Genomic DNA, 72,089 nt, shown 5'->3' with positions numbered 1-72,089 from the left:
TCCAAAGCCGTTAACCCTGTGTTGCTGGGCCTGCCTTGGCTCCGACTACATGCCCCAGTCCTGGACTGGAATTCTGGAGAGGTTCTCCAGTGGGGCCCTGAGTGTTAAAGCCGATGCCTGGTGCAGATTCGTTTGACTCAGCCTTCGCTGCCTCGGTCATTGGCCTCGACTCAGCCTTCGCTGCCTTCGGACGTCTTCAGCAAGAGGGAGGCGGAGACATTGCCTCCACACGAGGTGTATGACTGCCCTATCGAGTTGACTCCTGGTGCATCCCTTCCCTGTGGTAGGGTATATACTCTCTCCTTGCCAGAGACTCTGTCCATGTCCGCCTATGTGAAAGAGAACTTGGAGAGGGGCTTCATACGGAAGTCTTCCTCTCCGGCAGGAGCCAGGTTCTTCTTCGTCAAAAAGAAGGATGGTTCTCTTCATCCTTGTATTGACTACCGAGGTCTCAACCATATCACTGTGAAAAATAAATATCAGTTGCCGCTGATCTCAGAACTATTTGATCGTATACGTGGTGCCAAGATTTTTTCCAAACTAGACCTGCGTGGGGCTTACAACCTAGTCCGGATTCGCCAGGGTGATGAATGGAAGACTGCATTTAACACCCGTGATGGACACTATGAATATCTAGTAATGCCCTTCGGCCTGTGTAATGCTCCCACGGTCTTCCAGGAGTTTGTTAATGACATTTTCCGTGACCTCCTCCATGTTTGTGTAGTAGTCTACCTTGATGATGTCTTGATTTTTTTCTCCAGATCCTGTGACTCATCAGAGATATGTCCGTCAAGTTTTGCTTTCGTTAAGGGAGAATCGTCTGTACGCTAAGTTGGAAAAGTGCGTGTTTGAAAAAGATGCTCATCCCTTCCTGGGCTATATCGTCTCGAATCAAGGTCTCTAGATGGATCCTGAAAAGGTAAAGTCTGTTCTGGAATGGCCACGCCCTCACGGCTTGAGGGCCATACAGCGCTTTCTTGGATTCGCAAATTTTTACAGACAGTTTATTCCAAACTTCTCCTCACTGACTCCTCCTATCTCTAACCTCACTAAGAAGGGCATGAGCGCCAAGGTGTGGACTCCTGAGCCCGCATTCACTAGCCTGAAGAGTGACTTCACGTCAGCCTCTATCCTCCATCATCCAGATGTCTCTCTACAGTTCTCATTGGAGGTGGACGCATCTTCTGTCGGTGCTGGTGCACTCCTGTTCCAGTGAGGCTCCAAGGGCAAGTCAATGGTATGTGGATATTTTTCTAAGCCCTTCTCTTCCACAGAACGCAACTACTCGATTGGGGATCGGAAGTTACTGGCCATCAAATTGGCTCTCGAGGAGTGGAGACATCTACTAGAGGGCGCAGCTCATCCCATCCTGATTTTTACGGACCATAAGAACCTTACCAATCTTCAGACGGCCCAACGGCAGAGCCCTCGTCAGGCTAGGTGGTCACTGTTTTTTACGAGGTTCCAGTTTGAGCTCCATTATCGCCCGGCCGACAAGAATGTGAGGGCCGATGCATTGTCCAGGTCTTTCGAGACAGAAGACACCATGGAGATTCCACAGAACATCATTGATCCGTCTTGCATTGTCTCTGTCAATCCCCTGCAAGTTGGAGACATTCCTCCAGGGAGGACCTTTGTGTGCCTGGCTGACCGTGGAAGACTCCTCTAGCCTGGCAGGTCACGCGGGGACACGTAAGACTCGGGATCTAATTAATCGTCTTTTCTGGTGGCCCACGCTGCCCAAGGACATTATGGACTTTGTTTCTTCATGTTCAGTATGAGCAGCCAACAAGGTCGCTCACTCCAGACCTGCTGGTCTGCTCCAGCCATTGCCTGTGCCCAATACCCCCTGACAGCATATAGCTATGGACTTTATTACGGACCTGCCTCTCTCTGCCGGATTGTCTGGGTGGTGGTGGACTGACTTTCTAAAATGGCCCACTTCGTTCCTCTCACCGGTCTTCCTTCTGCTCCTCTGCTGGCCAAGCTGTTCATCCAACACATCTTCCGCCTGCACGGCTTGCCGCAGCATATTGTGTCTGATCGGGGGGTTCAATTCACCTCGAGGTTCTGGAGAGCCCTCTGCAGACTCCTGGGTATAAAGTAGGACTTCTCCACGGCCTACCATCCTCAGTCCAATGGTCAGGTCGAGAGGATCAATCAGATCTTGGAGAACTACCTACGCCACTTCATCTCCAAACAGCTTGATGACTGGGTGCAGCTGCTTCCGTGAGTTCTCTTACAACAAACATACCAGCGAGTCCACACAGAAGGCACCGTTCCTTATTGTCTATGGCCAGCACCCACGAATTCCTCTCCCGGTTCCTGTTACGTCTGAGGTGCCAGCTGCTGACACGGCCTTTGGGGACTTTCTGCAGATCTGGCAGCAGACTCGATCCTCCATCCTGCTGGCGGTTGACCGCATGAAGCGGAAGGCGGACACAAGGAGAAGAGAACCCCCTCAGTTTCTTCCTGGCACAAAGGTCTGGCTGTCCTCCAGGAATATTCGACTGAGGGTGCCATCGTACAAATTTGCTCCCAGGTTCCTCGGTCCCTTCGAGATCCTGCAGCAGATCAACCCTGTTGCCAACAAGCTTCGGTTGCCTCCTACCCTCAAGATCCCCAACTCCTTCCATGTTTCTCTCCTGAAGCCAGTGGTTCTGAACCGCTTTACCAAGACTCCAAGCCCTGCGGTTGCCTCCAGCGGCCCTTCAGACACCTTTGAGGTTAAGGAGATCTTGGACGTTAAAAAAGTAAGAGGAAGAACCTTTTATTTAGTAGATTGGAAGGGGTTTGGTCCAGAGGAGAGGTCCTGGGAGACCTACCCTCATTAAGAGGTTTCTCGCTCGTTCTGGTCCCAAGAGGAGGGGGTGTAAGAGGAGGGATACTGTAACGTCTGTGGTTGCTGACCACAAACTCCTTCCATCCAGTCGACGCCCTTCTCTCAAGAGATGTTTGCACATACGGCCTTCCTGCTCCACAGTGACCACCAGGGTGTGGTCATGAGCTCAGTCCAGACTTGAGAAGCCAGAGCGCAAGCATGTTTGTGATTGAGCTAATTGGTCCAGAGTACCCTGGGCTATAAGAAGGTTCCAGCCCATCCTCCCACGCCTGAGCTTTGTTGTGTATTCCTAGTCTGTCTTACATATGACCCCCTAGTGTTTCCTGCTCCCAGTGTTCCTGTTCTTGTTTTCCTATACTTGTGTCCTGATCTGGTGCCGTGTTGAGCTGTAGTTGTGCTGTGCTGTATACCACGCCTGTCCTGCTTCTCCACGCCTGAAGTCCACCTGCTGCCAAGTTCCTGCCAAGCCTGCCTTGCTACTGTCCGAGCTGCCACAGGTAACCTATATGAACCATAGACTTTTACCTGCATCCTGTTGGCCAGCTGCCTTACCGCCAAGATGGTACGGCTCAGTGGGTCCACAAACCCTACTTGACAGGAGCACTATACTGTGTGGGGGCCACTAAGTAACATTATACTGTATGGGGGTACTACAGGTGGCATAATACTGTGGGCACAATTAGAGGACAAAATACTGTGTCCTTGAAGGGGTTGTAATATCTTATATTATTAAATATTATTATTATACTGTATGGGGGCACTAAAGGGGCATTCTAAGTTTTTTTATGGGGCATTTTTTTTAAACGATGGGGTGGGGCGCAGAAAGATCATTTGGCATAGGGCGCCATCTATCCTAGGGCCGGCCCTGGATGTCACATCCCTCCTCCGCCTATCTTGACTCCGGAGCAGCTGCTAATTTCATCCAGCAGGATCTTGTGGATTGTCTACATCTACCCACAGTTCTTCTGGAGAGACCCCTGGCTGTTGCCTCTGTGAATGGTCTGCCATTGCCCGATCCAATTGTGTTCATCACGGAGTTGTTGACACTACGGCTCTTCACTCGGAGCAGATCACCATCCTTGTACTACCTAAGGCTATCAATCCCATCCTGCTGGGCAGAGGCGTAGCTAGGTTCTCCAGCACCTGGGGCAAAGTTTCAGTTTGGCGCCCCCCCCCCCCCCCCACCAACCTCTTTCCCGACATCTCCTTCCCCCTCGCCGTGTTTGTTTTCTCTAACAATCAACGTGTCATTTATTTTTATGAAACGCGAGCATAAAAACATTTGTACATTTTACAAGCAATATGGTTCTATACACAACACCAGAACCAAGCTCAGTACATATATACAACACCAGCACAAATACAGCTCAATTTAGTGCAACCCCTGCTGTATAGGTGTGTACGGCGTAAAACTACAGCTCCCAGCATGGCCCAAACAATGATAAGGATATGCTGGGAGATGCCGTTTCACAAAAAATAAATCCTATCATAATCATACCACCTATCATTTCGTTGCAGATCATACAGTGACTACAGTGCTGATTAGAGGCAGAATAAACATTTACATTAAGTGACTCACCGGTCACGTCTCAGATTCTAGTTCTTTTTCTCCATCCGGTCCAGACGTCTATGGTGGCTTCTCCGGGTCACAGCCCATTTCTGCAGTTTGCTGCTCACATGTCTTCAGCTTCTCACTTTTCCAACATTTCTGCACCTATAAATAAATATAAAGTTATCATTATACCACACACTATGCCCCAAAATATAATAGCGCCATACACTGTACCTCTAATTATAATAGCACCATACACCTTGTCACACACACACACACACACACACACACACACACACACACACTGTTATGGCAGGAAGAAGGGGAAGGGGATAAGTGAGCCCTAATCTACCCACCGCCCTGTCCCTGCCTACTTGCAACGACCCGCCCTAGGCGACGGGGTACAACTTGGCGGCGGTCCCTACGCTGACTAAGTGCAAGGGAATACAAACAGGGAACAAGCAAGGGAAGGGGCAGTAGCCCACGGAACACCGTGAGGAAACCAGAGTGGTCAACGAGCAGTCAGAATCAGGATGTCACAAAGTATACGAACGCCGAGCAAGGAGCAGGAAGCAAGCCGGGGTAAGAGCGAAGCAGGATAAGCGGCAGCTGTAGCAAGGCTGAAGCAAGGCAGTAGCAGGCTGGAGCAAGGCTGAAGCAGAGCCAGGAAACCCGGAAGAATCACAAGCAATGAGGAAGAGAAAACGGCAGGTATAAATGGACAGGGGGCGGAGCTAACTCCGACTGACCAGGCCGCGATAGGCTCTCCCACTCCTGAGCCTGCCACCCTGATTGGTGGGAGCCGGAGTCAGTCTAAGAGGTCCGGCCTCAGGTGTCGATTGATTAATCCTGGGAGTATCCACAGACGTAGTGCCTGGCAGATCTTTTACAGTACCCCCCCCCCCTTTTATGAGGGGCCACCGGACCCTTACTAAGAGGACCTGGTTTAGTGGGGAAGAGAAGGTGGAACCTCCTGACCAATACCCTAGCGTGAACATCTCGAGCAGGTACCCAAGTCCTCTCCTCCGGCCCGTATCCTCTCCAATGGACCAGGTACTGGAGGGAGCCCTGGATCATCCTACTGTCCACAATCTTGGCCACCTCGAATTCCACCCCCTCAGGGGTGAGAATGGGAACAGGAGGTTTCCTCGAGGGGGACCAGGACGGGGAGCAGCGTTTAAGGAGGGAGGCATGAAAGACGTCGTGTATGCAAAAGGATGGGGGCAGCTCCAGACGGAAGGATACAGGGTTGAGGACTTCAATGACCTTATAAGGCCCAATAAATCGGGGAGCAAACTTCCTGGACGGGACCTTAAGGCGCAAGTTCCTAGACGACAACTACACCAAATCCCCGACGACAAACCGGGGGTTAGCAGAACGTCTTCTATCAGCCTGAATTTTTTGTACGCTCTGGGACGCCTCTAGGTTCTTCTGAACCTGGGCCCAGACTGTGCACAGTTCCCGATGAACGACCTCTACCTCGGGATTATTGGAACTACCAGGAGAAACGGAGGAGAACCGTGGATTAAACCCGAAATTACAGAAAAACGGAGAGACCCCTGACGAGTTACTGACCCGGTTATTCAGGGAAAATTCGGCGAGGGGAATGAATGAGACCCAATCAAATTGACAGTCAGAGATGAAACAACTTAAATATTGTTCCAGGCCACCAATAGTTTCTGGTAATGAGGTGTTTGGTACCCGATGCCAGGATGACCAGATAGTGCGGAGTCATGGTTTTCCCTAAGTACCCTTAGCCAGTATTGCAGGGGGACAAACAACTTGTCCACAGGGAGGTTCCCGGGAGCTGAACCTTGATCAGCCGCAATATCAGAGACTAAATCAGAATCAGTGGCAGAAACGATTATACCAGGGGGTAAAATACAAGCAGGATCCTTCTCCGAAGGAGGATTGGCCATGAAACTACGTGACAGGGCATCAGCCTTAATATTTTTGGACCCAGCCCTATAGTTAATCAAAAAGTTAAATCTGGTAAAAAATAGCGCCCATCGAGCTTGTCTCGGATTAAGCCTCCGGGCAGATTCTAGGAAATCCAGATCCTTGTGGTCAGTAAGGACCGTTACCTGGTGTCTGGCCCCCTCCAGGAAGTGACGCCACTCTTCAAAAGCCCATTTAATGGCTAAAAGTTTGCGGTTGCCAATATCATAGTTACTCTCCGTGGGCGAAAACTTCCTGGAGAAGTAAGCACAGGGGCGGAGATGGGTGAGGGACCTGGTACCCTGGGACAAGACAGCCCCCACTCCCACCTCGGACGCGTCAACCTCCACGATAAATGGCTCCCCTTGGTTGGGCTGAACCAGCACTGGGGCAGGGATAAAGCACTTCTTAAGGGTCTCAAAAGCCTGGACGGCCTCAGGAGGCCAGTGGAGGACATCAGCACCCTTGCGAGTGAGGTCCTTAAGAGGCTTAGCGACGACCGAGAAGTTGTCAATAAATCTCCTGTAATAGTTAGCGAACCCCAAAAAACACTGTAGCGCCTCCAGGGAGGCAGGTTGGACCCATTCCGCCACAGCCTGAACCTTGGCAGGGTCCATGCGGAATTCATGAGGAGTGAGGATTTGACCCAAAAATGGTATCTCCTGTACCCCAAACACACATTTTTCGGTTTTCGCAAACAGATTATTTTCCCGGAGGACCTGGAGCACCTTCCTGACATGCTCCACGTGGGAGGACCAATCCTTGGAAAACACCAGTATGTCATCAAGGTACACTACAAGAAAAATTCCCAGGTAATCTCTCAGAATTTCATTAATAAAATTCTGGAAGACAGCAGGGGCATTACACAACCCAAAGGGCATGACCAGGTATTCGAAATGACCTTCGGGCGTGTTGAACGCAGTCTTACACTCATCCCCCTCTTTGATGCGGATAAGGTTATACGCCCCCCGTAGATCAAACTTAGAGAACCATTGGGCCCCCTGAACCTGATTAAAAAGATCCGGAACCAAAGGAAGGGGATACTGGTTCCTTACAGTGACCTTATTCAAGTTACGATAGTCAATGCACGGCCTAAGACCACCATCCTTCTTCCCCACGAAGAAGAAGCCAGCACCTACAGGAGTAGTAGAGGGGCGAATGAAACCCTTGGCCAGGCATTCTTGGATATATTCCCTCATGGCTTCACGTTCAGGACATGAAAGATTAAATATCCTACCCTTAGGAAGCTTAGCACCTGGTACCAAATCGATAGCGCAATCGTAATCTCTATGAGGGGGCAACACCTCGGAGGCCTTCTTAGAGAAAACATCAGCGAAGTCCTGCACAAACTCAGGTAGCGTGTTTACCTCCTCACGGGGAGAAATAGAGTTAACCGAAAGACATGACGTCAGGCATTCACTACCCCATTTGGTGAGATCCCCAGTATTCCAATCAAACGTGGGATTATGCAACTGTAACCAGGGAAGACCTAATACCAGATCGGATGACAATCCCTGCATCAACAGTACAGAGCACTGCTCCAAATGCATGGAGCCAACAAGGAGTTCAAAAACAGGAGTATGCTGAGTAAAATAACCATTAGCAAGAGGAGTGGAGTCGATACCCACTACCGGGACAGGATTAGGCAAATCAATAAAAGGCATTTTTAGAGACATAGCAAATTCCACAGACATGATATTAGCAGATGAGCCTGAATCCACGAAGGCACTGCCGGTGGCAGACCGACCACCAAACGAGACCTGAAAGGGAAGCAAAATTTTATTGCGTTTCATATTAACGGGAAATACCTGTGCGCCCAAGTGACCTCCCCGATGATCACTTAGGCGCGGAAGTTTTCCGGCTGCTTATTCTTGCGCCTGGGACAGGTGTTCAGTTGGTGCTTGTCATCTCCACAATAGAAGCAGAGACCATTCTTCCTGCGGAACTCTCTACGTTGTCGGGGGGACACGGAGGCCCCGAGTTGCATAGGTACCTCCGAGTCTTCCGTGGAAGAGCGAGGAGACGGGACCTCGGGGGGGATCGCAGGGAAGTCAGAGGGGACAACACTGAAACGTTCAAGCTGTCGTTCCCTGAGACGTCGGTCAAGTCGTACTGCTAAGGCCATAACCTGGTCTAGGGAGTCAGAAGAGGGGTAGCTAACAAGCAGATCCTTCAGGGCGTTAGATAAGCCTAACCTAAACTGGCACCTTAGGGCAGGGTCATTCCACCGAGAAGCTACGCACCACTTTCTAAAGTCCGAACAGTATTCCTCAACAGGTCTCCTACCCTGACGTAAGGTCACCAGCTGGCTCTCGGCCAAGGCAGTCCTGTCAGTCTCGTCGTAAATGAGTCCGAGGGCAGAGAAAAAACGATCAACGGAGGAAAGTTCAGGGGCGTCAGGAGCCAAGGAGAAGGCCCACTCTTGGGGACCTTCCTGGAGTCGAGATATAATGATTCCCACCCGCTGGTTCTCGGAACCTGAGGAGTGAGGTTTTAGACGGAAGTAAAGTCTGCAACTCTCCCGAAAGGAGAGAAAAGTCTTACGGTCCCCTGAGAACCGGTCAGGTAACTTGAGGTCAGGTTCTAGAGGTGAGGCGAGGGGTACTACCATGGCAGCGTCAGGCTGGTTGACCCTCTGAGCCAGGGCCTGGACCTGTAGGGAGAGGCCCTGAATCTGCTGGGTCAGGGTCTCAAGGGGGTCCATGATAGAGTAGGAGAAAGGGTAGACTAGGTATGGGCTTGTGATTATCTTATGGCAGGAAGAAGGGGAAGGGGATAAGTGAGCCCTAATCTACCCACCGCCCTGTCCCTGCCTACTTGCAACGACCCGCCCTAGGCGACGGGGTACAACTTGGCGGCGGTCCCTACGCTGACTAAGTGCAAGGGAATACAAACAGGGAACAAGCAAGGGAAGGGGCAGTAGCCCACGGAACACAGTGAGGAAACCAGAGTGGTCAACGAGCAGTCAGAATCAGGATGTCACGAAGTATACGAACGCCGAGCAAGGAGCAGGAAGCAAGCCGGGGTAAGAGCGAAGCAGGATAAGCGGCAGCTGTAGCAAGGCTGAAGCAAGGCATTAGCAGGCTGGAGCAAGGCTGAAGCAGAGCCAGGAAACCCGGAAGAATCACAAGCAATGAGGAAGAGAAAACGGCAGGTATAAATGGACAGGGGGCGGAGCTAACTCCGACTGACCAGGCCGCGATAGGCTCTCCCACTCCTGAGCCTGCCACCCTGATTGGTGGGAGCCGGAGTCAGTCTAAGAGGTCCGGCCTCAGGTGTCGATTGATTAATCCTGGGAGTATCCACAGACGTAGTGCCTGGCAGATCCTTTACACACACACACACACACACACACACACACACACACACACACACACACACTGTGCCCCCTGTAGATAGTGCCTGCCATAGAGCCCCCTGTAGATAGTGCCTGCCATAGAGCCCCTGTAGATAGTGCCCCCATATAGACCACCCCTGTATATAGTGACCCACAAATAACTCCCCCTATAGTGCTCTACAGATAGCCCACCCCTGTATATAGCCCCCTGTAGATATAGCCCACCCCTGCATATAGAGCTCTACAGATAGCCCAACCATGTATGTAGCCCCCCTGTAGATATAGCCCACCCCTGTATATAGTGCTCCACATATAGTCCACCACTGTATATAGTGTTTCACAGATAGCCCACCCCTGTATATAGCCCCCCCTGTACATATAGTCCACCCCTGTATATAGTGCTCCACTAGATAGTCCACCCCTGTATATAGTGCTCCACAGATAGCCCACCCTTGTATATAGTATATACAGGGGTGGGCTATATGTGGAGCACTATATACAGGGGTGGACTATATGTACAAGGGGGCTATATACAGGGGTGGGCTTTCTGTGGACCACTATAGGGGGAGCTATTTGTGGGATACTATATACAGGGGTGGGCTATATCTACAGGGGGACTATATACAGGGGTGGGCTATATCTACAGGGGGACTATATCTACAGTGGGACTATATCTACAGGGGTGGGCTATCTACAGGGGTGGGCTATCTACAGGGGGACTATATCTACAGGGGGGCCATTTTTACAGGGCTGGGCTATATCTACAGGGGTGGGCTATATCTACAGGGGTGGGCTATATCTACAGGGGGGGCAATATCTACAGGGGTGGGCTATATCTACAGGGGTGGACTTTATCTACAGGGGTGGGCTATATCTACAGGGGTGGGCTATATCTACAGGGGTTGGCTATATCTACAGGGCTGGGCTATATACAGGGGTGGGCTATATACAGGGGTGCGCTATATCTACAGGGGTGGGCTATATCTACAGGGGGGCTATATCTACAGGGGTGGGCTATATCTACAGGGGTGGGCTATATCTACAGGGGTGGGCTATATACAGGGGTGGGCTATATCTACAGGGGGCTATATCTACAGGGGGGCTATATCTACAGGGGTGGGCTATATCTACAGGGGTGGGCTATATACAGGGGTGGGCTATATCTACAGGTGTGGGCTATATCTACAGGGGTGGGCTATATCTAAAGGGGGCTATATACTATATAGCCCCCCTGTAGCTATAGCCCACCCCTGTATATGGTGCTCCATAGATAGCCCACCCAAGTATATAGCCCCCCTGTAGATATAGTCCCCCTGTATATAGCCCACTCACTGTATATATAGTCCACCTGTATATAGCCCACCCCCTGTAGATATGGTCCCCCTGTAGATAGCCCACCCCAGTATATAGCCCCCCTGTAGATATAGTCCCCCTGTATATAGCCCACCCCCTGTAGACATAGTCCACCTGTATATAGCCCACCCCCTGTAGATATGGTCCCCCTGTAGATAGCCCACCCCAGTATATAGCCCCCCTGTAGATATAGTCCACCTGTATATAGCCCCCCTGTAGATATAGTCCCCCTGTATATAGCCCACCCCCTGTAGATATAGCCCCCTGTAGATATAGTCCCCCCGCAGATAAGACACACACGTCTATTACAGTTAAAAAAAAAAATATTCAAACTCACCTTATTCCCGCTCCCACGCCGTCCGGCAGCCATGGAGACCTGCGCTCTTCTGCGCAGGTCTCCAGGGGGTTGAACACAGCGACTTTCCCTGTCAGTCAGTCAGCGTCTTTCATCGACGGAAGCTTCACTGGTACAAAAGGTACCAGTTGCTTCATTCGTGGTAAGGCGCTGAATGTGCCCAGTCATTCATTGCTTCTAATTGTACCTGTGTCCTTGCGACACAGGTACAATTATAGTGCAGGAGGAGGTGGCGCTGGCGCCCCCCTCTGAGCTGCACCCGGGGCACGTGCCCCGCCTGCCCCCCCCCCCTGGCTACGCCCCTGCTGCTGGGTCTGCCATGGCTTCGCCTGCACGCCGCGGTTCTTAACTGGAGTTCCGGAGAGGTTCTTCAATGGGGTTCCAGATGCCATAGCCATTGCCTGTCACAAGTCCGTCCTGTTATGACCCCTCTGCCTCAGTCACTCTCCGGTCTACCATCTCAGTATACCAGTTTTGCGGATGTCTTCTGCAAGCGAGAGGCTGAGACGTTGCCTCCACATCAGAATTATGACTGTGCCATTGAACTGGTTCCAAATGCTTCTCTTCCCCGTGGACGGGTATATCCTCTCTCCTTGCCAGAGACTTTATCTATATCAGCCTATATCAAGGAGAATTTGGAGAGGGGTTTTATACTAAAATCTTCCGGGCCGGCTTCTTCTTCGTTAAGAAGAGAGATGGATCTCTTCGACCTTGCATTGACTACCGTGGTCTCAACTAGATCACGGTCAAGAACAAATACCCGTTATCACTTATATCCGAGCTGTTTGATCGCATACGAGGAGTCAAAAAATGTTCTAAGCTAGGCCTGCAGGGGGCTTATAACCTAATCCGGATTCGCCGGGGTGACGAACGGAAGACGGCATTTAACACCCGTGATGGGCACTACGAAGATGGATCCTGAGAAACTAAAATCTGTCCTGGAATGGCCACGTCCTCAAGGCCTAAGGGCCATACAATGGTTCCTGGGATTTGCCAATTTCTGCCGGTAATTTATTCAGAACTTCTCATCTCTGACGGCCCCCATCTCTACCCTTACCAAGAAGGGTGTGAACGCCAAGGTATGTCCTGCATTGTCACTGCTAATCCTCTGCAGGTTAGAGACATCCCTCCGGGGAGGACTTTTGTTCGGTTGGCGGATAGGAGAATAATTCTCCGCCGGGAACACAATTCTAAACTGGTTGGGCACGCTGGTGTCCATAAAACCCGAGACCTGATTTCTCGTCACTTCTGGTGGCCCACACGACCTAAAGATGTTCTGGACTTCTTGCACGGTGTGTGCTTCTAACAAAGTTACTCACTCCAAGCCTGTCGGCCTGCTTCAACCTTTGCCTGTACCCAGTGGCCCCTGGCAGCACATTGTGATGGACTTCGTCACAGACCTTCCCCCCTCAGCAGGATGCAACTCTGTCTGGGTGGTGGTGGACCGATTCTCTAAGATGACACATTTTATCCCGCTGACCGGCCTACCTTCTACTCACCGACTGGCGAGTCTCTTCATTCAACACATCTTTCGCTTGCATGGCTTGCCTCTTCACATTGTGTCCGACCGGGGGGTTCAGTTTACCTCAAAGTTCTGGAGAGCCATTTCTGACTCCATTTCACATTGTGTGCAATCAACATCCCAGAGTCCCTCTTCCAGTGTCGACTACATCTCAGGTACCCGCTGCTGACTCTGCATATGGGGACTTTCTGAAAATCTAGCAACAGACCCGGTCCTCTATTTTGCTGGCAGTCGATCGCATTAAGCGAAAGGCAGATACAAAGAGAAAAGAGCCACCTCAGTATCTTCCGGGTACCAAAGTCTGGCTATTCTCTGGAAACATTCGTTTGAAGGTGCCTTCATATAAGTTTGCTCCCAGGTTCCTTGGTCCTTTCGAAATTCTGCAACAAATAAACCCTGTCTCCTATAAGCTGCGGCTGCCTCCTACCCTCAGAATCCCAACTCCTTTCATGTGTCCCTCCTGAAACCAGTGGTCCTGAACCGCTACAGCAAGACTTCTAGTTCCACAGTTGCCCCCAGCGGTTCTTCTGATGTGTTCGAGGTGAGGGAGATCCTGGACTGCAAAAGGGTAGGAGGAAGAACTTTCTATATTGTGGACTGGAGAGGGTTTGGTCCTGAGGAGAGGTCCTGGGAGTTGGAAGAGAACCTCAGTGCTCCTGCTTTTATTAAAACATTCCTCTCTCGCTCTGGCCCCAAGAAGAGGGGGCGTAAGAGGGGGGATACTGTAGCGTCCATGGCCACGGGCCGTCGGGTTTACTCACCTTCCGATGCCCGCAGCCATGGATCCGTGAGCGCTGGTTCCCATCTCCTTCCTAGGAGACGCCAGCGCTCACTTCCGCTCCAGTCTGCTGTGTCTCGTAGGGTTCGCGCGCACATTCGTGCCCGCTCTTAAAGGGCCAGCGTGCGCACCTGTAAAACAATCATAATCATCAACCACATGATTTACTGGTCTATAAGAAGGCCCCAGCCCTTCTGATCCTTTCCTGAGTATTGTTAGTTATCCCAAGTCTGTCTTGCAAATGGTCTCTTAGTGTTTCCCGTTCCAGTCGTTACCCATGCTCTGTTACCTGTTCCTGTTTCCCGTGCTGTTCTTCTTCCTGTGCCTACTAGTGTCAGAGTCTACTGCACCTGCTGTCGTTGCCACATCCAGAGTCTTCTGCCACGTCCACTGTCTTCTGCCACGTCCACTGTCTTCTGCCCCATCCAGTGTCTTCTGCCACATCGGATGCTGCCCATCATGTCTGGCGCTACCTGCAGCACCGACCTCCATCCATGCTGAAGCCACAGCCACTGTCTGGACTAGTTCAGGTACCCAAGTGTTACTAACTACTATAGACTTTCGTATAGACTGTGACCTGGTCAGCTGCCTCTCCGCTATGTGGATACCCTGTGACCGTGGCAATGATGCTGTGGTAAACCTATAGATTTAGACTCCTTTCTCCTGGGAGAAGAGAATTCCTACTCAACCAGTCTGTTCGTTGGTTGAGGACGCCTCTGATATGTACGGCTGAGAGATGTCACATTCTTCTCTGCCCATGTCATGATGATCCTGCATTCTTTCAACATAAGCTGACTCCTTGTCCCCCCTTGTTTCTTTATGTAAAACACTGGGAGAGTTGTCAGACTAAAAAAGAACAGCTTTCCCTTAGAGGAGATGTTGGAATTGTCGAAGGGCTAATTTCACCGACCTGAGTTCTCTCAGGTTGGATGAGAGTACTCTGTCCATGGGAGACCAATTGTTCTGTATCCAAAGGGCATCGAAATGAGCTCCCCAGCCGAGCGTTGAAGCATCTGTGGTTACCACTGAATGGACAAGGGGGACCAGAGATCTGCCTGAAGAGCAAATCTTCTTCTTGAGCCACCACCTCAAGTCTATTTTGGTTTGTGGAAGGATCTTTAGGGTATTGTCGAGAGATTGGTGATGTCTGTTCCATTGGGACAGAATATTGGACTGGAGACTTCTGAAGTGTATCCTGGCCCAGGGGACTGCTTCTATGGATGATGTCAGGCGGCCCAAGACTAATTTCTGATCTCAGAGAGACCTCCTGATGATGTAGAAGGAAGTTGACCTTGTCTTATATTTAGGATTCTTTCTCTGGATAGAGTGATTGTAAAGGACCTTCTGTTTAGCAGTAACCCTAGGTAAGGTAACCTTTGAGAAGGAAGAAGCTGAGTTTTCTTTTTGTTGATCAGGTACACGTGCTGATTTAGACATGAGAGAGTGGTGGCCAAATGGACAGAAAGAAGATGTGCGGTTGGAGCTCTTAGTAGCCAATCATCTAGGTATTGGACCAGGTAGATGCCTTGCAATCTGAGACCTACTGCTAGGACTATGATGATCTTGGTGAAGACCCTGGGAGCAGTTGAAATGCTGAATGGAAGACATTTCAACTGTAGGTGAATTATGTCCTTGCCTCTTTTTACAGCTAGTCTCAGAAATTTCCTGTGAGTTGAATAAATAGGAATGTGTAGGTATGCGTCTTTGAGGTCGATTGATGCCAAAAAGTCCTCTTGCTGTAAAATATTGATGACTGACTTTATGGAGTCCATCTTGAATTTTTTCTTTAGAAGCCTTCCTGGAAGGCTTAAGATAATTTTTTTTCATGGTTTAAAACCAATTTGTTTCGCTTCTGAGCCCAAGGAGGGATCCTCTGGAGGAGTGCAGCAGGAACATAATTCAGACTCTACATCATCAGGTAACAGCTGTAGTTAGGGCCGGGCTGGGACTTAAATTCAGCCCTGGCATTTGATGGAACATAGGCCTACTTGCGATGTGGTGAATGTGAAATATGTTTGTCAGCTTGTAGGTTATGAGAAGGTTTGGATTGACTTGACTGGGACTGAGCTGCTCTGAGATGTAATACCAGGTACAGCTGCTACTATACTATAACTACAGATCTGTGCCTGATAAACAATGAAGGCACCTTCAAACAGCTGATCGGCAGGGGTGCCAAGAGTCAGACCACCACCGATCTGATATTGATGGCCTATCCTAAGAACAGGCCATCAATTTAAAAGTCCTGGATAACCCCTTAAAAAAACAGAATAATTTGTTGAAACATAAATGATAAATTAATGCATGTAAACCACACCAAGAAGAACAATTACAAGCTTTTTTTCAGTTGTGGCTCTTTCATCAAATTTGAGCAAGTGTTTGCTCAATTCTTCCATTGCCGGTGTCTGAAGCCCATTATCTTATCTCGGGGAAATTCCTAGGAGTTCTCCAGTCATGCAAAATAGACCTAAAACAAAGGTGGTGATTCCAAGTGCATCACTATTTAATTTAATGAATGATGTAGCTGTATTTATTCGGGAGTCATATCAACGCATGAATACATGGATAAATTTCAGTCAGGACCCTCACCATCTTAGTGTATCAATAATGTAGTCAATTCAGAAGGCGATGTGCAGAAAACTGCATCACTGACTTCTAGCACATCAAGGAGTTGTAGCGTCCATGGCCGCGGGCCGTCGGGTTTACGTCGGGTTTACGCCCGCAGCCATGGACCCGTGAGCGCTAGCCCCCATCTAATTCCTAGAAGACGCCAGCGCTCACTTCCGCTCCGGTCTGCTGTGTCCCGTAGGGTGTGTGCGCACGCTCGTGCCCGGCCTTAAAGGGCCAGCGCGCGCACAAAGGAAATCATCATCATCATCAACTGCCACAATTTCCTGGTCTATAAGAAGGCTCCAGACCCTGTGATCCTTGCCTGAGCGTTGTTAGTTTTCCCAGTCTGTCTTGCAAATGGTCCCTTAGTGTTTCCCGTTCCAGTTGTTACCCGTGCCTTGTTCCTGTTCCTGTTTCCTGTGTTGTGCCTTTAGTATTGAGTCTGCCACGTCCAGAGGAATCCGCCACGTCCTGTGTCATCTGCCACGTCTGGAGGAATCCACCATGTCCTGTGTCATCTGCCACGTCTGGAGGAATCCGCCACATCCTGTGTCATCTGCCACGTCCAGAGGAATCCGCCATGTCCTGTGTCATCTGCCACGTCCGGAGGAATCCGTAACATCTGGCGCAACCTGCGGCACCTGTGTCATCCGCCACGTTTGGCGTTACCTGCTGCACCCATCTCCATCAGTGCCAGAGCTGCGGCCACTGTCCGGACTATCCAGGTACCCTTGTGCGGGACATTGTCTTGCTGGGGTTTCCTGTTGTTTGGCCAGCTGCCTCCCCGCTACGGCGGTACGGCCTAGTGGGTCGACTAACCCGTTCCGTGACAGGAGTGCTGTAAGCCCCAAAGCATAAGTCCCCCCTCACAAAAAAAAAAAAATCTATATACATATACAGTTATTAAATCATACCATTATACCAGATGAAATATTACCTACATACTGTTACTGAATAATACTGCCACAACATAGCCATATAGTGACTGACTAATAACCCCATACGGTTACTGAACACAACTCACTATAATAAGACGAATATTACCAATAATAATATATTATAAGGTCCAAATAATACCGCCACACCATAACCACATAGTGGCTGAATAATACCGCCACACCATAACCACATAGTGAATGAATACCACCACTATACTGTTACTGGATAATACTGCCACATCATAACCACATTGTTCCCTGCTGTTCCCACGGCCTCTGCTCCGGTTCCGGCGCCCTCCCTCATCAGCTGCTCGTCCCGAGCTCCACTTACCAGGTCCGGACGCTCTGCTGGTCCTGGACGGCGTCAGGTGAGTGCAGCCATTACCTCCTTCCGCGGTCGGCATCCTCCATGTGCGGCTGCAGTCACTAGAGGGCACGCGCGCTGACTCGTCCTGCCTTAAAGGGCCAGCGCGCACCTTAATTCCCAGAACTTCCTATTTATGTTTCCTTCTCCCTTCCATCCCTGCTTTTTCAACCAAGTTCCCCGTGAGTTCCCTGTGCTCTAGTTCCCTGTTTCCGTTCCTTCTGCCTTCTGTCTGGATTTCCCGTTACTGACCTCTGCTTGAACTTGACTATCCTTGTCTGCCGCCTGCCTTGACCTATTGCTGCCATACCCGTTACGACGTCTGCCGCCTGCCTTGACCTATTGCTGCCATACCCGTTACGACGTCTGCTGCCTGTCCTGACTTCTGCCTATATATCCGACCGCCTCTACCCGCTGTGCCAAACGTTGCCTGGGTTCCAAGCACCATCTCCCAGATGACACAGAGGATCCACGAACAAACCGATGAGAACAGTTATAGGTTGAACAAGCCATGGATCCCCTTGACACAGCCCTGCCTGACACGGCTGATATGGCTCAGGAGCTCTCTAGAGAACGAGTCCGCCAAGATCAGCTGTTTCAGATACTGCAGAATGTGTCCACTCGTTTGAACGAACTAGCACCTCCGGCGCCTCCGATACCACCACCACCGCAACAAGCTCCAGTCTACAGTCCCGAACTTCACCTACCTATGCCTGCCCGCTATGAGGGAGACCCCAAGACCTGCAGCGGATTTTTTAACCAATGCGCCATCCACTTTGAAGTCATGGCACATCATTTTTCCTCAGACCGGGCTAAGGTAGCCTATATCCTGTCCCTGCTGTCTAGTGAAGCGCTGGCTTGGGCCTCTCCCTTGTGGGAGAGAAACGACCCGATCATGTACAACATTCAGAACTTTCTCTCCACGTTTAAAAGGGTGTTTGAATAACCGGGCCGAGCCTCTTCTGCAGCTTCCTCTCTACTCAAGCTTCGACAAGGAGCTTCCATTGTAGGCCACTATGCCATTCAATTCCGCACCTTGTGCATGTGCGCCAAGTGTTACAACGTCTGCGAGAGAGCTCTCTGTTTGCCAAGCTAGAAAAATGCCTCTTCGAGAGAACCAGCCTGCCTTTCTTGGGGTATGTCATTTCCGACCAGGGTCTTCAAATGGATCCAGCCAAGCTGTCCTCAATTCTCAACTGGCCTCGTCCGCAAGGACTCAAAGCGGTCCAACGCCTGCTAGGATTCGCAAATTATTACCGCCAGTTTATTCCTCATTTCTCGTCTATGACGGCTCCTATTTCTGCTCTGACCAAAAAAGGGGTTAATGCTAAAGACTGGACCGTGGAGGCCGAAGCCGCATTCCAAGATCTTAAAGTTGCCTTCTCTTCTGCCTCAGTCCTACATAGACCGGATTCCACCAAACTATGCGTTCTGGAGGTCGATGCTTCTTCTGTGGGAGTTGGAGCTATTCGGGTTTACTCACCTGCCGACGCCCACAGCTATGGATCCGTGAGCGCTGGTCCCCATCTCCTTCCTAGGAGATGCCAGCGCTCACTTCCGCTCCATTCTGCTGTGTTCCGTAGGGTGCACGCGCACGCTCGTGCCCGACCTTAAAGGGCCAGCGCACGCAAATAGGAAGTCGTCATCATCATCAACTGCCACGATTTCCTTCTAATCCTTGCCTGAGCGTTGTTTGTCTTTCCCAGTCTGTCTTGCAAATGGTCCCTTAGTGTTTCCCCGTTCCAGTTGTTACCTGTGCCCTGTTACCCGTTCCTGTGTTCCGTATTGTTCTTGTTCCTGTGCCTACCAGGGTTGGAGTCGTGTCTACTGCACCTGCTGTCGTTTGCCACGTCCAGTGTCTTCTGCCACGTCCAGTGTCTTCTGCCACGTCCAGTGTCTTCTGCCACATCCAGTGTCTTCTGCCACATCCAGTGTCTTCTGCTACATCGGATACTGCCCACCACGTCTGGCGCCATCTGCCGCACCGGCCTCCATCCGTGCTGAAGCCACAGCCACCATCTGAACTAGTTCAGTTACCCAAGCATTGCTATCTGCTATTGACTTTCGTATAGACTGTGACCTGGTCAGCTGCCTCCCCGCTACGGCGGAGAGGCCTAGTGGGTCCACATACCCTGTGTCCGTGACAGTACGCTCAGGCCATGGAACCTGCTGGCCAGCCCAAGACCGCAGTCCAGAAAATACAGACAGAGATGCATGACCTACTCACACATCAGGATCAACTCCTTGAGGCTGTGAATTCTATCCTGGTCCGCATAGATCTACTCACTGTTCCACCCCTGGTTCTTCCCCCCGAGGCTGCTGCTGTGCCACTGCCCGTTGCTCCTCCTGTTTGTTCCGGATCCACAGTTCCTCTGCCTCTTCCTCCTCGCTACGAAGGTGATCCCAGAGCATGTAGAGGATTTCTTAATCAATGCACGGTTCATTTTAGGCTGCGGCCTAATCTCTTCCCCTCCGAGGAGGCCAAAGTGGCGTTTATTATCTCCCTCCTCGCTGGCAAGGCCCTCGCATGGGCGAACCCAATCTTGGAGCAACAAGGACCTGTATCCTCAGACCTAGCCTTGTTCCTGCAGTCCTTTTGTGCCATGTTCGAGGAGCCGGGTCGAACATCCTCTGCCGCAGTCACTCTGTTAACCCTCAAGCAAGAGGGCTCCACAGTAGGGGAGTATGCTCTCTCCTTCCGTACCCAAGCAGCCGAGCTGGCATGGAACAATGAGGCACTGGTGGCAACCTTATGGCAGGGACTGTCCTCTTACATCAAGGACGAACTGGCAGCCCGCGACCTTCCTTCTACCTTGGATGCCCTCATCCTGTTAGCCACTCGGGTTGACATGAGAATCCGGGAGCGCACTCAAGAGGTTCGACAGGAGAGCCGGGTCCACAGACCAGCACCCTCGGTCCAGAGACCACTATTGTCTTCCCCTAGTGCGCTCCCTGAAGAACCCATGCGGGTGGACAGAGTCCGGTTATCTGAACAGGAGAAGCAGCGCAGACGCTCCTCTGAACTATGTATGTATTGTGGCCTTAAGGGTCATTTTGTGCGACAATGCCCACAGAAACAGGGAAACTCCAGTACCTAGGGTTGGTTGGAGAGGCAACTCTAGGTGGAACATCTCCAAACGTTAAAACCTCTTCCAGATTATCGATTCCTGTGGCCATCGTCTCTGGAGAAAAGTCACATCCTTCCTCCGCCTATCTTGACTCTGGAGCGGCTGCTAATTTTATCCAGCAGGATCTAGTGGATAGTTTACGCCTACCCACAGTCCGTCTGGAGAGACCCCTGGCAATTGCCTCTGTGAATGGTCTACCATTGCCCGATCCGATAATGCTCATCACGGAGCCATTGACACTACAGGTTGGAGCTATTCACTCTGAACAGATCACTTTCCTGGTATTACCTAAGGCTATCAATCCTATCTTGCTGGGTCTGCCATGGCTCCGCCTACACGCCCCGGTTCTTAACTGGAGTTCCGGAGAGATTCTTCAATGGGGTTCCAGATGCCATAGCCATTGCCTGCCACAAGTCCGTCCTGTTATGCCCCCTCTGCCTCAATCCCTCTCCACTTTACCATCTCAATATGCCAGTTTTGCGGATGTCTTCTGCAAACGAGAGGCTGAGACGTTGCCTAATGCTTCTCTTCCCCGTGGACGAGTATATCCTCTCTCCTTGCCAGAGACTTTATCTATGTCAGCCTATATCAAGGAGAACTTGGAGAGGGGTTTTATTCGAAAATATTCCTCCCCGGCTGGGGCAGGCTTCTTCTTCGTTAAAAAGAGACATGGATCTCTTGGACCCTGCATTGACTACCATGGTTTCAACCAGATCACGGTCAAGAACAAATACCCGTTGCCACTTATATCCGAGCTGTTTGATCGCATACGAGGAGCTAGATCTGCGGGGGGCTTATAATCTAATCCGGAATTGCTGGGGTGACGAATGGAAGACGGCACTTAACACCAGCGATGGGCACTACGAATACTTAGTGTTGCCCTTTGGACAGTGTAACGCTCCCGCAGTATTTCAGGAATTCGTCAATGATATTTTACGAGATCTCCTATATGTCTGTGTTGTTGTTTATCTCGATGATATTTAGATTTTCTCCGCAGATCCAATGACCCATCGGAAGCATGTCCGTCATGTTCTTCTGCGACTAAGAGAGAATCGCTTATATGCCAAGTTGGAGAAGTGCGTCTTTGAAAAGAAGTCTTTGCCCTTCCTGGGCTACGTCATCTCGGATCAAGGACTTAAGATGGACCCTGAGAAACTAAAGTCTATCCTGGAATGGCCACGTCCTCAAGGCCTAAGGGCCATACAACGGTTCCTGGGATTCGCCAATTTCTACCGGCAGTTTATTCCGAACTTTTCATCTCTGACAGCTCCCATCTTTACCCTTACCAAGAAGGGTGTGGACGCCAAGGTGTGGACTCCAGAGGCAGAGTCCGCATTCATTAGCCTCAAGAAAGCCTTCACTTCAGCTTCGATCCTCCATCAACCTGACGTATCTCGGCAGTTCTCACTGGAAGTTGGCGCTTCCTCTGTTGGTGCAGGTGCACTTCTGTCCCAGAGGAGCTCCAAAGGAAAGGCAGTAGTATGTGGCTACTACTCAAGACTGTTTTCTTCTGGTGAACGCAATTACTCTATTGGAGATCGGGAGCTACTGGCCATCAAATTGGCTCTGGAGGAGTGGAGACATCTTCTAGAAGGCGCAGCTCACCCCATCTTGATCTACACCGACCATAAGAACCTTACCTACCTTCAGTCCGCTCAAAGACTGAATCCTCGTCAAGCCAGGTGGTCGCTGTTCTTCCCCCATTTCCAGTTTCTGCTCCACTACTGTCCTGCTGACAAGAATGTGAGGGCCGATGCCCTGTCAAGATCGTTTGAGACGGAGGACACGGTGGAGTCCCTTCAGACTATCATAGACCCGTCGTGCGTTGTCACCGCTAATCCGCTGCAGATTAGAGACATCCCTCCGGGGAGAACTTTTGTTCGGTTGGCAGACAGGAGAAGAATTCTCCGCTGGGGACACAGTTCTAAACTGGCTGTGCACACTGGTGTCCGTAAAACCCAAGACCTGATTGTTCGTCACTTCTGGTGGCCCACGCTACCTAAAGATGTTCTGGACTTTGTCTCTTCTTGCATGGTGTGTGCTTCTAACAAAGTTACTCAATCCAAGCCTGCCGGCCTGCTTCAGCCTCTACCTGTACCCAATGCCCCTTGGCAGCACATTGCAATGGACTTCATCACAGACCTTCCTCTCTCAGCAGGATGCAACACCATCTGGGTGGTGGTGGACCGGTTCTCTAAGTTGGCACATTTTATCCCGCTGACCGGCCTACCTTCTGCTCCCCGACTGGCGAGTCTCTTCATTCAACACATCTTTCGCTTGCATGGCTTACCTCTTCACATTGTGTCCGACCGGGGGGGGGGTTCAGTTTACTTCAAAGTTCTGGAGAGCCCTCTGTAAACTCCTGGATGTGAGTTTGGACTTTTCCTCAGCCTATCACCCCCAGTCCAATGGGCAAGTTGAAAGGATCAACCAGATCATGGAGAATTATCTCCGCCACTTCATCTCTTCGCAGCACGATAACTGGGTACAGCTTCTTCCATGGGCCGAGTTTTCATACAACAACCACACAAGTGAGTCCACCACTTCCACTCCGTTTCACATTGTATACAGTCAACATCCCTCTTCCTGTGTCGACTTCATCTCAGGTACCTGCTGCTGACTCTGCATATGGGGACTTCCTGCAAATCTGGCAACAGACCCGGTCCTCTATTTTACCGGCGGTAAATCGCATGAAGCGAAAGGCAGATACTAGGAGAAGAGTATCTTCCGGGGACTAAAGTCTGGCTGTCCTCTCGGAACATTCGCTTGAGGGTGCCTTCATACAAGTTTGCTCCCAGGATCCTTGGTCCTTTCAAGATCCTGCAACAAATCAACCCTGTCTCCTATAAGCTGCGGCTGCCTCCTACCCTCAGAATCCCCAACTCCTTTCATGTGTCCCTCCTGAAACCAGTGGTCCTGAACCGCTACAGCAAGACTTCTAGTTCCACAGTTGCTCCCAGCTGTCCTTCTGATGTATTCGAGGTAAAAGAGATCCTGGACTTCAAAAGGGTAGGGGGAAGGACTTTCTATTTGGTGGACTGGAGAGGGTTTGGTCCCGAGGAGAGGTCCTGGGAGCCAGAAGAGAACCTTAGTGTAATGATGGGGGTGGGGAAACAGACAAGTGAGCCCTAATCTACCCGCCACTCAGTCCCTGCCTACTTGCAACGACCCGCCCTAGGCGACGGGGTACAACTGGGCGACGGTCCCTACGCTCAATAAGTGCACGACAGACAAACAGACAAGGGTACACAAAAGCTAAGGGAAATGGGGCAGTTGCCCACGGCAACACCGTGAGAAACAAGAGTAGTGAACGAGCCGAGTCAAACCAGGAGTGTACGAGGTACCAAACGCAGAGCAGGAGAGTAGTGAACAAGCCGAGTCAAACCAGGAGTGTACGAGGTACCAAACGCAGAGCAGGAGAGTAGTCAGTAAGCCAGGGTCAGTATCAAGCAGGGACAAATAGTTCAAGAAGCTGCAGCAGGGCCAGGAAACCAAACGAGAAGAATCACAAGCAAGGAGGAACAGGAAAGGCAGGTATAAATAGACAGAGGGCGGGAGCTAGCTCCGTCTGGCCAGGCTGTGATAGGCTCTCCCACTCCTAAGCCTGCCATCCTGAGTGGTGGAAGATGGAGTCAGTCTCACAGACATAGAAGCAGGTGCAGACTGATTACCTATGGGCGTTTACACAGAAGCTGTGCCTGACAGATCCTTTACAGTACCCCCCCTTTTATGAGGGGCCACCGGACCCTTTCTAGGTGGACCTGGTTTATTGGGGAAACGAAGGTGGAACCTCCTGACCAATACCCCAGCGTGAACATCCCGGGCGGGTACCCAAGTCCTCTCCTCAGGCCCGTATCCTCTCCAATGGACCAGGTACTGGAGTGAGCCTTGGACCATCTTGCTGTCCACAATCTTGGCCACCTCGAATTCTACCCCCTCAGGGGTGAGAACGGGGACAGGAGGTTTCCTCGAGGGAGCCAAGGATGGGGAGCAGCGTTTAAGGAGGGAGGCATGAAACACGTCGTGTACTCTAAAAGATGGGGGCAACTCCAGTCGGAAGGAGACAGGATTGAGCACTTCAATGACCTTGTACGGCCCTATAAACCGGTGAGCAAACTTATTGGACTTATGGGACTTTAAGTCGCAAGTTCTTAGACGATAGCCACACCAGATCCCCGACCATAAACAAGGGGTTAGCAGAACGTCTTCTATCTGCCTGAGTTTTTTGTATGCTCTGGGACGCCTCTAGGTTCTTCTGAACCTGGGCCCAGACTGTGCACAGTTCCCGATGAACGACCTCTAACTCGGGATTGTTGGAACTACCAGGTGAAACGGAGGAGAACCGTGGATTAAACCCAAAATTACAGAAAAAGGGGGAGACCACTGACGAGTTACTGACCCGGTTATTAAGGGAAAATTCGGCGAGGGGAATGAAGGAGACCCAATCATATTGACAGTAAGAGAAAAAACACCTTAAATATTGTTCTAGAGACTGATTAGTCCTCTCAGTTTGGCCATTAGTTTCAGGATGGAAGGCAGAGGAGAAGGACAGATCAATCTCCAACTTTTTACAGAAGGCTCTCCAAAACAATGAAACAAATTGCACCCCTCTGTCAGAAACAATATTGACAGGGACCCCATGGAGACGCAGGATGTGTTTGACAAACAAGGTAGCTAACGTCTTAGCATTGGGTAGTTTCTTGAGGGGTACAAAGTGGCACATCTTACTGAAGCGGTCTACTACAACCCACACCACCAAACTTGCCTTGAGATGGAGGCAAATCGGTGATAAAATCCATGGAGATATGGGTCCAAGGTCTCTGGGGAATGGGCAAAGAACGTAGTAAGCCCGCTGGTCGGGACCTGGGAGTCTTGGACCTAGCACAAACTTCACAAGCGGCGACGTAGGCCTTAACGTCTTTAGGCAACCCAGGCCACCAATAGTTTCTGGCAATGAGGTGCTTGGTACCCAGGATGCCTGGATGACCAGATAGTGCGGAGTCATGATTTTCCCTAAATACCCTTAGCCGGAATTGGAGGGGAACAAACAGCTTGTTCTCAGGAAGGTTCCCGGGAGCTGAACCTTGATCAGCCGCAATTTCAGAGACTAAATCAGAATCAATAGATTATATCAATGATTATACCTGGAGGCAAAATACAAGCAGGATCATGGCCATGAAGCTACGCGACAGTGCATCAGCCTTAATATTTTTAGACCCAGCCCTATAGGTAACCAAAAAGTTGAATCTGGTAAAAAATAACGCCCATCGAGCTTGTCTCGGGTTTAGCCTCCGGGCAGATTCTAGGAAAACCAGATTCTTGTGGTCGGTAAGGACCGTTACCTGGTGCCTAGCCCCCTCCAGGAAGTGGCGCCACTCTTCAAATGCCCATTTAATGGCTAAGAGTTTGCGGTTGCCAATATCATAGTTACTCTCAGTGGGCGAAAACTTCCTGGAGAAGTAGGCACAGGGACGGAGATGGGTGAGGGACCTGGTACCCTGGGACAAGACAGCCCCCACTCCCACCTCGGACGCGTCAACCTCCACGATAAATGGCTCAATTTGGTTGGGCTGAACCAGCACCGGGGCTGAGATAAAGCACTTTTTAAGGATCTTAAAAGCCTGGACAGCCTCAGGAGGCCCGTGGAGGAGATCAGCACCTTTGCGAGTGAGATCCGTAAGAGGCTTAGTGATGACCGAGAAGTTAGCGATAAATCTCCTGTAATAATTAGCAAACCCCAGGAAGCACTGTAACGCCTTCAGGGAGGCAGGTTGGACCCATTCCGCCACAGCCTGGACCTTGGCGGGGTCCATGCGGAATTCATGAGGAGTGAGGATTTGACCCAAAAATGGTATCTCCTGTACCCCAAACACACATTTTTCGGTCTTCGCAAACAGTTTGTTTTCCCGAAGGACCTGGAGCACCTTCCTGACATGCTCAATGTGGGAGGACCAGTCCTTGGAGAACACAAGTATGTCATCAAGGTACACTACAAGAAATACCCCCAGGTAATCTCTTAAAATCTCATTTATGAAATTCTGGAAGACCGCGGGAGCATTACACAACCCAAAGGGCATGACGAGGTATTCGAAATGACCTTCGGGCGTGTTAAACGCAGTCTTCCACTCATCCCCCTCTTTGATGCGGATAAGGTTATTCGCCCCCCGTAGATCAAACTTAGAGAACCATTGGGCCCCCTGAACCTGATTAAAGAGATCAGGAATCAAAGGAAGGGGATACTGGTTCCTTACAGTGACCTTATTCAAGTTACGGTAGTCAATGCATGGCCTAAGACCACCATCCTTCTTCCCTACAAAGAAGAAGCCAGCACCTACCGGAGAAGTAGAGGGGCGAATGTAACCCTTGGCCAGGCATTCCTGGATATACTCTCTCATGGCTTCACGCTCGGGACAAGAGAGATTACATATCCTACCCTTAGGGAGCTTAGCTCCTGGTACCAAATCGATAGCGCAATCGTATTCTCGATGAGGAGGTAACACTTCGGAGGCCTCCTTAGAGAAAACATCAGCGAAGTCCTGAACAAACTCAGGTAGCGTGTTCACCTCCTCAGGGGGAGAAATAGAATTAACAGAAAAACATGATGTCAAGCATTCATTACCCCATTTGGTAAGATCCCCAGTCAAATGTGGGATTATGCAACTGCAACCAGGGAAGGCCTAAAACCAATTCGGACGATAATCCCTGCATCACCAGTACAGAACACTGCTCCAAATGCATGGAGCCAACAAGGAGTTCAAAAACAGGGGTATGCTGTGTAAAATAACCATTAGCAAGAGGAGTGGAGTCGATACCCACTACCGGGACAGGTTTAGGCAAATCAATCAAAGGCATAGCTAGAGACATAGCAAATTCCACAGACATGATATTAGCAGAAGACCCTGAATCCACGAAGGCACTGCCGGTAGCATACCTACCACCAAAAGAGACCTGAAAGGGAAGCAATATTTTATTACGTTTTATATTTACGGGAAATACCTGTGCGCCCAAGTGACCTCCCCGATGATCACTTAGGTGCGGAAGTTTTCCGGCTGCTTATTCCTACGCCTAGGACAGTTGTTCACTTGATGCTTGTCATCCCCACAATAGAAGCAGAGACCATTCTTCCTGCGGAACTCTCTACGTTGTCGGGGGGACACGGAGGCCCCGAGTTGCATAGGTACCTCCGAGTCTTCCGTGGAAGAGCGAAGCAACGGGACCTCGGGAGGCATCATGGGGGAGTCAAAGGGGAAAACACAAAAATGTTCAAGTTGTCGTTCCCTGAGACGTCGGTCAAGTCGTACCGCTAAAGCCATAACCTGGTCAAGGGAGTCAGAAGAGGGATAGCTAACTAGCAGGTCTTTCAGGGCGTTCGACAGACCCAACCTAAACTGGCACCTTAAGGCAGGGTCATTCCACCGAGAAGCTACGCACCACTTCCTAAAGTCAGAACAATACTCCTCAACAGGTCTCTTACCCTGACGTAAGGTCACCAGCTGACTCTCAGCAAAGGCAGTCCTGTCAGTCTCGTCATAAATGAGTCCGAGAGCAGAAAAGAAACGATCAACGGAGGAAAGTTCAGGGGCGTCAGGAGCCAAGGAGAAGGCCCACTCTTGGGGCCCTTCCTGGAGTCGGGACATAATAATACCCACCCGCTGGCTCTCAGAACCTGAGGAGTGAGGCTTTAAACGAAAGTAGAGCCTACAACTCTCCCGAAAGGAGAGAAAAGTCCTCCGGTCCCCTGAGAACCGGTCAGGCAACTTGAGGTGGGGTTCAAGAGGTGAGGGGCACTACCATGGTAGCATCAGGCTGGTTGACCCTCTGAGCCAGGGCCTGTAGGGAGAGACCCTGCATTTGCTGGGCCAGGATCTCAAGGGGGTCCATAGTAGTGTCAGGGACCAGGGTAGACTAGGTATATGGGCTTGTGATTATGTAATGACGGGGGTAGGGAAACGGACAAGTGAGCCCTAATCTACCCGCCACTCTGTCCCTGCCTACTTGCAACGACCCGCCCTAGGCGATGGGGTACAACTGGGCGGCGGTCCCTACACTCAATAAGTGCAAGAGACAAACAGACAAGGGAACACAAAGCAAAGGGAAATGGGGCAGTTGCCCACGGCAACACCGTGAGCAACAAGAGTGGTGAACGAGCCGAGTCAAACCAGGAGTGCACGAGGTACCAAACGCAGAGCAGGAGAGTAGTCAGAAAGCCAGGGTCAGTATGGAGCAGGATCAAATAGTCAGAAGCTGTAGCTGGGCCAGGAAACCACACGAGAAGAATCACAAGCAAAGGAGGAACAGGAAAGGCAGGTATAAATAGACAGAGGGCGGGAGCTAGCTCCGTCTGGCCAGGCTGCGATAGGCTCTCCCACTCCTAAGCCTGCCATCCTGAGTGGTGGAAGCTGGAGTCAGTCTCAGAGACATAGACTCAGGTGCAGACTGATTACCTATGGGCGTATACACAGAAGTTGTGCCTGGCAGATCCTTTACAGGGCTGTGTGTGTGGAGCTATCTACAGGGGGGCTGTGTGTGGCACTATCTACAGGGGGTGTGTGTGTGTGTGGCGCTATCTACAGGGGGGCTGTGTGTGGTGCAATCTACAGGGGGGCTGTGTGTGACGCTATCTACAGGGGGGCTGTGTGTGGCACTATCTACAGGGGGCTGTGTGTGTGTGGAGCTATCTACAGGGGGCTGTGTGTGGCACTATCTACAGGGGGTGTGTGTGTGGCGCTATCTACAGGGGGGCTGTGTGTGGCGCTATGTACAAGGGGCGCTGGATCTGGCGTTATCTTCAAGGGGGGCTGTGTGTGGCATTATCTACAAGGGGGGCTGTGTGTGGCGCTATCTACAGGGGGGCTGTGTGGCGCTATCTACAGGGGGGCTGTGTGTGGCACTATCTACAGGGGGTGTGTGTGTGTGTGGCGCTATCTACAGGGGGCTGTGTGTGGCGCTATCTACAGCGGGGCTGTGTGTGGCGCTATGTACAAGGGGCGCTGTGTGTAGCGTTATCTTCAAGGGGGGCTGTGTGTGGCACTATCTACAAGGGGGGCTGTGTGTGGCGCTATCTATAGGGGGGCTGTCTGGCACTATCTACAGGGGCTGTGTGTGTGTGGAGCAATCTACAGGGGGGCTGTGTGTGGCACTATCTACAGGGGGAGTGTGTGTGTGTGGCGCTATCTACAGGGGGGCTGTGTGTGGCACTATCTACAGGGGGGTGTGTGTGTGTGGCGCTATCTACAGGGGGGCTGTGTGTGGTACTATCTACAGGGGGGCTGTGTGTGGCACTATCTACAGGGGGTGTGTGTGTGTGTGTGTGCGGCGCTATCTACAGCGGGGCTGTGTGTGGTGCTATGTACAAGGGGCGCTGTGTGTTGCGTTATCTTCAAGGGGGGCTGTGTGTGGCACTATCTACAAGGGGGGCTGTGTGTGGCGCTCTCTATAGGGGGGCTGTCTAGCACTATCTACAGGGGGCTGTGTGTGTGTGGGGCTATCTACAGGGGGGCTGTGTGTGGCACTATCTTCAGGGTTTGTGTGTGTGTGTGGCGCTATCTACAGGGGGGCTGTGTGTGGCGCTATGTACAAGGGGCGCTGTATGTGGCGTTATGTTCAAGGGGGGCTGTGTGGCATTATCTACCAGGGGGGCTGTGTGTGGCGCTATCTATAGGGGGGCTGTCTGGCACTATCTACAGGGGGCTGTGTGTGTGTGGAACTATCTACAGGGGGGCTGTGTGTGGCACTATCTACAGGGGGGCTGTGTGAATCCGGCCTTATACAAAGCCCCACCTTAGTAATGGACGTTGTCAATCAAACAACTGCCATTACCAAGGCGCTTATAAAGTATTAGAAAAAAAACACAGACATAAGAAAATATTTTTTTATTGAAGTTACAACTCTCACGCACAACCCTCTTTCACGTTTTATTTTTTTTTTTAAACGTAGATCATCTAAGTAATCCAACGAATCTACGACGTAGTCCAAACAGTCCAGTGGAACCTACAAAACAAAAAAAAAAATGTAGTAATGTGAGGAATAAAAAAACGTCTCCAGTGACTTCTGTCTTCTTCCCTGCGCTGCAATAGAAACTAAACGGCAATGAAAAATAATTCCCCTTCATGTAACTCTGCTACCTGTCAGCTGAAAAGTCATTCACCACAGGGAAAAATGTTTCCCCATCATGTCTGATTCCCAGGTGTTTCTTTGTGGTACTCCGCCATGGGGGAAACATTTTTCCCTCTGGCGGATGATTTTTCCATTGACCGGTAGCAGAGTTACACAACTGGAAATAAAATTCACCATCATGTAACGCTGCTACCTGTCAATTGAAGTCATTCACCATAGGGTCTCCCTCTTGACTTTCATTGTTCTCAGCCTTTTGGTTTGTCCTGCAGCTTCTGCTGCCGTGATGAGCAAATGTTATATACCCACGTTAGGAAAAGTAACAAAAAGACGATATAACCTGATCCATAATATTTGTGATATCCATGTTTTTTCTGGAAGTCTAGAGCTCCGCAGTGAGAATATGAACTTGTTATTGAAAGTGATTTGATGTGCTTATGCGGGATATTGGGCGTGGCTTAAAATGTCCCTCTTCCAAATTCATAAGTTGGGATGTATGCTTGAGGCATTTAGTATGTTCTGACATAAAGGGCTGAATAGATAAAAATGTCAACAGCAGCACACAAAGGAGGTGAAAAATCTGTCAGGCAGAGTATTATTCAGTTCAAGGGAAACTCGGAACTCATGCAGAGATCTTTGGCAACATCAACATGGACGGCGGCGATGCTCTGAAGGGGATTTTGGAAAAACACATACAGGCAAAGAAACTATATATATGGAAGCATTCTAGCAAAATGAGGGGGAAAGGCTCATTAAGAGGTAATGCTAAGATGGGGTGGAGGATACTACCAACATTTTCTCTGATATTCGAAACTTAATTAGTAGATTTCGACAAAGAAACACTTACTTCCAGAAGAACAGAATTCCAGAAAAATGTAGACTGTAAGTCAAGACATTCCCTCCCGTATGCCCTCTCATTTCTTTACCACCTTACCCCTTTGACTTTCTGTCATGCCTCAACTAAGACCCGTGTTCTCAAACCTATATTTTACAATCAGTGGCGTAACTACCGCTATAGCAGCCGTAGCGGCTGCTATGGGGCCCGTAGCATGAGGGGGCCCGTGCCACCCAACGGCACGGCCCCCCCCATGGCCGGAGGCTCCGCTAGCAGCCGCTATGGCTGCTACAGCGCGACGCCACTGAAATGGTTGTTCCTACAAAAGACATGCATCCCCTATCCACAGGATAGGGGATACATGTGTGATCGCTGGGACGCCCAGCGATAAAGAGAACGGGGGACCGAAAGTCCCCCGAAGTTCTCCATGACAAACCTCGGACTTCCGGGGTCTGTCTGCAGCTCCATAGAAATGACTTGCGCACCGGTCACGCTTATGCGAATGTATGACCAGCGCTCCTTTCATTTTTATTGAACTGCGCAAACGCCGGAAGTCCAAGGTTTGTCATGGAGAACACTGGGGGACTTTCGGTCCCCCGTTCTCCTTATCACTGCCAGCGATCACACATGTATCCCCTATCCTGTGGATAGGGGATACATCTTTTTTGTAGGACAAACTATTGGCCGTTTTTTTTTTTTTGGGGGGGCTATATGGCGTTATCTACAGGGGGGTCTGTATGGCGTTATCTTCAGAAGGGTCTGTATGGCGTTATCTACAGGGGGGACTATGTATGGCGTTATCTACAGGGGGGGCTCTGTATGGCGTTATCTACAGGGGAGTCTGTATGGCGTTATCTACAGGGGGGGCCTGTATGCCGTTATCTACAGGGGGGTCTGTATTGCGTTATCTACAGAGGGGGTCTGTATGGCGTTATCTACAGGGGGGTCTGTATGGCGTTATCTACAGGGGGGTCTGTATGGCGTTATCTACAGGGGGCTGTATGGCGTTATCTACAGGGGGGATTTGGGGCTGTAAGACGTTATCTACAGGGGGGCTGTAAGGCGTTATCTACAGGGGCTGTGTATGGCGCTATCTACAGGGGGCTGTGTATGGTGCTATCTACAGAGGGCTGTATATGGTGCTATCTACAGGGGGCTGTGTATGGTGCTATCTACAGGGGGCTGTGCATGGCACTATCTACAGGGGGCTGTGTATGGTGCTATCTACAGGGGGCTTTGTATGGCGCTATCTACATGGGGGTTGTGTATGGCGCTATCTACATGGGGGTTGTGTATGGCGCTATCTACAGGGGGGCGCTGTGTGTGATACCTAGCAGAGGGGGGGGCCCAGTCAAAAGTTTGCTATGGGGCCCAGTCTTTCCTAGTTACGCCCGTTTACAATGTATGTTATGCACCAACTCATGGGTCCTGAATAGACTCATTATGTAGAGTTACATAATTTTATTTGTTATTGTCCTTCCGCCCAAACCAGCGATGTTACCGCAAACTGTTAATCATATCCTTCGTTTTTACGTTGGGATAGAAGCAGCCATCTCTACAAGCTAACATTAGAGTTGTGTATAATTAGCACAACCGAAACAGGTAAGTGTAAAATGTCTTTTTTTCCTACCTCTACTGATTATATATCGGATTTTACCCCATAGAGCCCTTGTATGATTTTTTTTTTACATAGTTTCTTCATTGGAAGAGTAAGTAAGGGGTGGGCTAAGTTTTAGGTTAAGACAGAGGACTCATGGTCGGTTTTAAGGATAGTGGAGGTCCTGGAGAACGTTGCAGTAATGGGTATGTGGGGCAATTTCTTGTACATTTGATGGGAGCGCATGGTGTGACTCGAGTTGGTGTGGACCTCAAGGAGTAAGTGGAGCTGGCCGCCTTGGGAACAAAGGGGTTGGGTACTCCTACAGTCAAGGAAGGTTTAAATGAGTTTCCACTTTTTCGGATGCTGAGCAGCAGTAAGAAAATTGCTATTGGCAGGAAAGGAGAAACGGGCCAAGAGTCAGGTTTGAGTGGGTGGAAAGGTCCGTTGGAAGAAATAGGGGCGTGCCTCTTCTGCGAGGCCGTGGAAGAAGGTCCACAGGGAAATGTGGAGGGCACAGGACTACATGGTGTCTCACAAGGATGATGAAACGGGCTGTTATATCTGTATCCGAAGGAAGGGGGCACTTGTTGGACAGTGGTCGAAACTTATTTAAAAACAACATGCTGGAAGCGATGGAAAGGTGGTGGAGAGCACTTAAATAGGTCGGGCAGTTCGATGAACCCTTCTTTTTTGTGGATGTGGGGGCATACAGCCTGTCCACAGCAAAAAGCAAACACTAGGTTGTGAGATCTTCTAGCAGCTACCAGGTGGCACTTCATGGAGCTTTCACTAGGCTATGCTCACATGGTCGTTCGGGTTTCAATAGCAGCATTCAGAGCTAATTTTGCCATCTACGAAACCCCTGGCAGATCTCATTATAAGGGCTTATTTAGACGAACGTGATATACATCCGTGCAACGCGTGTGGTTTTCACGCGCCTCACACGGACCTATGTTAGTCTATGGGGCCGTGCAGACAGTCAGTGATTTTTACGCAGCGTAAGTGTCCGCTGTGTAAAACTCACGACATGTCCTATAGTTGTGCGTTTCTCGCGCATCACGCACCCATTGAAGTCAATGGGTGCGTGAAAATCACGAGCAGCACACGGAAGCACTTCCGCTTGATTCGCGCAAGAGCAGTAAATAGTATGAATGAAAACAGAAAAGCACCACATGCTTTTCTGTTTACAAACATAGTGTCATAATGATGGCGGCTGCGCGAAAATCACGCAGCCACGCATCATATGGTGATGACACACGGAGCTGTTAAGTGCCTCTTGCGTGCACAAAACGCAGCATTTTTTGCGCTCGCAAAACGCACATGCTCGTGTAAATCCAGCCTAAGTCAATGGAGTCCGCTGGGTGCTGTTTGGATCCATCGTGGCTTGTTAGAAACGGAAGCCACGACACGGGTGTGAACAAAGCCTAAGGCTGGGTTCACACGAGCATGTTACGTCCGTAATGGACGGAACGTATTTCGGCCGCAAGTCCCGGACCGAACACACTGCAGGGAGCCGGGCTCCTAGCATCATAGTTATGTACGACGCTAGGAGTCCCTGCCTCGCTGCAGGACAAGTGTCCCGTACTGTAATCATGTTTTCAGTACGGGACAGTAGTACCACGGAGAGGCAGGGACTCCTAGCATCGTACATAACTATGATGCTAGGAGCCCGGCTCCCTGCAGTGTGTTCGGTCCGGGACTTGCGGCCGAAATACGTTCCGTCCATTACGGACGTAACATGCTCGTGTGAACCCAGCCTAACTTTCTGCCCTTTCACTCCTTGCCTAAGCGTTGTTGTGTCTACCCATGTTCGTCAAGCAAATGATCCCTTCGTTTTATCTGCTACCAGTGTTCCCGTATCCTGCTACCTATATGATGATCATGTTGTTACGTTTGTTCCTGTGCCTAAACTCGTTGGAGTCGTGTTGCCTCATCTGCCACGTCCATGGTCATCTGCCACATCTAAGGTCATCTACCACATCTGAGGTCATCTGCTACTCCAAAGCATCTGCCTGCATAGCCCTCCAGGTACTCCTGCACTGTGACTGTTATTGACTATTATTTGGCCAGCTGCTTCTCTGCCACGGCAGAGCGGTCTAGTGGGTCCACATACCCCACTGCCTTGACAATCAGTGGGGTTCGACACCTGGGCCGATCAGCTGTTAGTTGCCTCTGGGCACTGGATGTCTGTGCCAGAAGAAGATGGCTCGGGTCACAGTATAGCGGCCGTTCTGCAGCTCTGCTCCTATTCAAGTGAATAGGAGCAGAGTTGCATTACTGCAACATGGCCGCTATACAGTGTACGAACCCATGCTTCCGACACCAGCCAATGCACAACATCCAGTGCCCGGAGGGAGCCGTAACAGCTGATCTCTGCAGGGTCCGGATGTCAGACCCCCACTGATCATATACTGATGACCTATCCTGTGGTCATCAGTATAAAAAAACAAGCCGTGCACGGACAACCCCTTGAAGGCCCATTCACACGAATGTGAATCTTGTCCGTGTGCTGTGCGTTGAAACAACGCACAGCATACGGCCCATTGATTTCAATGGGGCTATTCACACAGGTGTGAGTTTTCATGCAGCAAGAGTCCGTTGCGTGAAACTCACTGCATGTCCTATGTTGGTGTGTTTTCACGCACCTACGCGCTTATTGAAGTCAATGGAGGCGTGAAAACCACGCACAGAACACTGTTGCACATCCGTGTGCGGTGTGTAACTTGCGCATGAATTTGAGAAAAAAAAAAAGAAGTGCTTTGCGAGTGCCACTCTCAAAGCACACTGATGCAAAAACGCAACGCACACGGACAGATTTACGCGCGTAAATCTGTCACACTCGTATGAATGTAGCCTTAATTTTCACAAGACGGTGTAGTGAAGTGCCAACTGGCGTAGCAAAGAGCCATCTTTCCAAATGAAAAAGAAAGTTCTTTAAGGCTTATGCACACGGCCGTATTATGGCTCCGTCTTGTACGTGACCATAGTAGGGCTGCCATAGAGGTGCATGCGGAGACATGCTCCAATGGTACGTAGATATTCTCCCCTCCACATCAAAATATCTCTGTGCACGGAGGCTTTGCGGCTCTGTACAGGCTTCATGTTTGTCTACAAGAGCCCTTAAGGGTATGTTCCCACGCTGAGTCAAAAACTTCCGAAAATACGGAGATATTTTCAAGGGAAAACAGCTCCTGAATTTCAGACGTTTTTTAAGCCTCTAGCGATTCGAGTCTATGAAAAACGGCTCCAAAAACGTCCCAAGAAGTGACCTGCACTTCTTTTTCGGGGCCGTTTTTCAAAACAGAACACCGTTTTTCCCATTGAAATCAATGGGCAGATGTTTGGAGGCATTCTGCTTCCGATCTTACTGCCCAAAAATAGGTTGTGTTAATATACCCTTAGGGTAAATGCCCGAAAAACGGCCGAAAAATCGGAAGCAGAACGCCACCAAACATCTGCCCATTGCCCGTTCATTTCGATGGCCGTATTGAAAAACGGCCGCGAAAAAGAAGTGCAGGTCACTTCTTGGGACGTTTTTGGAGATGTTTTTCACTGACTCTATGGAAAACAGCTCCAAAAATGGCAGCGAAAATCGCGAGTGGCTTAAACAACGTCTGAAAATCAGGAGCGGTTTTCCCTTGAAAACAGCTCCGTATTTTCAGAAGTTTTTGAATTTGCGTGTGAACATACCCTAAGGCTGGTTCCCCACAGGGCAGATTTTGACTGCATTTTGTAAACCAAAACCAGAATTGGATCCAGGAGAGCTGACCTATAAGGACTTTTTTATATATATTTAATTTGTTTAGATTCCGTTCCTGGTTTTGGCTTAAAAAAACGCATGAAAAATCTGCAGCAAATCTGCACTGTGGGAACCCACCCTAAGGGCTTATTCACACGAGCGTGTGCAAAAAACACAGCGCTTTGCACGCGCTGCACTTCCGTGTGTCATCAGTGTTGGCTACGTGATTTTCACGCATATACCATGCTTATGACACGCGGCTTTGTAGTGTAGAAAAAGAAATGTAGCAAGTGCTTTTATTTTTTCCTTCATTCCTTTATCTACTGTTGCGCGAATCACGTGCGACACACGGAAGTGACTTCAATGGGTGTATGATGCGCGAAAAACGGCCAAGTATAGGACATGTCGTGAGTTTTACGCAGCGGAGATACGCTGCGTGAAAATCACGGACTGTCTGAACGGCCCCATTCACTAACATTGGTCCGTGCGATGCGCGTTATTTTCACGCGCATATTACGGACGTAATACATGTTCGTGCGAATAAGGCCTAAGAGTGAGTTCACAGGGAGTATTTGGAAGTTTTTTGGCGCGGAAACCGCGCCGCAAAACTCGCCAAAAAACTGCCGAAAATGCCTCCCATTGATTTCAATGGGAGGTGGAGGCGGTTTTTTCCCGCGAGCGGGAAAACCGGCTCGCGGGAGAAAGAAGGAACATGCCCTATCTTCGGGCATTTACGTCTCTGACCTCCTATTGACATCAATGGGAGGCAGAGAAAGTGTACTTCGCGGCGTTTTATGCCCGTGGCGCTCAATGGCCGTGGGCGAAAAACGTAGCGAAAATCGGCGTGCAGGCAGAGGAAAATCTGCCTCAAAATGCCAAACGGAATTTTGAGGCAGAATTTACTCCTGCAAAAAAATCTGTGTGAATCCAAAATGTGTAATACAAGCGTTTAATGCTCAGAAATACGCCTGAAAATAAGCTGTGTGAACATTCCCTAGTCTGGCTGAGGTTTGTCACATGCTGCTTAATATGTTGTCAGTTCCTGCTCAGTATAGGAATTGCTAAAGGGTATGTGCACACACACTAATTACGTCCGTAATTGACGGACGTATTTCGGCCGCAAGTCCCAGACCGAACTCAGTGCAGGGAGCCGGGCTCCTAGCATCATACATATGTACGATGCTAGGAGCCCCTGCCTCTCCGTGGAACTACTGTCCCGTACTGAAAACATGATTACAGTACGGGACAGTTGTCCTGCAGAGAGGCAGGGACTCCTAGCATTGTATATAACTATGATGCTAGGAGCCCGGCTCCCTGCACTATGTTCGGTCCGGTACTTGAGGCCGAAATACGTCCGTAAATTACGGACGTAATTAGTGTGTGTACACATACCCTAACAGACATAGGCTTCATGCACACGGCCGTGCCCGTAATCACAGCCCGCCATTGCGGGCACGGCCGGCAGCCGCCATTTTCGGCCCATTCTCCCATACAAAGTATGGGAGCACGGCCCGTAAAAAAACAAAAGATAGGACATGTCCTATCTTTTGTGGTACACTTCCATGGCATGGACACCTATCCGTAGCGATACGGAAAGGTGTTCGCGGCCAATAGAAGCGAATGGGTCGTAATTACGGATAATTTTTACCGTCGTGTGCATGGGGCCTAAACGTGTATTAAAGAAGGTTCACTGTAAGGTTAAACTGTCGCAGTTTGTAGTCTGTCGCTTTGGCGACAGTGAGAAGCTACTGTCAAAATTGCAGCACATAAAAGGCCTTATTTACGAGCGTTGCGCACCTCGGACGTGAAAAACTGCGGTTTTTCATACCCGAGGTGCATCTGTGCTCGGCGTTATGGGATGCGATGTCTCGCATTCCCCATAGATTAGAGTCTATGGAGGGATGCGTGAAGCGTTGAAAAATAGGACATGTCCTATTTTCCCTCGGACCCTTCACACGGTCCGTTGAAACAACGGCTGTGTGAACGGCCACATTGAATTACAAAGGTTTGTGGGACGGCCACTGTTTCAACGGCTGTCACACAAACGTTTTACACGCTCGTGTAAATAAGGCCTAAGGCTGGGTTCACACAGAGTTTTTTGCAGGAGGAAAATCTGCCTTAAAATTCCAATCAGAATTTTGAGGCAGATTTTCCTCTGCCTGCACGCCGATTTTCGCTGCGTTTTTCGCCCGCGGCCATTGAGCGCCGTGGGCAAAGAACACAGCTAAATACGCTTTCTCTGCCTCCCATTGATGTCAATGGGAGGTCAGAGGCGTAAACGCCCGAAGATGGGGAATGTCCCTTTTTCCCGCGAGCCGGTTTTTCCACTCGCGGGAAAAAACGCCTCTGCCTCCCATTGAAATCAATGAGAGCCATTTTCGGACGTTTTTTGGCACATTTTCTGACACAGTTTCCGCGTCAAAAAACTCTGTGTGAACTCCCCCTAAGATTGAATGTACACGTTACACACAGCAGGGAGGTTTTATTCTCTATAATATAATCCACTGAGTGTCTCAGGATGTATTCACACAATGCGATCGTAGTGAAAAAAAAAAGCAATAAGACTGTGTTCACATCAGTGTTGCTTTCCGTTGAGGGATTCCGTTGGAGCTTTTCCTCAACAGAAAGGCAAACGGACTGCGCTATTGATTCCGTCAAAACAACGTAACCCTTTCACAACGGTAACAATTAGCAAAGTTTCCATCACCATTGAGATCAATGGTGATGCAAATGGAAGCTAAGGTTTCCTTATGCCTTTCCGTTGAGGGGTTCCAGATGGAAAGCTCAGACGGAACCCCTGTTAGGCCTTGTTTACACTGCATGTATTTGACGCATTTCACGCGCCGAAAATGCATAAAAAACGTATGCTTTAAGCTTCCCATTGACATCAATGGGAAAACTCATTGTAGCGCATACGACGCATGTTTTACGCGCTCGTGTTTAAAAAAAAACTGTTGTGTAAAAGAAGAAGCGTCAGGTCAATTCTTGGTGCGTAAAACGTGCCGAAAACACTATTTCTGTAGTCAATGGAAGTCCTAATACGCGACAGACGCGCACAAAACGTATGTGTTTTAAAAAGCACTTTACAAAAACGCGGACAAAACGCCTGTATGTTAAAAAGCACTTTACAAAAATGCTAGCGTTTTTGACACGTTTTCACGGCAGGGTTCTTTTTAGCGCCGTTTGAACAAAGCCTTAAATAAACCCTGAGATGATATCAGCATCATAAATATAATGCACGTCACTAATCACAACCAGGTTTCAGCTTCAAACTTTTCCCGTTCAGGTAAGGCTACGCTCACATCACGCTTTGTGGTTACATTCAGCACATATAACGCATTCGAGTCTATGGGCGACATGTGCTACCATATTACATACAGTTTCACACGTCCTGAGTGTACATGGGGAGGTTTCCCGAAGTGTGAGTCAAAGCGTGATATGAAGAAAGGCTGAGTAAAGTGATGTGATTGGTTGCACTTGCAACTGGCCCTCTACATCCAGGCTTGCCGGCATTTTCTTACAGCATTGCTACAACACTCAACGTTCACTGAGTCGTTTGGCGCCTGTAAAATAGTCATGTGATTCAGGGGGCGTGTCATACACATCACGTGCTCTGTTCCATCCAATGACTGTAATGGCGCATATTACAGCTGGTACTGGCATGGAAGGGTCGCGGAGGTCTTCCTCTGGGCGCCGGAGCTCCGGGCTTCTGGTGAATGCGTCCCGGGCTCAGGGAGGAGAGACGCGGGTCTTGTGCGAGGCGCTGAGAAAGCTTACGTTGGTGACGAGGGCGATATCTACCAATCTGCAAAATGTCAACGCCAACCTGGAGAGGTGATTGCTCGCTTTATGTATGTCCGAAGTTATGTAAAGAATCCCCTACTGCCCAGTGATTCCCGCTATAATACGACTAAGAACTGCATGCTCTGTTATCATTAGTCCCTGCCAATGAGTATTTACTGTTTAACTCCTTCAGGACCAAGCTCATTTTAGCCTTCAGGACCAGCCCCATTTTTTCAAATCTGATGTGTCCCTTTATGTGGTAATTATTTTGGAATGCGTTTACCTTCAGTGATTCTGAGGTTTTTTTCTCGTGGCACATTGGACTTTATGTTAGTGTAAAAATTTGGTCGATAAATTCATTGTTTATTTGTGAGAAAGTTTGCAAAAATTGATTTTTCTAGTTTTAAATATCTGCTTGTTAAGGCCTCATGCACACGAATGTATTTTTTTCCTCCCTTAACTCCTTAACGCCGAAGGACGGATATATCCGTCCTCAGCAGCTGCTAGTTCGCGCAGGAGGAGGGATATATCCGTCCTGTGATGGTGCGGCTACTGCCACTGTACCCACGCGATCAGCGGCAGGAGCACGGCTGTTATACACAGCCTGGCTCCTGCTGCAACTGCCGGAAACGAAGCGCGCGCCGATTCCGGCAGTTTAACCCATTAAATGCCGCTGTCAATAGTGACAGCGGCATTTAATGTGTTTGACAGAGGGGGGAGCACCCTCTGTCACCCGATCGGTGCCCCCGCAAACAAATCGCGGGTCGCCGTCGGGTTTCCATGACAGCCGGGGGTCTAACAAAGACCCCCAGGTCTGCCTTCAGCATCTGCCTGTTAGGCGATGCCGGAGGCATGACCTAACAGGTTGCCTGTCAGTTTTACACTGACAGGCAATAATGCTTTGGTATACGAAGTATACCAAAGCATTATATATGCGATCGGCACATCGCATAGTGAAGTCCCCTGGTGGGACTAAAAAAAAAAATGTAAAACAGTTAAATAAAATTTGTGAATGAAATAAATAAATAATTACAGTCAAAGTCAAATAAAACTACTTTTTTGGCCCAAAAAGTGGTTTTATTTAGTAAAACGGTCAAAACAAATCACACATACACATATATGGTATCCCCGCGTTCGTAACAACTTGACCAATAAAATGAACATATTAATTAAAGCGCCGGATGAACGGCGTCCAAAGAAAACGCAAAAAACAACATCAAAATTCTCTCTTTTCTCCCATTCCCCCCATAAAAAATAAAATAAAAGTTAATCTATAAGTCCTATGTACCCCAAAATAGTACTAATAAAAACTACACATTGTCCCGCAAAAATCAAGCCCACGTACGGCCACATCGACGGAAAAATAAAAACGTTACGCCTCTTGGAACGCGGCGATGCAAAAACAAGTAATTTTTTTCTAAAAGGGTTTTTATTGTGCAAACGTAGAAAAAACATATAAAACCTTTACGTATTTGGTATCCCTGTAATCGTGCCGACCCATAGAATAAAGTTAACATGTTATTTACGCTGCATAGTAAACGGCGTAAATTTATAACGTGAAAATTAATGCTGGAATAGCTTCTTATTTTCAATTCTCTCCTAAAATAAAGTTAATAAAAGTTAATCAATATGTTATAAGCATCTAAAAATGGTACAATTACAAAATACAACTCGTCCCGCAAAAAACAAGCCCTTATACGGCTATGTCGACAGAATAAAAATAGAGTTACGACTCTTGGAATGCGACCGTGAAAAAACAAAAAATAATCCTTGGTCATTAACGTGCAAAATGGCCCGGTCATTAAGGGGTTAAGTACTTTGTCACCAGCGTTCCACCCGTATTTACGGACCCGTTTTCTCTGCAAAATTGCATTGCACTAATTGGCAGCCCCTTCTCTCTGTGGTGGATAGAGAAAAGGGGCTGCGGAACGCAGCGATTGTAAGTAAAAGAAGTTAATACGTACCCCGGCCTTGGTGACGCGTCCCTCTTTTGAATCCAGTCCGACCTCCCTGGATGACGTGGCAGTCCATGTGACCGCTGCAGCCTGTGATTGGCTGCAGCTGTCACATGGGATGAAACGTCATTCCGGGAGGCTGGACTGGAGGAAGAAGCAAGTTCTAGGTAAGTATTAACTTTTAATACTATTAACTCCAGCGATAGTCTTTGTCCCGGGTGCTGAGTTACTGCCGATCAGTTAACTCTTTCAGCACCCTGGACAGTGACTATCCCCTAACGTCGCCTAGCAACGCTCCCGTAATTACGGGTGCACACACGTAGCCACCCATAATTACGGTAGCCCCATAGACTTCTATGGTCCTGCCCGTGCCGTAATTACAGCCTGAAATAGGACATGTTCCATATTTTTGAACGGCACGGGCACCTTGCCGTAAGCAATTGGGAAGGTACCCGTGGCCAATAGAAGTCTATGGGCCCGTAATTACCGCAATTTTTACGTTTGTGTGCATGAGGCCTAAAAGAGTAATACCACACATATGTCTACTTTATGTTAGCATAATTTTTTTGAACATCCTTTTATTTTTCTAGGATGTTACAAGCCTAAGGCCTCATGCACATGACCGCAGCGGACTGTCAGCCGCGAGCCGCCTGTAAATTGTGGGCCATGCACATGGCCGCGGCCATTATTTTCAATGAGCCATAATAAGACATGTCCTTTCTGCGGTTCGGGCTCCTGAACCATGCAAGGACCGTAAAAACTACGGTCGTGTGCATGGCCCCATAGAAATGAATAGGGCCGCAATTCTCCAGTGGATTTTCGGGGGAATTGCGGCCGCAAAAGCATGTTCGTGTGCATGAGGCCTTAGAACTTTAGCAGCAAGTTCTCACATTTTCAAGAAAAATTCAAAAGGCTATATTTTCAGGGATGTGTTATATTAGAAACTCCCATAAATAACCCCATTTTGAAAACTGCACTCCTCAAAGTATCCAAAACTGCATTCAGAAAGTGTTTTAACCCTTTAGGTGTTTCACAGGAATTCAAGCAAATTAGAGGTGAAAATGATATATTGAATTTTTTTTTTAATTAATCAGTATTTTTTTTTTTCTGTAAGGGTATGTTCACACGGCAGCGTCCGTAACGGCTGAAATTACCGTAAATGTTTTCAGGAGAAAACATCCCCGTAATTTCAGCCGTAACGGCATGTGCAGGTGCTTGAACGCCGCGTCCATTACGGACGTAATTGGCGCTGCTTTTCATTGGAGTCAATGAATAACGGCTCCAATTACGTCCCAAGAAGTGACAGGACACTTCTTTGGCGCGGGCGTCTATTTACGCACCGTCTTTTGACAGCGACGCGTAAATATACGCCTCGTGTGAACAGACAAACGTCAGCCCATTGCTTTCAATGGGCAGATGTTTGTCAACGCTTTCAAGCCGTAATTCGGGGGTTAAAACGCCCGATTTACGTCCGTAAATAGGCCGTGTGAACATACCCTAACACAGAAGAATTTACCTGAGAAATGCAACTTAATATTTATTGCCCCAGACACTGCCCAGTGACCATGGCTGTTAGCAACAGCCCGGGCAAAGGACTGTGTGCACGCGATCGCGCGTGCACACTCTGAAGTGCTGCTGTAATTAGTTTATACGGCGGACTTCAGAGTCCCTGACCGCTGGCCGTAAAAACACAGCCAGCGGTCCAGAACCTGTTAAATATCGGGCGCCAAATAGAACGGCACCGATATCTAAATAACAGTGGGAGGTAGAGAAAAAAATGTGAAGTGCCCCAGGATTTGTTCAGCCCTGCCCATTACATGCTGCACATGTATGGGGAAGTGAAAGGTTCTCGTTAAAACACGCTATAAACGTTCAAGCAAAAAAATTTCATTTTCACACTGCAAAAATTTTATATTTTGGAGTGTCTCATGGACATGGTGGAGGAGAAAAGTAAAAAGGTCACGTGAAAATATGGCAGGTAACTGCCATTACGAAGGTGCTGATAAAGTATTAAACAGACCTAACTCCCTGTTCATACAGACTTTTTGACGCAGAAGCCCGATTCGGAATCAGCACCATATAATCCCTGAAATCGCCTCACATTGATTTCAATGGAAGGCAGAGGCGTTTCTGCCAAGCGGCTTTTGGCCGCTCGAGGGGAAAAAAAGCGGCATGTCCTTACTTGCTGCGGTCTCTGCCTCTGACCTCCCATTGAAATCAATGGGAGGTAGAAAAAAACTGTGGCACTCGTTTCCAAGCGTTTCGTGACGTTTTTTGTCATGCATATAGTTGGGAATAAAGCACAGGCAGTTCAAAATTTGCCTCAAAACTTCCTGAAGAAATTCTGAAGCAGATTTTTATCTCTGCCTGCCGAAAACTGTGGGCAGGGCCTAAGGCTACGTTCACACGGGGTATTTTGCTGAGTTTTTTTACGCGGAAACCGCGCCGCAAAACTCTGCAAAAACGGCCCGAGAACGCCTCCCATTGATTTCAATGGGAGGCGTCGGCGTCTTTTTCCCGCGAGCAGTAAAACTGAAGTAAAAAGAAGCGACATGCCCTATCTTCGGGCGCTTCCGCCTCTGACCTCCCATTGACTTCAATGGGAGGCAGAGAAAGCGTATTTCGCGCTGTTTTATGCCCGCGGCGCTCAATGGCTGCGGGCGAAAAACGGCGTGCAGGGAGAGGAATATCTGCCTCAAACTTCCAAACGGAATTTTGAGGCAGATATTCCTCCTGCAAAATACCCCGTGTGAACATAGCCTTAGGGTGTATTCACACAGTGCGGTTTTGCCGCGGTTATTCAAATCCTGGTAACTCAGTTGTTCGATGCAGTTTTCAGCTGCGGCCCTAATGCGCTGCCTGGGCACACGGCAGGGCCCAAAAGGAAGGGAGCACCCTTTGGCTTCAGGACAAATATTTTTTTGCTTGAAAAATGTTTTAGGCCCCACTGCACATTTGGAGAGGCATTGAGCTGCTAGAACGATAGAAACTTCCCCATAAATGACCTCATTTAGAAAACTAGATCCGTTAAGGTATTTATCTAGGGGTGTAGTGAGTATTCTGACCCCACAGTTTTTTGCTAAATTTAATGCATAGCAGGTGAAAGTCACTTTTGTCATAAAAATATCACTTTGAAGACCGATTTCTTTGTAAAGCTACCATGAGAATGAAGAAACACGCCCCAAAATCTATCACCCTGTTTCTTCTGTATTCAAAAATGCCTCTACTTAGGACGTAATTCATTGCCTGGCCGCATGGTGGGGCACGAAATGACAGGAACCCCTCTATGGTTTTCAGGACATAATTTTAGCTTGAATGATCTTTACAAAGGATTTGAGCTTTCAGAACGATGTAACACCCCCAAAAGGGACCCCATTTTGAAAACTACATTCCCTAAGGTATTCATTTATGGGTGTAGTGAGAATTATTTTCTTTTTGTGGGAAGTCATTTCCTAATGGTATTCATCTAGGGCTGTAGTGAGAATTTTTTTTGTTATTTTGGAGTTTTTCCTTGCATTCCAATTTATATGTGGGCTATAGTATAATAAAAAGTGAAGTGAAAAAAAAACCACAATGGATTTGAATAATAAAATGGTAACGAAAATGAATAAAAGCAAATTATTTTTATTTATTTTTTTAAATCCAATTATTAATTTAGGGATGTATGGTACAGAAACATTCCCCAATGCTGGTTTGTCTGGACAGGTGTGACACTGATAACTACTTTCCCTCCGTATTCCGTTCCTAGCACATATGCGACATTTTCTTTTGGGGTCGGCTTTTTTTTGGCAGTAGAGGGCACTTCGGATGGGAAATGTTGTCCTGGGACAATTCTGCTGGCTTGGCTAGGTGATGCCACCCCCTCCCCTGGGTCTGGTCTCCAAATATAAGCTTTTTAATCACTTTTTCTTGATAATGAAGATAGGATCCCTGGTTCCCCGCCTTTCAAAAAATGACAAAGCAATTATATAGTGACACTTGGATGAGGTGAACGGCCAGTTTTTTGTATCATATCCAGGATTTCCGAACAACGCTGTAGGGCTGCAGCATCTGGTCTGCAAGGTCCACCCCACCCATAAATTTATTGTAATCCTGTATGCAAACAGGCTTACAGACGGTACGACTTGTCCCGTGTACAGGTATGTGGCTGCTGTCTGGGTGAATGGATGTAAGCATCAGGACATCCCTCTTGTCACGGAATTTGACAAGCAGCAAGTCCTCGTTACAAAGTCCCCAGCTTTAAATTTTTGGTTTACTAGGGACTTTGGCAGGCCTTTTTGATTTCGGCATATGGTGCCACAGGCAAGTTATTTTTGCAGACAGGTACCTGAAGTGGAGTACGCTAGTGTAGAAATTATCCACATACAAATTGTACCCCTTATCCAAAAGAGTGTGCAAAAGGTCCCAGACAATTTTTCCTCTGCTGTTGAGTGAAGGGGGGCATCCTGAAGGGATAATTTGGGAGTCTTTCCCTTCATACACTCTGAATTTGAGTGTAACCCGAGTTGCTTTCACACAGCTTATACATTTATGACCCAAATCGGGCCCTCTTGACACCACGTGACAAGTAACGTGTCGTATACCTGGCAAATAATTAAAGATCAACAAAGCGGCAGAGCCAGTGCAGAGAGTGACGTCACTAGTCAAGTTCCCCACGGCAGAATCTGGAAATGGGGCCACTTTGGAAAATGTAAGTATATTACAAATGTATTTACATTTATAAATGACATTCATTAAAGGGTTTTTTTGAAAATATGTTGTCTCGGACAACCCCTTTAATCTTATATTTACAGAGAGGTGGATATACAATAAAAGCAGGCTTATTTTTTTGGCTGGGTGGAATCCGTGTTTATCTTTTTAATGAATTTTTTTATTTTTATTAAGTCCTCGCTACAAATAGCGGTACAAAATTTAAAGGTACAAAATAATGTTGCAAACCATACAGCAGTACCAAGTGTACAAGGTCCATTAACAAGAACATACGGATAGATTTCTTTATACATACTATATATACACACCTATTTTAAGAAAACAAAAAAAAAATAAAACCTGAACATACATCCTTTCCTTATCAGAAGAAAATATAAAATAAAATCTTGAGGACCAGTTAATGGCAATGTTTGGTGGAGGAACGGGACAGCAGTGCGGCATCGGCAAATTCCAGGCCCAGGCAATGTCAAGTTATGAGCTAGTATGAGGGTTGGCTATCAAAGAGCTCCACACTTAAATACATAAATTTATCAAGGCATCCACATGCATCGCAAGTAAGATTAAAAAGTGGCCAGGTAGAATTGACCGAAATAATCCGTGCTGACCATGTAGGAACCTTTGGATGCTTCCAATTCAGGAGTTTAGTTTTTTTGTTTGTTTTAGCATAGAATAGGAGTGTCAAATGTTTACAATCTCTAATGAAGGACAAATACAGGACCATAATGGGTTAATGGCTTTTTTTTTTTTTTTCCCCTTCCTCCTTCAGTACTCCTCCTTCCGGGGTGGGCGGCTGGGCTATATAAACATGTAATGTTGTTTTTACTATTGTTGTTATATAAATTGAGTAATAAAAGGGTACGTTTTTATTAAAAAATAAAGTGTTTTTATGCCACGCCCCTATTTGCAAACCATTGAATTAATATAGATCCCCCTAAGCCTGCAGTATACTACTGTATATAATAGAGCTCTGGACTTGCCCCTCACACAGTATAATGCCCCCATGGCTGCCCCAACACCGTATAAAGCCGCATACAGTCCCAATAGCTCTTTATAAAATAAATACTCACCTGGAGTGGGGGAGATCCCTCTGCTCCTCTGGGCTCTGTGGCTCGGCACATTTTTTCAGATTTCGCTGCACTTCTGTCATATACTGGCGTTTCAGGCATCCTAATGGTCCAATGTGTCAATGTTTTGTTCACCGAGCCACTTGGTTATCACTTCTGCCTTGTGACATGGCTCTCCGTCATGCTGGAAAAAGCATTGCTCATCACCTAATTGCTCCTGGATCGTTGGGAGATGTTGCTCTAGGACAGGGGTCTCAAGATCAGCCGGGTAAGTGGGCCACATATAGAAAAAATGGTAAGTTGATGGGCTGTAATACTTTCAAATTTGATACGATACTGAATTATTGTTAATCAATTAGTTATTTGAACTACTACATTACTATAATAATACTTGTAGCGTCCATGGCCGTCGGGTTTACTCACCTCCCGACGCCCGCAGCCATGGATCTGTGAGCGCTGGTCTCCGTCTCCCTCCTAGGAGACGCCAGCGCTCACTTCCGCTCCGTTCGGTGTTTCCTGTAGGGTGTGCGCGCACGCTCGCGCCCGGCCTTAAAGGGCCAGCGCGCGCAATTAGGAAATCGTCATCATCAACTGCCACAATTTTCTGGTCTATAAGAAGGCCCCTGGCCTTCTAATCCTTGCCTGAGCGTTGTTAGTTTTCCCAGTCTGTCTTGCAAATGGTCCCTTAGTGTTTCCCGTTCCTGTTACCCGTGCCTTGTTCCTGTTTCCCGTGCTTTGCATTAGTATCAAGTCATGCCACGTCCTGTCATCTGCCACGTCCGGAGGAATCCGCCACGTCTGGCGCAACTTGCGTCTCCTGTGTCATCTGCCACGTTTGGCGCCATCTGCTGCACCCATCTCATCTGTGCCAGAGCTGCGGCCACCGTCTCGACTATCCAGGTACCCTTGTGCGGGACATTGTATTTCTGGGGTTTCCTGTGGTTTGGCCAGCTGCCTTCCCGCTACGGCGGTTACTTCCTAGTGGGTCCACCAACCCGCTTCGTGACAATACTTCATTACTATACGAATAGCGCTAGGTTTAAAATTTGAGATTTCTCCACGTGCTTATTTCAACAATCCAGTTTTCCAGTTTGTGTCGCTAAATGCAGGCTCAGTTAGCAGCGTTTGGCATACACACATGTCAAGATTGGGCAGCCGCAGTGCCCTCGGCGGATGCTGTCCATACACAGTGACGTCAGGGGATCCTCCTGGACCGGAATATGATATCAGGGGCAACCCCAGAGTCGGGAGTCCCGGAGCAGAGCACTAGTATGGGCTCTGCGCCGGAACTCTGGGGAAGCCATTAACATCAGTGTCCATATATGGACAGTGATGTCAGGGGCTTGCCCAGAGCTGGAGTCCCGGAGCAGAGCCGCTTCTAGCACTGGGATTCCAGCTCTGCTCCTGACATCACTGTCCATATATGGACAGAGATGTCAGGGGCAACCACAGAGCTTGAGTCCGGGGCAGAGCGCTAGTAGGCTCTTCTTGGGACTCCAGCTGTGCACCTGACATCACTGGGACTCCTGCTCTGGGGAAGCCCCTGACGACATTGTCGATGTATGGACCGCGATGTCAGAGGCTTCCCCAGAGTCCCAGAGCAGAGCCTATACTAGCGCTCTGCCCGGGACTCCGCTCTGGGGAAGACCCAGACATCACTGTTCATATGTGGACAGCGATGTCGGGGAATTCCAGAGTCTTAGAGCAGAGCCTATGCTAGCGGCTCTGTGTCCCGCGGACCGCGCGCTTGAGACCCCTGCTCTAGGAGAATGTTTATTCATGGAAGTGTCCTTAGGCAAAATTGTAAGTGAGCCCACTCCCTTGAATGAAGAGCAACCCACACATGAATAGTCTCCGTATGCTTTACTGTTGGCATGACACAGGACTCATGGTAGCACTCGCCTTTTCTCTGGACAATCCTTCCAGATATCCCAAACATTCAAGCTTCATAAGAGAAATTAACTTTACCCAGTTCTCTGCCGATCCCTGTACTTCCTGCAGTATGTCAGTATCTTTTTCTTGGCGAGAAGTGGCTTCTTTGCTGCCCTTCTTAACACCAGGAAAGCCTTTGCCTCAATGTGCGTGCAGATGCACTGACACCTGCCTCCTGCCCCTCCTGAGCAAGCTCTGCACTGGTGTTGAACCAATCCCGTTGCTGAATCCTTTTTTGGAGACAGTACTGGCACTTGCTGGACTTTCCTGGGTGCCCTGAAGCCTTCGCAGTAATCTCCTTGGAGTTCTTGATCCGATGAATGATTGTTTTAGGGGCAATGTCCTTGATGCAAAGCAATGATGACTGTACGTGTTTCCTTGGAGCTAACCATGGTTAACAGAAGACCATGATTTCGAGCACCATCCCCCTTTTACCCCTTCCCGTGATGGGAACTGGTGTTTTAATGCAATTCCACGTAACTGTATGTGATGGAGCTGAGCCAGCGCCATCGCCGCCGGGTGCCAGCTGTATGTTACAGCTGGCACCTTGATGTAAAGGCCAGGACCGGAGCTAGCCTCCGATCCGGCCAATTAACCCCTCACATGCTGCGTTCAATAAAGATCGCGGCATGTGAGGAGTTTTTAGCCACCGGCACCCCAGCAACGTGATCGCTGGGTTACCAGTGGCCGCAAAGGCGATCGAAGGCCTAATACTTACCTCCCGGTCTGCCAGCAACGAAAGCCTGCTATGCCCCACTCATCGGCGGGGCCTAAAAGGCTTCCAGTACCATTGGCAAGATGGTGCCGGCTCAGAAGCTAGCTCCGATTCCTGCCATTAACCCCTTCAATGCAGCGATCCAATGCAATCGCTGCATCTTAGCGGTATGTAGCAAATCCGTCAGCCTGTCATGCGATGGCAAGGCTGGCGTCTGCTACTATGGCAACAGGAGGCCTAACAATGGCTTACTGTCTGCCATTACGGAAGATGATTAGGCCCTGTCCGGAGGCGGAGCCTAATTGGCTTGCGGTCAGTGAACAACTGACCGTTCTAATACATTGCATTACATAGGTAGTGCAATGTATTAGAACATCAAACAAACGGAGCTTCAAGTCCCGTAGTGGGACTAAAGAAAAGTAAAAATAATAGTTGTAAAAAATACAATAAAAGTTTCAAGTAATAACATAACACTATCGCCCTTTTTATCAAGTCATTTTATTTAAAAAATAATAATAAAACCATACATATTTGGTATCTTTGCAACCGTAACGACCTGAACTATAAAAATATTATTTATGCCGCACAGTGAACGCTGTAAATAAAAAAAATTAAAAAATACTGCCATAATTGCGTTTTTTTGGTCCCTTTGTCTTCCAAAAATTGAAATAAAAAGTGATCAAAAAGTCGCATGTATCCAAAAATGGTACCTAAATAAACTATAGCTCGTCTCGCAAAAAACAAACCCTCATACAGCTCCGTCGACTAAAAAGTTATGGCTCTCATAACCTGGTGACAGAGAAAATACATTCTCTTTACAAAAGTAATTTTGTTGTGCAAAAAGTTGTAAAACAAAGTTCTATAAATTGGGTATCGCCGGAATCTGACTGACCCGCATGTAATTCATGATGCGTGTTGAACGCTATATAAATAAAGAACTAAAAAATATGCCAGAATTGCTGTTTTTTTTTTTTTTGTTTTTTTTGTTTTTTTTTGTCACCTGGCCTCTCAAAAAAAAAAAAAGATAACAACAAGTGATCAAAAAGTCGCATGTACCCCAAAATGGTACCAATAAAAACTACAGCTTGTCTCACAAAAATACAACCCTCATGTCACTACGTCTATGAAAATGTATTTCACTACGGGACAGTTGTCCTGCAGCGAGGCAGGGACTCCTAGCATCGTACATAAGTATGATGCTAGGAGCCCGGCTCCCTGCACTGTGTTCGGTCCGGGACTTGCGGCCGAAATACGTCCGTCAATTACGGACGTAAATAGTGTGTGTGCACATACCCTAATAAATGTCTTGAGGGGTGCAGTTTCCAAAATGGGGTCACTTCTCGGGTTTATTTTATTACTTCATATCAGAGCCTCTGCAATTGTGAACCAATGCTTTGTAAATTGCCAAATTAGGCCTCAATTTTACATGCTACTCTTACAGTCCTGAGCCTGGCCGAATGTCCAGGAAAAACATTAGGGCCACATGTAGGGTGTTTCTAAAACCGGGAAACAACGCATAATAATGTTATGGTGGCAGAAGCTGGGCACCACATATTGGCATATCTATGGAAAAAATTCAATTTTCACTCTGCAATATCGAGTGCACACCAATTTCTGCCAATCACCTGCGGGGTTAATATGCTCACTACACCCCTAGGTGGATACCTTGAGGGGTGTTGTTTCCAAAATGGGGTCACTTCTGGGGGGGGGAATGCACTGTTTTGTTCCCACAGGGACTTTGCAAATGCGACATAGCGCCCAGAAACCAATCCAGCAAAATCTGTACTCCACGCAAATGGCGCTCCTTCCCTTCTGAGCCCTACTCTGTGCCCAAACAGCAGTTTGGGTATTGTCGTACTGTGGAGAAATTGCTTTACAAGTGTTGGGATTATTTTTTTTTTCCTTTTATTTGTTGAGAAAATAAAAACGTTTGCGCTAAAACTACGTCCTTATTGAAGAAAGGCTTTTTATTTTTTTATCTCACTGCGCAATTCTAATAAAATCTATGAAACCCCTGTGGGGTCAAAATGCTCACTACACCCCTAGATGAATTCTTCAAGGGGTGTAGTTTCGTAAATGGAGTCACTTTTGGGTAGTTTCCACTGTACTAGTATCTTAGGGGCTTTGCAAAGTCGACATGGTGCAGAGAAACCAATCCAGCAAAATCTGTACTAAAAAAGCCAAATGGCACTCCTTCCCTTCTGATCCTTGCCATGTGCCCAAACAGCAGTTTATGACCACTTATGGGGTATTTCCGTACTCCAGATAAGTTGCTTTACAAATGTTGGGGTTCTTTTATTTGTTGAGAAAATGAGAAATTTTGAGCTAAAGCTACATCTTATTGGAAAAAATATTTTTTTATTTTTTAGCTTCACTGCCCAATTCTAATAAAATCTATGAAACCCCTGTGGGGTCAAAATGCTCACTACACCCCTAGATGGATTCTTCAAGGGATGGAGTAACTTTTGGGCGTTTCCACTGTTTTGGTCGCTCAGGGGCTTTGCAAATGCGACATTGGCCCCGCAAACCATTCCTGCTAAATTTGAGCTCCAAAAGCCAAATGGCGCTCTTTCCTTTCGGAGGCCTGCCGTGTGTCCAAACAGCCGTTTATGAGCACATGTGGGGTATTTTTTTACTCAGGAGAAATTGCTTTACAAATGTTGTGGTGCTTTTTCTCCTTTAGTCCTTGTGGAAATTAGAAAAAAATTAGCTAAACCTACATTTTCTTTGAAAGAATGTAGATTTTAATTTTCACGGCCTAATTCCAATCAATTCTGCAAAAAAACCTGCGGGGTCAAAATGCTCATTATACCCTTAGATAATTTCCTCAAGGGGAGTAGTTTCCAAAATGGGTTTACTTTTGGGGGATTTCCACTGTTTTGGCACTGCAAGAGCCTTTCAAACCTGACATGGTGCCTAAAATATTTTCTAATAAAAAGGAGGCCCCAAAGTCCTCTAGGTGCTCCTTTGCTTCTGAGGCCTGTGCTTCAGTCCATTAGTGCACTAGGACCACATGTGGGATATTTCTAAAAACTGCAGAACCTGGGCAATAAATATTGAGTTGCATTTCTCTGGTAAAACTTATTGTGTTACAAAAAAATAGATGAAAAATGAATTTCTGCAACAACAAAAAATGTGAACATTTCACCTCCACTTTGATTTAATTCCTGTGAAAGGTCTAAAGGGTTAAACTTTCTAAATGCTGTTTTGAATATTTTGAGGGGTGAAGTTTTGAAAATGGTGTGACTTATTGGGGATTTCTAATATATAAGGCCCTGAAAGCCACTTCACAACTGAACTGGTCCCTGTAAAAATAGCCTTTTGAAGTTTTCTTGAAAATGTGAGAAATTGCTGCTAAGGTTCAAAGCCTTGTAACGTCCTAGAAAAATAAAAGGATGTTCAAAAAACCATGCAAACATAAAGTAGACATGTGGGGGATGTTAATTAGCAACAATTTAGTGTGGTATTACTATGTCTTATAGGCAGATACATTTAGATTTAGAAAAAAATGCAAATTTTTGCAATTTTTTGCTAAATCTTGGTGTTTTTCAAAATTAAATACTGAATGTATCGAGCAAATTTTGCCAGTAACATAGTCCAGTGTGTCACGAGAAAACAATCTCGCTTGGATAGGTAAAAGCATTCTGAAGTTGTTACCACATAAAGTGAGTATCAGTTGCTTTCTGTTTGTCTCCGTTTGCACTTTTGTTAACGGAAACCTAGCGACTGTATCAATCCTCTCTTCCTCTGACGGAAGAGAGGTAAATTGCTAGTAACGGTAGTGTGAACTTCGCCTAAAGTTAAATACTGAAACAAACATTTATTTTGTTAAAAAAAACAATAAAAAGCATCACAATTTGACACATTTTAATTTAGAAAAGGTGTGTGCGCTTCTAGTATGCAATTGTGTGAAGACTACACATGAGATTAGATTGAGTCCCCATGGGGACAAGGTCTAATTTGAGGGACTGGCACCTGTCTTCAGTGTTGCAGACTATGTTGGCACTATATGGGTGTTTTCACATGATGTGGGTGAATCACTTTTTCTACCACAGCGGTTTTGACACATTTGGTTCAACACAACGTGCTAATGCACCTAAGTAGTAGGGAAAATCTATTCACGTTTTGGTAGAATGTCCATTATATCCATTTTCATGGCTAAGAACAAATGCTTCATTCAGCTTATGATGCAGAATATTTAATGTAACGGCAATACTGATTTATTTAATTGCAGGATACTGATGGATAGAGAGGACATAGAAGATCTGGAGAGGATGTTGGTATGTCCTTATGTGTGACTATCCGTTGTAAAATGATAGTTTCCTAAATATAGTCCATAATAAGCATTATGGAAACATTTGCTAGTCTGCAGTACTGCATGCATTATACATATTTCTTTTTCTAAGGCTATGTGCACACTTTTGTGTTAATGGTGCAGTGAGAATTGCTGCCTCTTCTGTTATTTTTGGGGATGAGCGGCAACCATTAGCCACAGAATGCTGCATTCCACAAGTCCAAACCGTTGAAGAAATGAAAACTGAGATCTGATTGGTTACGATGGGCAACAAGAACCGTTTTGATGTGGCCCAGTGGGTAAAATTAGTGCTTTTTTCTTCTAGTAGTAAAGTAGTGCTGCAGGCTAAACTATTTGAGTTAATTTGCATCATTTAGTTTCTTCTTAGAGTTTATCTGCAGTATGCTAAATACAGGGCATCCTGGCCTCCATGACTAAAAGGCATGTCGAGGCCTAAAGGAGTAGCAGCGCCGACCACATAGTGCTTTTCAGCCAAATAAGCAGGGAGGCGCTGTAATTGGCATATGGTGCACACGTGAGTGTCGCCCTGTTCAATTTCACCTATTGAAGCACAATATGATGAGGATCTTACAGATGCGCTTCATTACAGGGGTCTGTCTTTTGAGCAATAGCATAATTGCTATAAAGCTGCCTTTTTTTTTTTTTTTTTTTTTTTTTCTGTCCTATGTTGGCAGCAGAGGAATGCTATGAGTATGCAAAATCTTGCGATCATGGAAGCCAAAGATATAGTGGAGCTAACTAACTAAGAGATTTGGGCCCTCCATCTCCACAACTTCCTCTAAAACCATATGTGAAACATTGTTTTCTTTAAAACTATAGTAATGTCATTCTCAACCTGTCTTGCCTCTTTTTCTGTATTTGAGTGATGTCTTAGAGTTTTGCTGTATGATGTTAGTTTTTTACCTTTTAAAGGGGACATGTCAATAGGTCCTACAAAGCGAGTTAGTAGACTCCCCTAATAGACGCTGTCTCGAGTGTCCAGCGGTTTGTCCTGTAATTGTGCGTCCCCCCCGTTGCAGAGCTATAGACCCCTCTATAACCTGTCGATTTTTATATCTTCCATGGCGCGGCAGTTTTCCTACAGGGCACCCTGCTTCACTGTTCTTCCCGCTGATCGGTTTGTCAGTGATACACACTGAGCCTCTGACGCTGACCTATCAGCGTGAGGCTGTTTCCTAAAGAGTCTTACGCTGATAGGTTAGCTTCAGAGGCTCAGTGGTAGCTCCGCCCATCAAGAATCGCTGGCCGCCAAACCCACTTGGCTAGCCAGCGGGTCATTAACCTATTGGTTACTAAATAAAGAGGGGTCAATAGCTCCGCAACGGGGGGGGGGGGGGGCACAAGCACAGGACAAACACCGCTGGACTCAGACACAGCGGCTATTAGGTGAGACTAACTCACTTTGTAGGACCTAGTGACAGGTCCTCTTTAAAACCGATATGAGACTGGACAGAGCATATAACAGAAATAACTTTCTTTTTTTCTTTTCTTCCCAGAATTCCTTGAGAGTACAGTAGGTGATCTCTCTACATTGAAGCATTACTATTGATGCTGTGGAAATTGCTTCAAGTCTTGAACTGTGACCACAAGAGGAGCTGGTTACATGGCTGTAAAATGACTGATATTCAGTCCCCATTTATTTAATGCTGTTATGTAACTGCCGTTTCTATTTTTTTTTGTCTTTTAACATTACACCTGTTGATGTGACAAACCAATTGAAACTTTCTTTTACGAATTTATTAATTACTGTTGGTATAATATACAAATAAATACTGATTGTGCAGATGAAAGAAAAAGTTTCTCAAGTCCCCTTTAGATTGGGATACAGTAATTCTTCATGCTGAGGAAGAAGGTCAACATTAAAACCACTGAAATGGTGAAGAGACGTAGGGTGGAGGGCTTTGACTTTAAAAGATGAGCAGTCTGGCTAGGATTGCCAGAGGGTGTAGGAGGGGTTTTCCTTTATAAGTGGGATGAATCAGAGTAGGGCACAGAAGAATTTCTTCTCTCTGAATGGGTTTTCAGAAGTGGGCACTGGTGTAATCAATGGATCCTCGCAGGCATGGGCGTCACAGAATGCCATCAGGTCTGATGCAGCCTTTGAAACCTGTAGGAGGAACAGGTCAGATGTTAACAGTTTGGAAAAAAATTCAGATTTTAATGATTACATGATTGTATCTTGTCTCCATTTGTAGTCTAGTGACATTGGGGAGTTTACACAGAAAAATGTAGCAGTGACAGAATGGGATTTATAAAAGTGGGAGGTATAATGCTGCACTGCCACACAAATACACTGTGTGAACCCTGCCTACGGGAATGCAAGAGAAATATAAATTGTCAATTCTCCAGGGCATATGAATTCCTGTGTAGCCCCCCCCCCCCCACATGACACTGTGTTCAGGCAAAATTTATGTTACAATGCAAATAGTAAAATCGGTGGCAAAAATCCAAAAGAACTCTAACACGCAGGACAGGATGTAAATTAAAAAAATGTGCATCTTGCATATTTTTATTTTTTAAATGCCGCGTGTTAATATGGTTTTATAAAAGCCCCATTTGGATTGCATTGTACTGTACTTAAAGGGGTTGTCCGGGATAAAATGACTGTTACTGCTTGTAATTTAATGTAAAGACATTTGTAATATACTTACATTTTCCAAAGTGGCCCTGTTTCCAGATCCTGCTGTGGGATACTTGTCGGGTGACGTCACTCCCTGGCCGCTATGTTGATATTGAATCATTTTCCGGATATACGACACGTCACTTGTGACATGCTGTGTATGGGCTATTCTGTTGTACTGCCAGTAATGCGCATGCGCGGTCCCTGCTGTTATCTTGAACAGCAAGGACCATGCATGCGCGTAAAGGGAACAGCCCATACACGGCACATCACAAGTGACGTGTCGTATACCCGGAAAATAATTGAAGATAAACACAGCGGCCAGAGAGTGATGTCACCCGTCAAGTACCCCACGGCAGGATCTGGAAACGGGGCAACTTTGGAAAATGTAAGTATATTACAAATGTATTTACAGTAATAAATTACAAGCATTAACACAAAGTCATTTTATCACGCACAACCCTGTAATTGCAAACAAATCTAAACATGACAGTAACGTGTTCTGTAAAACTTTTTCCAGTAATACGGGCTGAATGTTAACGTGCTATTGTACCACGGTCTCTTTTGTCAGTTACATACTTTAATGCGACACATAGAGGCTTCAATCTTGAGCTGCTCCACAAGCTTCCTGGCATGTCCAACACTTAGTGTGCTATTCACAGGGGTTTCTCCTTTCATAATTGCCTAGAATGAGAAAAATATTATGTGATTTGCAAAACACATTTGTGACTTGAGCTGAACACACCAAGGTAACGTTAAAGGCTATTTATTAAAAAAATAAATCCCTCAGTGTGATTTGTGTAACTTTAAGTAGTGTTTATTAAAAATTTATTTTACTTTTTGAGATGAAGGTATTCTGTATTGCTAGTTTTACATGGAATCTGTCAACCAGTCAGGTCAGCGGGACTGTGTGTCTGCGGCCGTGTCTGCCCACATCTAAGTTATGAACTTAGATGCGATTGCTTACAGGTGGATCCTGTGTGTCAGACACCTGCAGGACCCACCATCACTGAACCAGTCAGGTCCTTGGGGCTGACTGATTCATTGTAAAACGAGCAATACAGCTGCTCTGTATAGAGAATACATAACAGCTGTATCTCCAAAAGTAAATTTATAATTTATTTTTTTTGTAAAATGTATTTACAAAGTTACACTGACTATTGCCCCATGAATGTGCTTTTGCGGCCGCAATTCCTCCGAAAATCCATGGGTGAATTGCGGCCCCATTTATTTTAATGGGCCCATGTACATGACCGTGGATTCCACGGTCCGTTCATGGCCCAGGAGCCTGGACTGTAAAAAGAATGGACATGTCTTATTACGGCCGTGGTTTGCAGTCCAGGCTCATAGAAAATAATGCACGCGGCCCACGATTTGTGGGTGATACTCTGGCCGGCCGATGCGAAAAATCACAGCTGTGCATATGGCTACAGTCGTGGGCATGAGGCTTAAGCTATCTATTTAAAAAAAATGCTCTCAAAGTTGTACATAGCCTTTTTAATAAATAGAGAAGATGCTAGCAGCACTGAACTGTCCAGTGTGACGTTTCCACAGTCAGTGATGGGTTTGGTAGCCATGTCAACTGCTGGTGTTGGTCCACTGTGTTATGTCAAATCCAGAGTCACTGCAGCCGTCCACCAGGACATTTTAGAGCACTTCATGCTTCCCTCTGCTGACAAGCTTTATGGAGATGCTGATTTCACTTTCCAGCAGGACTTGGCACCTGTCCACACTGCCAAAAGTACCAAGACCTGGTTTAATAACCACAGTATCACTGCGCTTGATTGGCCAGCAAACTCGCCTGAACTAAACCTCATACAGAATCTATGGGGTATTGTCAAGAGGAAGATGCGAGACGCCAGACCCAACAATGCAGACGAGCTGAAGGCCGCTATCAAAGCAACCTTGGCTTCCATAACACCTCAGCAGTGCCACAGGCTGATCACCTCCATGCCATGCTGCATTGATGCAGTAATTCAAGCAAAAGATGCCCCGGCCTACATTTCAGTATTAAAAATAATTTTTGAAATTGGGCTGCTATAATAATCACATTTTCTGAGACACAAAACTTTGGGTTTTCATTAACCGTTAGCCATAATCATCAACATTAGAAGAAAAATAAAATGCTGGAAATAGATCACTCTGTGTGTAATGAATCTACATAATATCGGTTAGGCATATGGAAGGACTAGTGTAATATATATATATATATATATATATATATATTTGGATCGATTAAATATACACACACATTATTGAAGCTGAAGCAGCATGGAAGAGATTATACACCAGTAATGAGCAGTGTAGCTTAGAATCCAGCACTGGGGTGAGACCGTAAGGGTATATTCACATGGCTTATTTTCGGCCCGTAAATGGCCGAGAAATCGGAGGCAGAACGCCTCCAAACATCTGCCCATTGATTTCAATGGGAAAAACTGCATTCTGTTCCAATGGGGTGTTTTTCAAAACTGCTGCGTTTTTGGAGTCGTTTTTCATTGACTAGAAAAAAAACGCTGTGAAAAACATGACTTTGAATAAAGAACTTCTGAAAATCAGAAGCTGTTTTCCCTTGAAAACCGCTGCGTATTTTCAGACGTTTTTGAGTGTGTCTACTATTAGCAAATTGTTTGAAAAGTTAGTGTCCATGTAAGGACGCAGCCTAGTTTCGGCCTTTTTTTTTTTTCATCTCCACATTCCAAAAGACGTAACTGTTGAAACTTTTGTCAACATAGCCGTATAAGGGCTAGTCTGTTGTGGAATGAGGATGAGTTGTATTTTTTAATGGCACCGGTTTGGGTTTCTATATAATGTATTGAATAACGATTTTAAAAAAAAATTGGGGGGAGAGGCGTAATGGAAAACGGCAATTCGGCAGTTTTGTGATCTTTTTACAGTGCTCATATTGTGCTATAGGTGACGTTATTTTTTTATTCTGTCGGTCATTCCAATTACGGCAATTAAAAATGTGTATAGTTTTTTGTTTATTACCCTTTTTGCACAAAAACTTTAAAAATAATTATTTTTTGTGTATATTACAAGAGCCATCACTTTTTTTTTTTTTTTACTGTCTAAGCTGTATGAGGGCTTATTTTTCATGGGACAAATTGCAGTGTTCATTAATGACATTTTGGGGTACATATGGCTTTTTTTGTTTACTCTATTCCTTTTTTTGGGAGACTAGATTGTTTTATTTGTAACTTTTCAAAAAAAATCACCATGTGGAATAAATAATTTTTTAACTTTATAGTATAGGTCATTATGGATGCAACGATACCAATTATGTGTAATTTTTTGTACACTACAGAGCTCTTTAAAAAATGTATAATATTTTTAGTCCCTCTATGAGACTTGAACATGCGATCCTCTGGTCGCTTTTTTTTCATTTTTTTTTTATATAAAACATAATACTCCTGTATTGCAATTTGCGCTGCATGTCAGTGTTACACTATAAGATAACTGTTCTTAGGCACATCATACAGAAAAGGGCAACTTCACATCACGTTTGTGCCCTACGTTTTTCGTGTAGGTCACAAAAGCTCCCAACCTACACAATAAATGTGTCCATAGGGCTCCATTAGTCTAATGGGCACCAAAAGAGACTATCCATTTGGCATTCATCGGGTTGATATACAGTCCTGGCCAAAAGTTTTGACACCGACACAAATTTTGGTTTTCACAAAGTTTGCTTCTACAGTTTTTATAGTGGCAATTTGCATTAACTCTAGATTGTTATGGAGTGATCGGATGAATTGCAATTAATTGCAAAGTCATTCCTTGCCATGAAAATGAATTTAATCACAAAAACACCATTTCCACTCTTTTTCAGCCCTGCCACAATATGACCTGTAACAACATTTCAGTGATCTTCTCGTTGGCTTAAGAGAAAATGTTAACAAGGACAAGACAGCTGATATCACTCTGTCATGCTGATTGAATTATAAGAGCAGACTGGTTGCTTTAAAAGGGACATGGTGCTTGAAATCATCTTCTTCTGTTAACCATGGTTACCTCCAAGGAAACGTGTAGTCCTTGTTGCTTTGCATCAAAAGGGCTTTACCGGCAAGGACATTGCTGCTTGTAAGATTGCCCCTTAGGATATGTTCACACGGCAACGCAAAATACGTCTGAAATTACGGAGCTGTTTTCAGGCAAAAACCGCTCCTACATTTCAGACGTTTTTACAAGTGCACACGTTTTTTGTGGCGTCCATTACGGACGTAATTGGAGCTGTTTTTCAATGGAGTCAATGAAAAACGGCTCCAATTACGTCCCAAGAAATGTCCTGCACTTCTTTGACGCGGGGGTAATTTTTACGTGCCGTCTTTTGACAGCGACGCGTAAAATTACAGCTCGTCTGCATAGAACATCGTAAGAACCATTGCAAGCAATGGGCAGATGTTTGCCGGCGTATTGGAGCTGCCTTTTCAGGCGTAAGTCGAGGTGTAAAACGCCTGAATTACGTCTGAAAATAGGTCATGTGCACATACCCTAAATCAACCATTTATCTGAACATCAGGAACTTCAAGGAGAGAGGTTCAATTGATGTGAAGAAGGCTATGAGGCGCGCAAGAAAGTCCAAGTGCAGGACCGTCTGCAAAAGAGGATTTGGCTATGGAATCAGTTCAACAGCAGTGCAGAGCTTGCTCAGGAGTGGCAGCAGGCAGGTGTCCGTACATCTGCACACACAGAAGTGCAGCAAAGAAGCCACTTCTCGCCAAGAAAAAGATAGACAGACTGACATTCTGCAGGAAGTACAGAGAGGACTGGGGTAAAGCTTTTTTTACTCTGATGAAGCCCCCTTTAGACTGGGATATCTGGAAGAATGATTGTCCAGAGAAAAGATGAGCTCTGCCCTGAGTCATGTGTCATGCCAACAGTAAAGCATCCTGAGATCATTCATGTGTGGGGTTGCCTTTCATCCAAGAGAGTGGGCTCACTCACAATTTCTCCAGCATGATGGAGCACCATGTGACAAGGTAAAAGTGATAACAAAATGGCTTGGTAAATAAAGCAATGAAATTTTGGGTCCATGGCTAGGAAACTCCCCAGATCTCAATCCCATTGAGTACCTGTGGTCAATCCTCAAAGTGGATGGTCAAACAAAAACACAGACATTGCGATAAACTCCACATGCTGATTAGACAAGAATGGGTTGCCATCAGTCAGGATTTGGCCCAGAAGCTGATATTCAGCATGCCAGGGCAAATTGCTTAAGTCTTGAAAAAGAAGGTTCAATATTGAGTCTTTGCATAAACTTGATGTATTTGTCAAAAGTTTAAAAAGTTATAAAATGCTTATAATTGTACTTCAGTGTACCATAGAAATATCTTACGATAAGACCTGAATATACTGAAGCAGAAAACTTTGTAATAACCAAAACTTGTCAGGTCTACTGTAAGTCAGTATACCTTATTTTTTATTTTGAAGCATGGAATAGCATAGTACACTGCACCATTCCATTTTCTGTGGAAGCCTAAAATTTTGCTCACCTATAGGTATCTATAAACTAAAACAACCGCTTCAGTTTTTGCTGCAGTATTTAGCATTGCATGTTTCCTCTACATTGTCTTTGTTTGATGTACAGGTATTTTTATTTGTATTAAGTATGTCCCTAAGCAAATAGTTGACTGCTGAGGGTCCTGCTACACAGGAGATTAAATATTATATGGTGCACATTGAAAATCTCCAAATATTATCAGAACATGTTGAATAGATTTCCCCTTTAGGGTATGTTCACACGCAGAGTCAAAAATGTCTCAAAATACGGAGCCGTTTTCAAGGGAAAATAGCCCCTGGTTTTCAGACGTTTTTTGAGCAACTCGCGTTTTTCGCTGCGTTTTTTTACGGCCGTTTTTGGAGCTGTTTTCCATAGAGTCTATGAGAAAACTTCTCCAAAAACGTCCCAAGAAGTGTCCTGCACTTCTTTTGACGAGCCGTCATTTTACGCTCCGTATTTTGACAGCGACGCGTAAAATGACAGCTCGTCTGCACAGAACCTCGTAAGACCCATTGCAAGCAATGGGCAGATGTTTGGCGACGTATTGGAGTCGTCTTTTCAGGCGTAATTCGAGGCGTAAAACACCTCCATTACGCCTGAAAAATGGTCGTGTGAACATACCCTTAAAGTAAGCATTTGATCTTGTCCGACCAGTACAGCTTTTCTTACTACACCGTAGCGTTATGTAATTTTGATGGTAACAAAGATATGGCTCCCACTAAAGAGGGCTATAGACATTAGGTAACTGTTGTTTGAAACTTGACCAGGAGTTACCAACCACAATTTTCACAATAACATGCATGTTAGGTGTGGCCAACCATGTATATTATGTCCATGGAGAGAGCAGGGCTAAGGGGCTGCTGGACACCTCTGGTGCAATTCATCTCCCACGCAAAAATAAAAGGATTGACCTAAAAATATATAACTCCCCCAGACAAACGTACAGTACCCACACTTCAGCCTGTGAGGTGGAATCCCCATTAAACGCTAAAAGAAGTTGCCCGCAACCCTCATTATTACAATAACCTGGATCAAGATACTACATTTTCTGAATTAAAAGCCATAGAAGCATAGCTTATGTTTTTGCAATCGGAGGCCCAGCTCTTGGACTCCAAGTGTACTTTTGAGTCAGAAGATAAATAGAAGAGGTAACGGGCAAAATTGAAGGAATGTTATCATTGCAGAACATGATGCTTGTGATCACATCTTAGTGTATCGTTTGGAAACAGACAGACCCTCGAATCAGTGGTTGGGGAATGTACAAAATCAATAAGGTAAAGTATATTACATTTTAGAACGGTCAACTCTTCCTTATTCCCCTTAAAATCGCAATACCAGAACATCTTTTCTTAGAACGGCACTGTACCGTTCCTCTGTTACTCCTCCTAAAAATATATGAATAATTTGACAACTGGGTATTACCATTCCTCATGTCAAAGGGTTGTGTCCCAGTCTGAGACTGTCAGCACTGATTAGACAGTACCACCACCAACTGGTCAATTTATTCATAACTTTGTAAGAGGAATATTAGAGGAACGGCACAATGCAGAGTCCTAAGAAAAGCAGCTCTAGAATAATTATTTACTAAAACAGACATGTTAGGAGAGCTGACTGGGCCTCTCTAAGCCTACTAAGCATTATTTATACATGTATTGTACCTGAGAAATATGGACCTACACATCTTTGCAGCAGATAAAAGGAAAAAAACATTGCACACAACAAATAAATAAATAAGGGCCTATAATAAACAGAGCAAATGGTGTCTGGTCACACAAGGAGAGATTGGTGCTGCTTGTAATTGCGTTTTCCTCTAGTTACTTATGCATATCATACTACTTCAGATTCAGCCATATTTGCCTGGAAATGTCTGGGTAAAAATATAGCACCTTATAATTTATCTCCTTTTAAAGTCTTGCACAATCATGTTTAATGTCTGTATTCCCTTCTGTATCTTTGTATTTTAAATAAGACCGGATCCTTACGAAGGGAAGAAGAGAAATGTTGTCCAGAGTAAAGATCTCCCTCCTTCCTCCTGTTTTGATACAATCCCATTTTCTATGACAAAAAGAACTGTAGGCCTTAAGGAAACGAAATACCATTGTTCAAATGATCTCTTACGTGTCACATTGTTTACTGCTGAGGTGCTCCTATGGATCCTATACATCTTGCCTGTAGTTTAGGCCATTGCCTACTTATAAATAGAATACTGCCAGTAACAAATTAAACAAAAATATGCATCTACATACATTCTCCTCACTGTTAATACAATACAGTCCTATATAACTACATAGAACAGAAGACGGTAAAAGGGACAAATATTTATTTTATATTTCTCTAATTATTTTGACGTCAGCAGAATTGCATCAATATGAATAAAAATAATGTGATACAGTAAGCATAAGTCAGTAATACTACCTATTATACAATACTTGTTATTGTGCTAGCAAAGATTTTGCAAAATAGAGTTTCTATACATCCATACATTACCACAGAGGATGTCTTATCTAGAAGGTGGGGCAAAAGAATCAATGAGGGGACGCCTTATAAGCGTATTGGTATAGGAAGACTCTCAACCAGTGGGTCTGGATACATATGTAATCTTCGCCCCATCATCATGTAAAGGTTGCTGTAATTGGTACCTACCTACCTGTCTGTTTTGGTGATGGAGGGATACAGGATGCTGACAAAAGCTCCTTCACTGCAGCTACACCAAACACTCACACCCTGCAACAAAGAGAGATGGGGAGGAGAGACTGGAGAAAGGAGGAGAATGAGAGAAGTGGCTGAATGACTGAGTATTCTCACACAAAGCGAGGCAGAGACGGGATAGTGGAAAAGAAGGGGGGAGGAGAATCGGGGAGTAAACCATATGTAATGTCTGCAAATGCATCCCTGATGAGGACTGACCACATAGATGCTCACACTAAGATTTACTGCTACCACCCATTATACATATAACACTGATATTCTAGCATTGACTGTATAATTCTAATCCACAATCCCATTATCAGCTTTGTATTCGGTTATATCATTAACAGCACAGATGCAATGTATGGAAGGCCTCATGAACTATCATCGGTGACGTCATTCTAAATGGTTTTGTTATGTAGAAAAAACGTGACGTCTCTCTTGAATTTTTTAAAATTTATTAACTAGTTTAATGCCAATGACTTTTACTCTCCGCAGTGACCCGGAAACCGCAGTCACATGTGCCAGATTTTGTTTCAGAAATTTCTGTGACTAAAAATCAGTTCCAGTCGGGTGTGCTCAAACAGCGTAAACACTGCAGAATTTCTGACCGGATTATCTGTGCAGGAATTCCACAGCATTTTCTCAAGAGAAATTGACATGCTGCAGATTTCGCCGAATTCAGAAGACCGTAGTATACGTCCGTGTGACGGCCGTTAAAACAGCAGCTGTCGCACAGGCGCATGTGTTTCAATGGGGCCGTTGTTTCAATGGACCGCGTGAAGGGTCCATTGAAAAATAGAACATGTCCTATTTTCTTCCGTTTTTACGGATCCCTCGACAGACTCAAGTCTATGAGAATGAGAAATCTGTGAAAACGGGCCACGCACAGGGTGCAACTTGGACATGAAAAACTAACGTTTTTCACGTCTGAGTTTGTACTAGTCTGTGTGAATCTGGCCTTAGTTTCCGCACTTCTTCTCTGCTGATATTTTTTATGCAGCGTGGGGATAAGATTAGATAAATTCAAATCTCATCCACTTTTATGCTACTGTAATACACTGTGGAATTTCCGCACAGAAAATCCAGTCGGGATTTCCACAGTGTTTCCGCTACGTGTGAACATTACCCTTTACTTGAATAGAACTTGTGGAAATCCATGTGCTTGCTGTAGAAACATTAGATAAATGCAACTGATTTTCAGTCTCAGAAATTTTTGCAACTAAATCAGCCGCGTGTGAATCCACTCTTAAGCCCTGTTGCATTTTACGTACTGAAATACTCATCAAAAATGCTTGATTAAGTTTCCTATTCAAATAAATGGGAAAACGCGCATAGTACAGTCGCTTTTTTTTTTACACACGTGTATTTTAAAAAAAACACGTCGTGTAGAAAAAAAAAGCGGCTGGTCGATTCTTTGATGGGTAAAAAGGCGCCCAAAATGCGACAAATGTTCTCATAGTCAGTGGGAGTCCTAATTTAGTGTCAAAAAATGTGCAAAAAGCACGCACAAAATGCGTAAAAAAACACATGGATAACCCATCAAAAACGCCTGCATTTTAAAAAACGCTTCACACGAACGCTAACGTATGACACGTTTACATGTCGGTTTTTTTTTAGCGCCCTGTGAACATGCCCTTACTATCTTTTAGTGTTGCCTAGATTCAACTTTCTCTTAAAAGTTAAATTATCATATGCACATTGTACTTTTGAGGACAACATAATGAAAACGTAAGTAGTACGCACAGTAATTTTTATTCCATGTCCCTCCACTTTGATATGGATTTTAAACTGCATTTTCCAAGCCAGTCCAGGTATTCAATGAGCATTATTACACATGTGATTCACCTATGGCAGCACTTTGTGTTCCTGGGTACTCTACAGGCTTTGATTATAGACATTCAATTTTTGTCTGGCAGCCACTTGCTCTACTAACCTATTTGCAACCTGCCTCTTTTGGGTCTTTAGGACTAAGCAACTTTTTCATCCTTGCAGTCCTAGAGCCATAACTTTTTGAATTTTTCTGTCAATGCAACTGTATGAGGGATTGATCTTTGCGGGACAAGAAATATTTTTTAATAGATAATTTTTGGCTACATATAGATTATTGATTGATTTGAGTTTTATTAGCTTTTTTTTGGAGCGGAGAATGGCAAAAAAAAAGTTTTTATTTGTACTGTGAAAATTTTTTATTCCCGCTTGTGGACTTCATAATGTGACATTTTGATTGCATCTATAATGCTTTAATATACTTGGTATACCAAAGTATTATTGCATGTCGGTGTAAAACTGGCAGGCAATATAATAGGCATAAAGGCATAGGCAAGACAATTAGTAGTTGTAGGGGATTCTATAATCAAGAAGACGGATAGAATAATTTGTCGTCAAGACCGCCTCAACCGAATGGTTTGTCTCCCTGGGGCCAGGGTTCGGCATGTGGTGGAACGGGTGGATAAATTACTGGGAGGGGCTGGTAATGAACCAGCTGTCGTCCATGTGGGTACCAACGATAGAATAAATGGTAGGTGGAGGAGCTGTAATGACGGGGTAGGGAGACAGACAGGTGAGCCCTAATCTACCCGCCACTCAGTCCCTGCCTACTTGCAACGGCCCGTCCTAGGCGACGGCGTACAACTGGGCGACGGTCCCTACTCTCACTATGTGCACGACAGACAGACAGACAGACAATGGTACAAAGAAGCTAAGGGAAAAGGGGCAGATGCTCACGGCAACACCGTGAGTTACAAGAGTAGTGAACGAGCCGAGTCAAACCAGGAGTGTACGAGGTACCAAACGCAGAGCAAGAGAGTAGTCAGTAAAGCCAGGGTCAATATGAAGCAGAGGACAAATAGTACAAGCAGCAGCAGCAGAGCCAGGAAACAAGCAGAATCACAGGCAAAGGAGAAGCAGGAAATGAAGGTATAAATAGACAGAGGGCGGGAGCTAGCTCCGTCTGGCCAGGCTGTGATAGGCTCTCCCACTCCTCAGCCTCCCAGCCTGAGTGGTAGAAGAAGGAGTCACTCTATCAGACTTAGGAGCAGGTGCAGACTGAGTAACCACGGGCGTCGACACAGAAGCTGTGTCTGGCAGATCCTTTACAGGAGCCTTAAGATTAATTTAAAAAAACTAGGCAACAAATTTTCAGGAATACTGCCTATGCCATGCGCATGGAGCTCAGGGAGTTAAATGCATGGCTGAAGTCTTGGTGTAGAGGAGAAGGCTTTGGGTTCCTAGAGCACTGGGCTGACTTTTCATTGGGGTACAAACTGTATTCTGCAGATGATTTGAACCTAAATGGAAAGGGGTCCGCTGTGCTGGGGGAGAGAATTCTAGCTGGGGTGGTGGAGTATTTAAAGGGAATGTGTCGCTAGAAAAATATATTTTGTTTTTTAGTTAAACTGTTAGGGTATGTGCACACGAGAACTGGATTTTACATCTGAAAAGACAGACTGTTTTCAGGAGAAAACAGCTGCGTCGTTTCAGATGTAAAAGCTCCTCCTCGCATTATGCGAGGCGTCTTTGACGGCCGATCATTTGAGCTGTTCTTCACTGAATTCAATGAAGAACGGCTCAAATTAAGTTTCAAAGAAGTGTACTGCACTTCTTTGACGACGCGTAAATGACAGGTCGTTGGCACAGTACGTCGGCAAACCCATTCAAATGAATGGGCAGATGTTTGCCGACGTATTGGAGCCGTATTTTCAGACGTAAAACGAGGCATAATACGCCTCGTTTACATCTGAAAATAGGTCGTGTGAATCTAGCCTTAGTCAATAAATGATTACACATTGTTCTAATTTTTTTAATTTTTTCACAAGTCAGGAAATATTATAAATTAGATTCTAATTTATAACATTTCCATGTGCTGGTCACTAGAGGGAGCAATTCCCAAAATTGCAGCATTGCAATGTGGTAAAGCAACCTCATTGCTTTATGCTGCAAATTTGGTGTAGACACACACGCTCTAGTGTGCTCACACAATGCCCCCTCCTTTATCCTGGCTAATGCCAGGAGAAAGGAGGGGGTTGAATGTTCAAACCTCCTACACTTTGTGCCGCCATTTTTTGAGCAAATGCACAGTGTAGGAGGATTAGATACAGTGTAATCACACAGTATAATACAAACATACACAAACATAACTTACCTGCTCCTGTTGCCGCCGCTGCCTCCTTTTGCTCCATCCGCTCCTAGTTCTTGCTTCTGAACATATGGACGGAAGCCGCGACCGGAAGTAGTCATCTTACTGTCCGGCCGCGGCTTCTGGTCCACATGAAAATGGTGCCGGATGTCGCTCGGCCGAAGACCTTCCTTTTGGACTGTGTGGGAGCGGCGCATGCGCCGTTCCCATACAGACGGCGTACACTATAGTGAATGGAACGGCTCCCATTCGTATTCACTATGGGGATGTATGTGCCGTATTCCATCTCTGTATGTGTCGTTAATCGACACATACAAAGATGAAAAAAAAAATGGCAGCCCCCATAGAGAAGTAAATTAAAGAAAAAAGTAAAACACAAAAACACAAATAAATAAAATGTATTTTAATAACATACTAAAAGCAAAAACATATAAAAAAAAATTTTCCGTGACACCTTCCCTTTAAATTAGCGCTGAGGAGGGAGACAAATGTAGAAAATAAAGGGGTAGTTAGGTTAGAGAGGGGTCAGACTATATTGGTGGGGGGGAGAAACAGACTGTGGGGAGAGGACTAGGCAACAAGATAAGGAGATACTTTTGTTACAAAACAGCAATGAAAATAAAAATGCCCAAATAATGTAAAATAATCACATTTCTGATACTGAAAGTGAAAAACTGAAAGGCAAGTTAAAGTGTATGTTCACAAATGCCAGAAGTCTAGCAAGCAAAATGGGGGAGCTGGAGGCCTTGGTATTAGAAGTAAATATAGATATAGTTGGTGTTGCTGAAACATGGTTAGACTCTTCTCTGACTGGACTGTAAATTTACAGGGTTTTATACTGTTTCGAAAAGACAGGACAAATAGGAAAGGCGGTGGTGTATGTCTGTATGTGAGAAGTGATATGAAGGTGAGTGTGAAAGAGACATTAGTGGGTGAAGATTGTCAGGAGGTTGAAACCTTGTGGGTGGAATTACAAAGGGAGGTAAATACTGAAAAAATTGATTTTGGTGTAATCTATAGACCCCCAATATAGGAGATGGAAGGTCAGCTATATAAACAGATGGAGCGGCCAGCGCAGGCGGGTACTGTAGTAATAATGGAAGATTTTAATTACCGGGAAATTAATTGGTGTCCTGGTTCGGCTTCAACTGCAAAGGGGAGAAATTTCCTCAACCTGTTGCAGAAAATTTTTATGGGCCAGTTTGTGTAAGACCCGACTAGAGGTGAAGCTCTGTTGGATCTGGTCAGCTCTAATACACCGTGTTCCAAATTATTATGCACATTGGATTTAAGTGTCATAAACATTTAATTATTAGTTTTTCAATTAAACTCATGGATGGTATTGTGTCTTAGGGCTCTTTGGATCATTGTAATCAATCTCAGACACCTGTGATAATTAGTTTGCCAGGTGTGCCCAATCAAAGGAAAACTACTTAAGAAGGACGTTCCACATTATTAAGCAGGCCACAGGTTTCAAGCAATATGGGAAATAAAAAGGATCTCTCTGCTGCCGAAAAGCGTGAAATAGTGCAATACCTTGGACAAGGTATGAAAACATTGGATATTTCAAGAAAACTTAAGCGTTATCATCGTACTGTGAAAAGATTTGTGGCTGATTCAGAGCACAGACGCGTTCGTTCAGATAAAGGCATAATGAGGAAGGTTTCTGCC

The 72,089-nt window shown here is 46.6% G+C and overlaps 1 protein-coding gene across 3 annotated transcripts; it reads right to left on the bottom strand.

Annotated features, from left to right (window-relative positions):
* Positions 1-57,190: 57,190 nt before the first annotated feature.
* On the bottom strand, positions 57,191-66,410 carry GNG3 (G protein subunit gamma 3). Of its 3 annotated transcripts, none has more exons than XM_075837279.1 (3): positions 66,236-66,410; positions 58,675-58,779; positions 57,191-57,582 (listed from the first exon to the last, which is right to left on the bottom strand). In XM_075837279.1, the coding sequence occupies exons 2-3, from the start codon at positions 58,771-58,773 to the stop codon at positions 57,454-57,456; spliced, it is 228 nt and encodes a 75-aa protein (XP_075693394.1). In that variant the 5' UTR covers positions 58,774-58,779; positions 66,236-66,410; the 3' UTR covers positions 57,191-57,453. The 3 variants fall into 3 exon arrangements, with proteins under 3 accessions (XP_075693394.1, XP_075693393.1, XP_075693395.1); XM_075837278.1 differs by having other exon boundaries at positions 66,240-66,407; XM_075837280.1 differs by lacking the exon at positions 66,236-66,410 and adding an exon at positions 66,080-66,144.
* Positions 66,411-72,089: the final 5,679 nt, after the last annotated feature.

Source organism: Rhinoderma darwinii, chromosome 9 (genome assembly GCF_050947455.1).
Source record: "Rhinoderma darwinii isolate aRhiDar2 chromosome 9, aRhiDar2.hap1, whole genome shotgun sequence".
Lineage (NCBI taxonomy): Eukaryota > Metazoa > Chordata > Amphibia > Anura > Rhinodermatidae > Rhinoderma > Rhinoderma darwinii.
This window is presented reverse-complemented; position numbering and strand designations above follow the sequence as displayed.

What these genes read in the sequence shown, in the direction of transcription:
- GNG3 (XM_075837279.1), bottom strand. Translation starts at nt 58,773, where the DNA reads ATGAAAGGAGAAACCCCTGTGAATAGCACACTAAGTGTTGGACATGCC. An exon ending in CCTCTATGTGTCGCATTAAA is followed by an intron (nt 57,583 to 58,674) that starts GTATGTAACTGA and finishes TTCCTCCTACAG; the next exon opens with GTTTCAAAGGCTGCATCAGA.